Here is a 72,089-nt window from a genome sequence, read left to right as displayed (position 1 = left end):
CCTAAATTGGACTTCTGCCATCTTTAGGAGGGCAGAAATAGTGGGTTCTGGGTAGCAAAAGTGAACTAGATCTGAATATGGTCACTTCAGGGGCGGATTAGCTGTAGGGAGTAGCTACCCATTGGCTACTAGCTCACACACTCCTAAATCCCCTAACTCGAGGATTTAAGGGATAGCCTTTACACCAGAACCTCAGGTCTGATTGACATACTTCAAGGAAGGACAGCAAGAAGACCGTTCTCACTGACAACAAGACTGTGCCCCTGCCAATAAGGAAAAGAAGAATACTTGATCCTTGTGGCAGTACTGCTTGGAACTGCGTATGTCACCTGTCACAAGTTCCTGTGGATTACCTTTACCGCTACAAAGATTTGTTGGTCACCAGGCTGGTGACTGACCCGTAAGTCGACTCTGCATTAAGAGAGCAGCTCCCAGGAACAGCGACCAAAGTCAGCAACAACCCCGCTTTGGTGTCACTGAATCTACTTCTTGACCACGTTGTCCCTATGGAAAAAGCAGACTTGGAGCAACCGTTTTCAAGTTTATTGATAGCCCAACGCTACCTCTGCACCTGGACTCACCGGGTAAGGTAAAAGTGAACCAGCTGCTGAACCTAGGGCCTTGACCCCAAAGACCTCTACTCTGCGAGAGTAGAAAGTAACTTTACCCTGAGTGACCCTTTGTCACTAAGCAGCTTTTCCCAGCTACCACAATGTTAAATGCCCCATTTTAAAGCCCACAGAAGTTACCTCTGCACCCAGATCCCCCCGAGCATGTTAAAAATAGTCAGACTGTTGAAACGTAGTCCTAGGCCCTTAAAGGTCTTTACCCTGCCATGGTGGAAAGGAACTTAACCCCTAAGCGACCGTTTGTAACTAGCAGACTGTCCCATTGACTGCAATGTAAAATGTCTGCAGTATTTATTTAACCCTGGGCGGAGCAGGCTTAGTGCCTCTAGGCGAAGTTCCACAGAATTGGAAAGCAACTCCGTAGAACTTCGCTCCACTCCGCTCCACACCGTCCCCCTCCCAAAATAATTAAAATTAATTAAAAGGTACTTACCTGCCCCGTGGTTGCCTCCTCCTGGACATAGTCGCTCTCTTGCCTCCTCCTCGCCATCCTGCTTCACTAATAACCCCTACCTTGTACGTCTTGCACGTGCATCAATGAAGCAAGACGGCGAGGAGGAGGCAGGAGAGCGGCGATGTCCAGGAGGAGGCAGCCACGGGGCAGGTGTGTGCCTTTTAATTAATTTTAATTTATTTTGGAGGGTGGAGGGGCGGCTAACTACGCTCCGCCATTTAATAGTTTTGCCTGAATTCCATGTTCGCAACAGAACGCAGAGTAGGCAAAATTATGTAATCTCCGGTGGCGGAGCATAGTTACCCCCCTGAGGTTATATTTAATGCATTTATTTTCTAATGCTTTGAAAGATCATAACTCCAGTCATAAGTAAGATACAAAGTTCGTTTTGGTGTCTAAATTTCTATAAAAATAAGCACTATTCGTATAACTTGGTTTTAGATTTCTTTTGAGTTGTGTCAATTACTTAAGCACCATAATGGTACTGTAAAATGCTTAACACATGTTCCTCTAGTAATACCTTACTACTCTTTGCCACACTACCAGGAATGAGCGAAGGATTATTGTTGTTGAATCCAAGGATCATCTTTGAGATATTGTGATAATATTACACTGTAAGGTCTCACAGCCATACAACATAATATTCCACTTTCCTACAGCATTCAGAAGTGCGTGGTCGGGGGCTGGCCACAGAGCCTCGCCTACAGCCAATCCTCCGCAGGCAGCTCACCCCTTGCAATGTATGGCCTTCAGCCGTCCGCAGCATGGGGTTGAGCCTTTGTCATGTAGCATATGATTGGCCTTTGGGCCACGAGGACCCCATTCCTCGGGAATAACTACATTTAAACAGGGAAGGGGACATGCAGCAACCCTCTCCATAACTTCTGGGCCCTGGGGACCCCCTCCACTGAGGCCAAACATAGGGAAGAGGGAGTGGGGGTGTACAGCCTTATTAGGCTCTGGGGCCATACTTCATTTTAAATGGGAGGGGACGTGCAGCCCCAATCCTCAATGCCTTATTAGGCCCATGGGACCCCATCCCCTGGGGCCAAGTGATTGATGAAGGGATGGAGGCACGAGCCCCCTATCGGAGCATTTATAGGCCCCTTGGGACCTGATCCCTGTGGGCTGTATCTTTTTTACAAGGGATGGAGGCCGCGCTGCCCGCCTCCCTGAGTATATTTTGGCCATGGGGACCCCATTCCCAAGTGCCACATTTTTTATTAAAGGGGAGGAGGGTTAAGCCACCCCTCCCCGAGCCTAATCGGCACTGGGGACCCCAACCCTCAGAGCTGTATCTATTTTGAAGGGGAGGGACCCCGGGGCCAAATACAATTAAACAGGAGAGAGCCTCATTAGACTCACATGAACCCACTCCCAGGGCCCTATATATTTTAATGGGGAGGGGGGACCCTTACTAGGCCCTTGGGACCCCATCCTCCAGGGCCGTTCTTTTTTAACAGGGAGATAAAGGTTCGCGTGGCCCCCCTCCCCAAGCCTCAACAAGCCCTGGGGTCCCCATCCCTCATGGCCGGATCTCTTTTGAAGGGGAGGGGAGTCTCGTGGCCCGCCTCCCAAAGTCTGTTATGGTGCAAGAGACACCAGTCCCCTGGGCCAGCATTATTTTCAGGTGGGTGCCTAGGTGCCCACTCAGGCCACCCATATTACAAACTATGGGGCCCCAGGGCTCGCCGGCTCCCCGCATGGTGAGGGAGCCCGCATTGCTCTTGCCCAGGGAAGCAGCTATTTATGCTGCTCCCTCCCGCCGGGAGCCATATCTTGATCTTTTTGTCTGCTCATATCAGTGCGGGCAGGGAAACAGATCTCAAGTTTGCTCCCAGCCGGCAGGAAAAATTTTCAAGCTTGCGCCTGCTGGGAGTAGACTTTGTGTTGGATTCCATTTGGCGATGCTGGTAGGGAAACCACTGTGTCCCAGGGTGGGCATCCCGGAACACAGTATGTGTGCTGGCACTGGGTAATGGGGTCTTAAGGCAATTAATGGCTCAAAGAAGAGTTTCCTGCAGCCCCTCTCCCTTTTAAGTGAGTAGAGGGTGGGATCCTAAGGGCCTTTTAAAGGCTCAGAGGGGGGCCTTTTGGCCCCCTTCCTCCTAAACAATACTTTGGGCCCCAGGGGATGGTGCCTCCAGGGCTGAATACGTCCTGGGTAGGGGGTGTACCCTCCTTCAAAGATACTTCGGGCCCAGGGAGATGAGGTTCCCCAGGTCAAAAATGGCCTGAAGAGAGGGTCCGTACACTTCCTCCCCAAATAAAATAGATTGGACCCCGGTTGATTGGGTCCCCAAGGCCGAAAGTCACTGACCATGTCATAAGTGATGTAATATGTGACGTCATCAGCAGTGCATTGCGGGGGAGCGAGTTATAGTTAGCTCAATTAAATGTAACGGCCCAATTTCTCTAGTTTTGAAAGAGTGAAATGTCCAACTACAATAACGTTCCTGAAACCTGTGGTTTTTCAGTGAATTTCTCAGGTTTTTTAAATGCTAATTTCTTACTATAATGTCCCTGAAACCTATGTTTTTTTCAGTAAATTTCTAAGGTTTTTTTACGTGCTAATTTATAACTATAACGTAGTAGTTGTGTTTGCAGAGTGGTGTAGAAAGGAGGCCGGGCCTTCGACCAGCGATTCAAGAATTCCGCTGCGTAGGACGTACAGGACGTACCAGGAGGGCTTCTTGGCCCCCAAAGTCCCTCAGGAGTAAAGTGGACTTCATCCCCCAACCCGTAGTGTGCCAGGAGGCACGTTTGCAGAGTGGTGGAGAAAGGGGGGCATGGCCTCTGAAGACCTCTTAACAATACCACTGTGTGGGACTTACTGGAGGTAACAGGAGGGGTGGGTGGCCCCCAAGGATGTCCTTGGGGGCCAACTACCCCTTCTATTGCCTCCAGTAAGTTCCACACAGCAGCATTGGTAGGTTCTCATACCAGGCCATGCCCCCTTTGCCCACCATTCTGCAAACACACTCCCTGGCACACTCTTGCTTGGGGATTGAAGTCCCATTCGATGCTGGGGTTCTTTAGAGGCCAACTAGCCTACCTGACACCTAAAGTAAGCCCCACATAGTGGGACTGCTGAGACGTGGACACAGGGCATGCCCCCTTTCTCCACCACTCTGCAAACGTGCCGCCTGGTGCGCTTTTGGTTCCAGGATAAAGTTCTCTTGCCTCCTGAGGGTCCCTAGGGGCAACTAGCCCTCTTGTTATCACTAGTAAGCCCCAAACAGCTGGATTGCTGGGAGTGGTCCGAGACCACTCTGCCAATGTGCCTCCTGTCGAACTGCTGCTTGGGGGATGGAATCCACTTTAGTCCTGAGGCCCTCAGGACGCAAGAGGACCTCATCACCTCACCAGCAGTGCACCAAGAAGCGCGTTTGCAGAGTGGTGTAAAAAGGGGCGTGGCCCCCGACCACCTCTTAGCAATCCAACTGTGTGGGGATTACTGGAAATACCTGGTGGGTTAGTTGGCCACTAAGGACTCTTAAGGATCTAGGAGACTTAATCCCCAACCCAGAACGCAGCGGGAGGCACGTTTCCAGAATAGTGCCCGGAGGGGTTGGGGCCTCCGGTGAGAGCCCAGCTTTTTTTTTCTTTTTTTTGTGAGAAGTGGGGATGTGTGGCCCCCATTCTCTCAATATTTTGCAGGTGCTGGATACCCCATTCCCCAGGGCCAGCGACATTTATTTTTTTTCAAACGAGAAGGGGGCCGCATATTTAGGATGGTTGGCCTCTTAGCACACCCTCCTGAGGCCATTATTGGCCCCGGGGACCCCATCCCTCAGGGCATTGCCTTGTTTCATTTTTTTCAAAATTTACATGGGAGGGGGACCGCATGTCCTCCCTTCCCTGGGCCACTTTTGGGCCCGGGGACCCCATGCCCTGGGGCCTGGCCTCAAGTTTGGGACCATGGGGGAAACCCCAATGCCCCGCAGTCCCAGCTGGCTCCCCCCTCCTGCGGGAGCCGGCATTGCTTTTGGACAAGGGGAGCTGCTGACATGCAGCTCCTCTTGTCGGCAGAAAGCAAATGGACAGGCTGGGGAACTACAAACACCAGCATGCTGGGCAAGCGCGAATGGGCGTTCACTAGAGGGCCAGCCACGCAACAAATAGAACTTTGGGACCCTGCGCAGCCTTTCCGTTTGCTGGGCTGACCGCTGAGGAAGTTGACAGTCGTCAACGAAATGCGTCAGGACTACCCGCAATTGTCACAACCTGCCAGAATCTGTTCTCATTAAAAGGTTTTAACCAGTGCAGCGTGTGCGACTCACCTTGCTCTCCGAAAGGGGGGGGCTCTTGTCCAGATATATATATATATATATATATATATATATATATATATATATATATATATATATATATATATATTACCTACTGGCGATAGCCAGTAGGTATATATAGTTAGGATTTTTTTCCTAAGGGATTTTTGAAAATTCTATGTCAAATAACTTTGGCGTTTGAGGACAGAATTGGCTGAAATTTTCAGGAAAATGGAACATTTTGTTTCTGAGCAGCCCCTGAAAATTTGGGGGGGTTTCGTCAAGGGGGGGCCGAGAAAAAAGGGGGGTCCCAAAACGTGTTTTTCCCATGCAAATTTCCATAGGGCGGTTGGCCTCACTTTTAGCCTGAACGGCTGAATGGATTTACACCAAACTTGGCAAAATTGTAGGGACTGGTAGCCCGATGTGCCTTTGCTATGTCTCAAGATATAGGCTCCAGTGGTTTTTACGAAAATTAACTTTGAAAAATATATATTGGGCTACATTGGGCTATATATATGTTGGAGCCCAAATGTAGCCCAATGTAGCCCAATGTAGCCCAATGTAGCCCAAAGATGGCCACCAGAGACAAAAAAAACAAATGTAGCCCAAATATCAGCCAGATGTAGCCCAACTATAGCCCAATGACAGAATGTCCCAGAGTGTTCTAAAGAACAACTAGAGTGCTAACAGTCCTACTTATTACAAAGGTATGGCACACCTGAAGCCATCTTGATTGGAATAAAGTGGTAACTCTTAAAACATTTAATTTAAAAATGAACAAAATGAGGGGGTTCATTTTGCCATAGAAAGTATGATTAGCGAATATATGACGAAATCCCGCATACCATCAGTCCGCAAAAAAACTCCTGCATGTACTATTAGGCCGCAAATTAAAATAACGAAAACTTTTAGAACGAATATGCCTTTAGCATACACTAAACAACTAAACTACCCTAAACCCTAAAACACTACCCCCAGCATGACCCTACACTACACAAACAGTACAACACTACCCTAAACCCTAAAACACTACCCCCAGCATGACCCTACACTACACAAACACTACAACACTACCCTAAACCCTAAAACACTACCCCCAGCATGACCCTACACTACGCAAACACTACAACACTACCCAAAACCCTAAAACACTACACCCCAGCATGACCCTACACTACGCAAACACTATAACACTACCCTAAACCCTAAAACACTACCCCCAGCATGACCCTACACTACGCAAACAATACAACACAACCCTAAACCCTAAAACACTACCCCCAGCATGACCCTACACTACGTAAACACTACAACACAACCCTAAACCCTAAAACACTACCCCCAGCATGACCCTACACTACGCAAACACTACAACACTATCCTAAACCCTAAAACACTACCCCCAGCATGACCCTACACTACGCAAACACTACAACACTACCCAAAACCCTAAAAAACTACACCCCAGCATGACCCTACACTACGCAAACACTACAACACTACCCTAAACCCTAAAACACTACCCCCAGCATGACCCTACACTACGCAAACACTACAACACTACCCAAAACCCTAAAACACTACACCCCAGCATGACCCTACACTACGCAAACACTACAACACTACCCTAAACCCTAAAACACTACCCCCAGCATGACCCTACACTACGCAAACACTACAACACTACCCTAAACCCTAAAACACTACCCCCAGCATGACCCTACACTACGCAAACACTACAACACTACCCTAAACCCTAAAACACTACCCCCAGCATGACCCTACACTACGCAAACACTACAACACTACCCAAAACCCTAAAACACTACCCCCAGCATGACCCTACACTACACAAACACTACAACACTACCCAAAACCCTAAAACACTACCCCCAGCATGACCCTACACTACGCAAACACTACAACACTACCCAAAACCCTAAAACACTACACCCCAGCATGACCCTACACTACGCAAACACTACAACACTACCCAAAACCCTAAAACACTACACCCCAGCATGACCCTACACTACGCAAACACTACAACACTACCCAAAACCCTAAAACACTACCCCCAGCATGACCCTACACTACGCAAACACTAAAACACTACCCAAAACCCTAAAACACTACCCCCAGCATGACCCTACACTACGCAAACACTACAACACTACCCTAAACCCTAAAATACTACACCCCAGCATGACCCTACACTACGCAAACACTACAACACTACCCAAAACCCTAAAACACTACCCCCAGCATGACCCTACACTACGCAAACACTACAACACTATCCTAAACCCTAAAACACTACGCCCAGCATGACCCTACACTACGCAAACACTACAACACTACCCTAAACCCTAAAACACTAGCCCCAGCATGACCCTACACTACGCAAACACTACAACACAACCCTAAACCCTAAAACACTACCCCCAGCATGACCCTACACTACGCAAACACTACAACACTACCCTAAACCCTAAAACACTACCCCCAGCATGACCCTACACTACGCAAACACTACAACAAAACCCTAAACCCTAAAACACTACCCCCAGCATGACCCTACACTAAACAACCACCACAACTCTACACTACACTAACACAACACTACACTACACAACACTACACTACACTACACAATCACTAACCCACGAAAAAATTAACACAAACCCACTTACCTCTCTCGTCATCGTGGTTTTCACAACGCAAATGCATTTACCATACATGCCTTTAAAACGTAATTCTTTGTAAAGGCATGCGCGATAAATGCACATGCGTTTTGAAAAAATGCGGGATAATGGTATGCGAGGTCAATGACCTTGCGGGATAATGGTATGCGGACTGAAAGTCTGCGGGATAAAAAATGCGGGAAAATGGCTGCAAACCATGATTAGCAGCAGACTTCCCTGGTGAGCACTAGCTTTACTACAGTGATCTAATGAGCAACTAGAGTGCTAACATTCAGAATTTATGGCAAATGTGTGACACATCTGAATGCCTTCTTGATAGAACCAAAGTAAACAAGCATTGAAAATGCAATAGATCTCGCCCTCGTTTAAGTTAAAGCCATTCTGTTTGTAATGAGGTGGCTTTTTAGCTTTGCTTTTATTAGTGTTTTTAAAACTTTCATGTAAATAACATGCATATGTATGCATATATGTATATGTATGCATGCATTTATATTTATATAGATATGCAGATTATATATGTTTATATATGTATATTACCTACTGGCGATAGCCAGTGGGTATATATAGTTAGGATTTTTTCTCTATGGGATTTCTGAAAATTCTATGTCTAATAACTTTGGCGTTTGTGGACGGAATTGGCTGAAATTTTCAGGAAAATGGCACATTTTGTTTCTGAGCAGCCCCTGAAAATTTGGGGGGGTTTCGTCAAGGGGGGGGCCGAGAAAAAAGGGGGTCCCAAAACGCGTTTTTCCCATTCATTTTTCCATAGGGCGGTTGGACTCACTTTTAGCTCGAACGGCTGAATAGATTTACATGAAACTTGGCAAAATTGTAGATATGGTTTGCCCGACGTGCCTTTGCTATGTCTCAATATATGTGCTCCAGTGGATTTTGAGAAATTAACGTTTAAAAAAATATATATATCTGTGACAGCGCTCCGGTTAGCGCCCCGATTCGCGTACCTGACGCGTAACGGAACTTCGCGAAGCGAAGCTGATTGGCTCTCCGGTGTCTGTCAACATTCTAAACAGTCCGGAGCGGCCGCCATCTTGTCTCTCGGTACAATCGAGAGACAGGATGTGGTGAAAAACGAAGGGGGAAATGAAGGAAAGGGGGCAAGGTAGACCACTCCTGACCCCCTAGGATTGATGAGGGGGATATTAAAGTCCCCCGCGATTTTTCGCGGTAGAGGCGCTTCCCGGTACGCGAACCGGGCAGCTAACCGGCAGCGTAGCGGGAGTCCGCCATCTTGTGTTTTTGGAGCGTCCGGTTCGCGTACCGGGTAGCGTCCCGGTAAGCGTAACAAGGGGAAAACCAAGAGAAACAGTAAAAAAAAAATTAAGGGAATAGATTTCCAGCAAACTTGGCAAAATTGTAGGGACTGTTTGTTTGATGTGCCTTTGCAAGGCCTCAAGATATGTGCACGTGTGGATTTTGTCTAATTAAGGTTAAAAAAAAAAGTATATCTGTAAGCGTGCTCCGGCACGCTTACGTTACGGGTTTTGTTTGCGCTGCAGAGCCGATACGTCACGGTTATGCGACGCGTCATGAGGCGTCTCACGTGGCTACGTGATACGTCACGTAATAAAGAATATATTTTACAGCTATAGATATTAGCTTTTAAAAAACCAATGAAATTCACTGAAAAAACCATAGGTTATAGACCATATATAGTTAGGAATTTGCATTTACAAAACCTTGAAAATTCACTGAAAAAACCATAGGTTAGAGACCATATATAGTTAGCTGGACATTTTATTGACATAAAACCAATGAAATTCCATATATAGTTAGTTGCACTAACTATATATCGCGCACCCGCAATCCACTGCTGATGATGTCACATATTACATCATTCATGACATGGTCAGTGACATCACTGATGACATCACTGATGACATCTCAAATGACATCACTGATGACATCATGACACACCAATACCAGTTACTACATACGCACTCACTGATTCCTACGTCTACACACACATTCACTCATTCACCCATACAATCACTCATACATACAGTCACTCATTATTACAACACTATCATATGCACTCATACACCTATGCAGACACTCACACACTGCCACTCATCCATGGAGTTACTCACACACCTAGTCAGTCCTGTAAAGAATCAATCACACTTCCATTTAATCATCTATACAGTTAAACACAGAACACCATACTTCAGTGACATCACTGATGACATCACTGATGACATCTCAAATGACATCACTGATGACATCTCAAATGACATCACTGATGACATCATGACACACCAATACCAGTTACTACATACGCACTCACTGATTCCTACGTCTACACACACATTCACTCATTCACCCATACAATCACTCATACATACAGTCACTCATTATTACAACACTATCATATGCACTCATACACCTATGCAGACACTCACACACTGCCACTCATCCATGGAGTTACTCACACACCTAGTCAGTCCTGTAAAGAATCAATCACACTTCCATTTAATCATCTATACAGTTAAACACAGAACACCATACTTCAGTGACATCACTGATGACATCACTGATGACATCTCAAATGACATCACTGATGACATCTCAAATGACATCACTGATGACATCATGACACACCAATACCAGTTACTACATACGCACTCACTGATTCCTACGTCTACACACACATTCACTCATTCACCCATACAATCACTCATACATACAGTCACTCATTATTACAACACTATCATATGCACTCATACACCTAGTCAGTCCTGTGAAGAATCAATCACACTTCGATTTCCTCATCTATACAGTTAAACACAGAACACCATACTTTTCACACATATACTAACACATACTTACTCTCTTATACAATCACTGATACAAGTACACATTGATATGCACAGAGTCACACACCTCCCAGCCCGCCACACACACACTCAGTCTTCCATACATCCACTCATTCTTCAATATGTAAAACATATTTAAACTTTACAAAAACACACAGACACTAGATGATGTCATCAGTGATGTCATTTGAGATGTCATCAGTGATGTCATCAGTGATGTCATTTGAGATGTCATCAGTGATGTCATCAGTGATGTCACTGACCATGTCATGAATGATGTAATATGTGACATCATCAGCAGTGGATTGCGGGTGCGCGATATATAGTTAGTGCAACTAACTATATATGGAATTTCATTGGTTTTATGTCAATAAAATGTCCAGCTAACTATATATGGTCTCTAACCTATGGTTTTTTTCAGTGAATTTTCAAGGTTTTGTAAATGCAAATTCCTAACTATATATGGTCTATAACCTATGGTTTTTTCAGTGAATATATATATATATATATATATATTACCTACTGGCGGTCGCCAGTAGGTAGTTATAGTTAGGATCGATTTCCATAGGGAAATCGCAACATTCTATTTGGAATAACTTTGGCGCCGGTTGAGGAATCAGCCTGAATTTTTCAGCAACTTTGCCTCGCAGCGCTCCGCTCCTTCCCTGAAAGTTTGGGGGGATTCGTCAAGTGGGGGCCGAGATAAAAGGGGGGTCCCAAAACGTGTTTTCCCCATGTTAATTTCCATAGGGCGGTCTGCCGCACTTTTAGCTCGAACAGCTGAATGGATTTTCACCAAACTTGGCAAAATTGTAGGGACTGGTAGCCCGATGTGCCTTTGCTATGTCTCAAGATATGTGGTCCAGAGGATTTTGAGTAATTTAGGTTCAAAAAAATTTATATATCTGTAAGCGCGCCCCGGTGCGCGTACCGGGGAGCGCTCCGGGCACGCCACGCGACCTGCGCACGGGAAGTTGATTGGCTCTCGGGTGTCTGTAAACATTCGAAACAGTTCGCAGCGGCCACCATCTTGTGTCTCGGTAGGAATGAGACACAAGAGGTGGTAAAAACAAAAGGGAAAATAATGAAAAGGGGGCAGGGTACACCCCCCCTGACCCTCTAGGTTTGATGTGGGGGCCATAAAAGGGTTCCTCGGGTAAAAAAAAATTTGTTTTTTTTCGATTTTCGCGGGGGGAGCGCCCGGTACGCGCACCGGGGAGCGTACCGGGGAGCGAATAAAAAAAAAAAGAGATTGCCAGAGTGCTAAACATTTTAGCAATTTTTTATAAATGGGAGGTAGTTCTGAAAATAACTTTTTTTTATTGTTTTTGTTGTTTTATATATTTTTTTATTTTTCTGAACATTTTTTATTTTTTTAACAATTTTATATTTTTTTTGGTTTTTTTTGGGCGGAACAACGAAAAACAGGCATTAGAAAAGGCTCAACAGGAGCAAAAAAAAAAAAAATTACTTCTTGGGGTGTTTTGAGCACTTGTGGTTTTCAAATGCTCTATTAATTAAAATGATACTCCTCTCCCCATAAGAAATTAATGCACCACAATAAATGCACACTAGCTTCAGGTGCACAAAATTCTTTTGAATACTTGGGACCGTCTCCCTCGCCTCTGGTCCCGATAGAGTTTCCTGTGACGATATACTGGCCACAGGAGTTGGTGGGTTATCCTGGAGGTGACGCACCTCAGCAACACTATAATTGATTGGATGCCACCTCTGCATGTGGCGGTGCATAGTATAGTTTCCAAAACTATACTTTTTGTCTGTGCCTCGGGACAGAACTGCATTGCAAATGAGGCATGTCACGTACCGGGCATTGACCTTTTTTTGCTCTCGAGGGTAAGAAAAAAATTGCCATATAAAATGGTCTATGTGGTGGGATTGCCGGGGCTCCTTACGCAAGAACTGCCTCGGCTCTACCTCCTCTTCCTCTTCTTCTTCCTCTTCCTCTGGGTTTGGAAGGAACTGTGCAGGTGGTCCTTCCTTCCTAGGTGGTTGTGGTGGTGGTGGGGGTCCACTAGCTGCAGCTACTACAGATGCCATGACTGAACAAGCAGAAACAGGTCTTCCTCTCACAAAGATGAAAGCCAGAGTGAGGAAAAAAGGTGGGGTTTTCATCATTTGGGAAAAAAAAGTGTTCTGGACCAATGAAAAGTGTTATTTTCAAGTCACATGATCCAAGCTTTCATCATTTGGAAACCAAAACTGATCTACACCAATGAAAAGTGTTATTTTCAGATCACATGACCCGATGCGCTTACGCTACGCGCCCCGGGGCACGTCGCGTAAGCGCGTCATGACGTTGCGCGATCGTATGCGATCACGTGATTCTGGGTGCACTTATGCAGTGCGTCATATGACGCATCACGCGACTACGCGAAACGTCATGATGTTGTTTTCGTTCGCGGGAATAGCGCTCTCAGGACGCTCCCCGGTACGCGCCCCGGGGCGCGCCGTAACATTGCGCTTACCCGTGCGTTCACCGGTACGCGCCCCGGGAGCGCTCCGGGGCGCGTACCAGGGCAAACAATAAAAAAATATATATATATTTACACAATTTAAAATTCGTTATAAAAATTATTACTTTTCATACCTATAGAGATTTGCTATTAAAAAACCTATGAAATTCACTGAAAAAACCATAGGTTTCACCCCAGTTATAGTTAGGAATTAGCATTTAAAAAACCTATTAAATTCACTGAAAAAAACATAGGTTTTACACCAGTTATAGTTAGCTGGAAATTTTACTTGCATAAAACCATTGAAATTCCCACGTTATAGTTAGTTGGACTCACTATAACTTGCGCGTGCAATGCACTGCTGATGACGTCACATATTACATCACTCATGACATGGTCAGTGACATCACTCATGACATCACTGATGACACCATCATTGTGACAGAGTGACAGAGTGACAGACCTCCTTTCACTGTAATGTAACCCTTGAAACACATATTCAAAAATAGAAACTAAAATTTTCAAACAAAATGGAGATACCCATACCAGTTACAACAACCAATTCAATAATTCCACCATCTATATATACATCCACTCATTCACCAACAGTTCTATATAGTCACTCATACATATACTCACTCATCATATGTAGTGATACACCTATACATCCTGTTACACACTGACAGGCATCCAAAAGTTACTCACACACATACTCACACATGCAAATAAACTATTGAACATCTATTCATTTGCATATATAGCTATACACACACTACCACTTTAATTCTAAGGAAACTTACACATACTTACTCTCTTAAACAATCACTTATAGAAACACATACTAATTTAAACAGGAACTCTTAGAATCCCTCACTCTCACATATACTCACTTATATACATCAATATTCACATATACTAGATTAAAACATATGTAGTTACTGATAAAGACACTAGTGAGACAGTCATTCACTCACTAACACACACATATACACACTCATCCACCCATACAGTCCTGCACATATGCTGTCTTCAAAACGCATACAAAGAGAGAGTCAGTCATTCATGCATCTATGTGCTAAGTAATACCCCCACCAAACCATACACTCATACTAATACTAAGAAAAACATCTAATAACCCATATACATACACATGTAGCTACTCACCAACCCATGCAGCCACTTATACACAAAGTGAAACAATAATACATATATTTAAATATTTAAACATTACTCACTATTATTTATTTTTCAGAAAGACACACATTCACTGGATGGTGTCATCAGTGATGTCATGAGTGATGTCACTGACCATGTCATGAGTGATGTAATATGTGACGTCATCAGCAGTGCATTGCACGCGCAAGTTATAGTAAGTCCAACTAACTATAACGTGGGAATTTCAATGGTTTTATGCGAGTAAAATTTCCAGATAACTATAACTGGTGTAAAACCTATGGTTTTTTCAGTGAATATATATATATATATATAATCCAACACAGTGCCCACAAGCTTAGAGGAGCACACAACGGTTCACCTCCCATCCGGGACTTTAAATTCAGCCTGCTGCAATGTTCCGATTTGCTGAGCCTGGCGCGTTTCGAGGAAAAACCTCTTTTTCAAAGGTTGCTTTCTGTGTGTCTCTTCTTCAAAGGCTGCTTCATGTGAAAGAAAAAGGCGCGGTGAGTGCTCTCTTCATTTTGATTGCTTTTATTGGTGGCTGGCCCCTTCGTGATTCCAGCTGATTAACTTAATACCAAATTGCATTCTGGGACACCTAGTCCCTCGAGCGTTTCATTATTTTCCTAAGTGGGTCCCAAGCGCCTGATTCAAAGTTGCACATATTTTCGTTAGTGTCCTTAAGTAGGATTGTTGCAGGTTGAAACAGTGGCTCCCTGTGCTGAATATTACTAGGAACAGTTCCCAATCTCAGCCTCTCCTTCGTTTGTGAGATGGTGCTTCCTCTCTTGGCAGGGCTGCCGAGTGCAAATATAATCCAACAAAGTGCCCACAAGTTTAGAGGAGCACACAACGGTTCACCTCCCATCCGGGACTTTAAATTCAGCCTGCTGCAATGTTCCGATTTGCTGAGCCTGACGCGTTTCGAGGAAAAACCTCTTTTTCAAAGGCTGCTTTCTTTGTGTCTCTTCGTCAAAGGCTGCTTCAAGTGAAAGACAAGCATTTACAATGCAATGGTTTCGCCTTTGGAAAAGTTAGAGCTATTGGCATTGTAAATGACAAAATTTGTATATATGTGTTGGTTTTGAAAACAGATACATAAATGGCATTGTCATTTACATTGCCATTAGCTTAATCTCTGCAGTCACTCTGCAGTCCCTAGCACTCCATAGCACTCCCTAGTCACTCTGCAGTCCCTAGCACTCCCTAGCCCTCCCTAGTCACTCTGCAGTCCCTAGCACTCCCTAGCCCTCCCTAGTCACTCTGCAGTCCCTAGCACTCCCTAGCCCTCCCTAGTCACTCTGCAGTCCCTAGCACTCCCTAGCCCTCCCTAGTCACTCTGCACTCCCAAGCACTCCCTAGCCCTCCCTAGTTACTCTGCACTCCCTAGCCCTCCCTAGTCCCTCTGCACTCCCTAGCCCTCCCTAGCCCTCCTTAGTCACTCTGCACTCCCTAGTCACTCTGCACTCCCTCGTACTCCCTCGCACTCCCTTGCACTCTGTACTCCCTTGCACTCTGCACTCCCTTGCACTCTGCACTCCCTTGCACTCTGCACTCCCTCGCACTCTGCACTCCCTCGCACTCTGCACTCCCTCGCACTCTACACTCCCTCGCACTCCCTCGCACTATGCACTCCCTTGCACTCTGCACTCCCTTGCACTCTGCACTCCCTTGCACTCTGCACTCCCTTGCACTCTGCACTCCCTAGCAGTCCCTAGTCACTCTGCACTCCCTAGTCACTCTGCACTCCCTAGTCACTCTGCACTCCCTAGCACTCCTTAGTCACTCTGCACTCCCTAGCACTCCCTAGTCACTCTGCACTCCCTAGCACTCTGCAGTCACTCTGCACTCCCTAGCACTCTGCAGTCACTCTGCACTCCCTAGCACTCCCTAGCACGCCCTAGCAGTTGGGTACAGGTGCTTTCAGTCGGCTATGGTAAGGTGTCTGTCCGATTTCACTTGGGATTTTTGCATGCATACACAGACAAAAACACAAATTCTCATCTCAGTTTTGAAAGCCCTAAAATGATTTGGTTATTTTACAAAATATTATTTCCCCTTACTTAGTCCCCCTACAGACCCGCATCCATCCCTCCTTCCACTGCCCCTAATGCCCCTCTTTGAGTCCTGCCATCATGTAATATATTTTAACATTATATGCCAGCGTGATTATGTGGAAATCGGAAGCTCACCCACTCCCCCTAATCTTACTAATCAAGCAACGCCTCTGTCAATGAAGGCTAACACGTGGTTCACAGAAAAATAACCAAGCGAGAATTACTACTCTGAGGCAGAGCTAAAGTGCGTTCTATATACTTTTGCAATTAACAAGTGTGCAAACTGGTAAAGAATTACCTTACATCCGCAATGATAGATGAGCGCTTAAATCATTTGCTTCACAGTGGATCATTGTTTCAGTTTAAGGTCCAACTTTATTTTGCTTTCTTTTTCGTAAAAGTCCACCTTTTATGATTTTGTTCCTCTGCTCTTTTGTAAATTGGGGTTTATCTGGCCTAAAGGTTTATCATGGTAAAGAGAAACTGATCCACTGAATAGTTCCAATGGACACAAACTAATATAGAATGATAACAGACTAGTTGAATGCTTATAAACAGAGTACAAAGGTTTTGATAGTTGCAGACACGTGGAAAAGAATCAATAAAATAATTTTTCTGGTAAAAGCCGTTTGTTTCCAACTATAGGTGTTCTATTATAAGTGTTCTATTGCGCCTTTTAAGCACACACTAAAACAAATGATTTATATTTTACTGCAGTTTGCAAATACATAGACATTTTGAGTTCTATGCTAATTGAGTTGTGGTTTAAGATTATATTATTGCTACCAAGAATGTCCTTGCTTTACTAAATATCTTAAAGCTACTGAGTAATGCCCCTGAGCTTGTCCATTATTGCCGTTCAGTGACCTCAGCCGGTAGCTACTCTTTTCAGTTGGGTCCAGGATATTGCTAATTGAGAAATCTCAGACTCGCACCCCCTACACCTTTGACTAAGCTACGCCCCTGCCTCCATCTTACTCTCCCGGACACACACTGGCTTCACCAATGCAGGGCTGCCTACTCTGGACTGCGGCTACACCATTGTAGATTGTGGCAACCGCCGCCCCCTCACCTGGACTGAGGTCAGGGCCCCCTGAGAGCTGCAGTCAGTCCCGGGAGTGTGGCAAGCCTCTCTGTGTGCGGTGCAGTGCTAGTAGCCCCCCTCCCGGAGTTCAGTCAGCCCCCTTGGGGCGCAGTCGAGATTCCCATAGTGTAGTCAGGACGCCTCGTCTAGTGCAGTCGACCCCTCCCCCGTAGAGTACAGTTAATGCGAGCCCCCCGCAGACAGCAATCAGCACCCCATGAAAAGTGCAGTCAGGACCCCCCAAAAGACAGAAAGTAGACATGATTCCCCAGGCAGCCACTCAGTGCTATGCAGTCAGTCACATTACAGATTGCAAGTCGGGACATCCTGCGGTGGTCGTAACACCCTGAGGGGTGATGTCGGGACATTGTGGAGTAGTCAGGACATCAGGAACACCCTGCGGAGTACAGCCAGGGCACCCCGCGGACTGAAGCTACTGCTAGCATCTATGGACTGCAGAGAAGACACACGTGCAGCGCAGCGCCCTCGTCCCAGCCGCCCCCCACGGCCCGGCTGCAGCTCGGATCCTTCCCCGGAGCGGGTCCTGGGTGACTGCAGACTGACGCTGGGTTCATCGGCTACGACCAGGGCGAGGAGGGACTGAGGTAAAGGCCCCCGTGGGCCGCAGCAAGGACGACCTGGGAGCTAAAAAGGTCAACCCGTCGGCTCCCCAGGACCCCCCCCTTGTGCCTTTTGCGAACTGAAGTCAGGGGTCCCTGCGGAACGCCCATGGGTGCCCGGGGCAGCTCACCTGGCCAGCGGTGCGGGGGTCGCGGTTCATGCTCCGAAAAAACTTCGATCGGGAGTCCCCTCCTCCCCCGGCTGGACTGGACGTGTTTACTTCTGGAGGTGTTGTTGTAAATTTCCCTTTTTATGTCTCGAGAGAGATGGTGGATGAGATCTGTTTAGGAGCACAAAGGCAGAGTATGCCAATAATAAGGACAAATACCAATAACTTATTTTTATAGTGCTGGATTCCATCCACCATGTTGCAGTTTCGTGTATCACAGGTACTATATTACCCACTTTTCTACCTCTGAAGGATAACACGCTGAGTCAGCCCTGCCGTGATCCAAACCTGCTACCTGGACGTCACAAAGGGTGTGAACCATGAGCACTTAGCTCACTGAGCTATCTGGCTGAAAAGATAGGTTTGGCTGATGATGTCACATAAGATGGAGTCACTCGGCAGATACCGTCCAACCCCAAGTGAGCGCTGTTTGTGTGAGAGAGAGAGCTCCTGCTGCTTGCTCTTGTTTCCTGTGGGTCATGGTTGTCTGTTTTGCTCGAGCAGTCACAGTTATGGGAATGCCTGGGGTTTCCTAGCCTGCTATGCAGAGCCGGCCATACAGAAAGACCTATGTCACCCTCGCAATATTCACAGGTTAGCTCCTAACTGATGGGATCACGGTGGTGTCTAGCCTCTAAACACAAACACCCCTGCACCTCCTAGAGTTCACACGAATCACCCAAAGCTCAACTTTCTTCACACTGGTACCAAGCTGTTTGTTGGGGCTGGCGGCAGGATGTGAAAGGGAGATGGAAGAACAGGGAAGCGGGGGGTGGGAGAGAGGAGGGGGGGTCACCTGCTACAGGTTTAGCAAATGATTAAACGCACTTCAAACTGAATCACTGGAGCCTCAGCCAAGTCAGACAGATGCTGCTGATTGCATGCCATTAATGCAGACAGCTCCGCTGCCCCTCTGAAGACTGGCGCCCCTGTGCCCGGGCTCAGCTCGCACATGCCAAAAGCCGGCTCTGCTGCTATAAAATATACTAATGGTACCTACCGGTGTATCACTGTTTCTCTCTGAGGAGAACTTTTGTTTTGACAACTCAATTAAACAAGCCTTAAATCTCAGCTGCGACGAAGCAGGGGGATACGAATAAATCAACCCTCCTCCCCCCAACACACACACTCATAACACAGTCAGAACCCCACTCTATTTCTTATAAAAAATATTCTTTTACGGCCATGAGATTCGGGCTCGCACATCACAATGTCCTAGGGTTTCACATCGGCCAGCGGCCTCAGTGCGCAGCCCATCCCTTCCAAAGACACGTCCAAAATGGCCAAAACATGCCGGGAAAAAAAAAAAACACACGCCCACAGCCGCATGACGTGCGAAAAGGGGCAGGATGAGAAAAAGATCGCCGGAACGCCCACGAATCGCCTCGGACCGTGACGGACAGATCTCACTTCCAATGGCTAGCCTCCCTTTATGGAGCTAGCCAATGGAAGTGAGAGGCAGTGACCAAGCTACATACTCTTCACAAACGTTTTTCGCCTGCGCAAAACGCTGCTTGCGCAGCTTTTCACCAGGTCGAAACCTAAAAAAGGTGCGGTGAGTGCTCTCTTCATTTTTATTGCTTTTATTGGTGGCTGGCCCCTTTGTGATTCCATCTGATTAACATAATACCAAATTGCATTTTGGGACACCTAGTCCCTCGAACGTTTCATTATTTCCCTAAGTGGGTCCCAAGCGCCTGATTCAAAGTTGCACATATTTTCGTTAGTGTCCTTAATAGGATTGTTGCAGGTTGAAACTGTGGCTCCCCGTGCTGAATATTACTAGGAACAGTTCCCAATCTCAGCCTCTCCTTCGTTTGTGAGATGGTGCTTCCTCTCTCGGCAGCCGAGTGGAAATATAATCCAACAAAGTGCCCACAAGCTTAGAGGAGCACACAATGGTTCACCTCCCATCACCTCCCATCTGGGACTTTAAATTCAGCCTGCCGCAATGTTCCGATTTGCTGAGCCTGACGCATTTCGAGGAAAAACCTCTTTTTCAAAGGCTGCTTTCTGTGTGTCTCTTCTTCAAAGGCTGCTTCATGTGAAAGAAAGAGGCGCGGTGAGTGTTCTCTTCATTTTGATTGCTTTTATTGGTGGCTGGCCCCTTTGTGATTCCAGCTGATTAACATAATACCAAATTGCATTCTGGGACATATATATAGGGTTGTCTCTAACTCCAAGGATTAGGGCTGCTGATAGAAATTAACCCTATTGTTCTTGCACACTGCTCCAATTGTTGCACAGTTGCATTTACGTTGCACATATTAGAAATGTATTTTACAATGAATTTATTCAGTAATATTTTTATGCGTTAAATAATTGTTTTAAAGGATTGCCTTAATTGCTCTCTTTTTTAATTAACTTAATTTTTTATGTGCAGTGTCTACTTATAACTATGTGGTTTTTAACAACTGTTTTAACCCATAAGTATTTTTATTGCCCATGCATGTGGCACTTTGTCAACCAATCATGTTACAGGCTTGTTTGCACTTTGCACTTTAAAATCCGCCTGCTCCTCCAATGGCGTTGTGTGACCAAGGCCTCTGGGTAGGCCGAAACGTTACGCTGGCAGGCTGCTGGAAATCAAAATAAAAACAATTCTCACCTGCATATCCTCGGTCGTCTCTCGTCTCTTTTCCGGTGGTGTCCTTGATTACGAACGATTTCTGGAAGTTTGGATTCGAGTCTTTTGGCGTATATATATATATATATATATATATAGATATATATATATGTATATATATATATATATATATATATATAGATATATATATATATATATATATATATATATATATATATATATATATATATATATATATATATATATATGTTCAACACAAGTGCCCTGTAGCATCCGGAAGGCACGCGACGGTATTTTGCCATACAGCACTCTAAATTGCAGTCTTCCCTCTGGCTCCGCTTTTCATTCACACTGCCAACGCGTTTCAAGGCTCACAGCCTCTTCATCCTGGGCACAAAATTACACTTGAGGCTCGCATGATGAAATTCACTGGATTTATTCAAAGCCAAGGCCCGCCCTACATGACGTGTACACAGTACCTTTCATCACTGGTGCATTGTGGGGCAAGGAGTCCTTCATGCGAGATAATTAATCTTTGAGTAAGTTCGAGTGTAGATTCTGCAATTAATTATTGTATTTGTATCTTTAGTAGGTAGCGGCGCTGTCAGGATGACTTTATCTGCAATAAAACACCATGCCGTTTTCTGTCTTGAGCAGTTCAGGGCCACAGCCTCACTCCGGCTGGAGAGACTTCCTCCCCGGCTGGCGATAGTGCCCTTTCCCGCGGCCAGGCTGCCGCATGAGTAATTGTCCAACACAAGTGCCCTGTAGCATCGGGAAGGCACGCAATGGTATTTTGCCATCCAGCACTCTAAACTGCAGTCTTCCCTCTGGCTCCGTTTTTCATTCATACTGCCAACGCGTTTCAAGGCTCTCAGCCTCTTCATCCTGGGCACAAAATCCGCAACATTCTATTGGGAATAACTTTGGCGCCGATTGAGGAATTTGCGTGTAATTTTCCAAAATTTAGACCAGCTCCGCTCCGCTCCTTCCCTCAAAGTTTTGGGGGGATTCGTGAAGTGGGGGCTGAGAAAAAAGGGGGGTCCCAAAACGTGTTTTCCCCATGTTAATTTCCATAGGACGAATTGACAAGGCTACAGCCCGAACCGCTGAACGGAATTACACCAAACTTTGCAAAATTGTAGGGACTGGTACGCAGATGTGCCTTTGCTATATTTGGTGAAAATTGCTCCAGTGATTTTTTTGAAAATTTACTTCAAAAACACATATATATCTATAGGCACGCTCCGAGCGCTCACCGGTACGCGTACCGGGGAGCGCACCCGGCGCGCTACGGGAGTGCGTGAGCGGAAAGCTGATTGGCTCTCGGATGTCTGTCAACATTCTAAACAGTCCGGAGAGTCTGCCATCTTGTGTCTCGGTAGAATTGAGACACAAGAGGTGAAAATAAAAAGGGGGAAATGATTAAAAGGGGGCAGGGTAGACACCCCCTGACCCCCTAGGTTTTCTGAGGGGGCCTAGAAGGACCCTGAAGGGCAAAAAAAATATTTTTTTTGTTGAAATTTTCACGGGGTAAGCGCTGGGTGCGTTCCCATGTACCCTCCCCGGTACGCGCACCCTGAGCCCACCACGGGGAAAAACAGTTAAAAAAATTATAGTAAAAAAATAATTTAGAGTGCTTAGAGGTAGGGTAGCTCTGAAAAGATCTGTTGGTTATGTGGGTGTTTTTTGTACCTACAAGTAGGTACCAATGCAGAGTCTCAAATTCAAGAGGAAGATTCTATTCCCCTCATCTGTAAAATGTACACCATCTCTCCTATAGATGCCTTGCACGTTGTAACGCAAGTTGTTGTGGTATATGGAACCCATACCATAGTCTCTGAGGAAAGCAGAAACAGATTTATTCACATGTTTCCTTGCTTTCTCAATCTGTGGACAAAATTGGTTGGACCAGTTCCATTTTTGCCTTTGGCATATATTAGAAAATACCAAGGCAGTTTTTGGAAAAAGTGACATCAATTGCCCAAAGATGTCCTTTAAAAGCATTTCCAGACCTACCCCAGTCAAAGTGCCCAGGTCATTGCCACCACAGTGCACAATTAAGAGGTCAGGGTGTGGTAGATGCATAAAGGATTTTACTAATGGTATCAATTGGTGACTTCTCAATCCTCTCTGTCCAATCCACACAATGTCCACATTTGGTAAATCAAGGTTGTAAATACCTCTGTTACTTGCAAATTTTTCACTCCAGTAGACAAAGCTATGACCCACAAACCAGACTTTTGGCACCTTGAAGGTAGATGTGCTTGTATTCAGATGAGTTGTGGAAATGAAATGGCAGTTTAAAAGTAGGAGTTATGAAAAAAAGTGGTTGAGATTCAGTGCACTTGAAAAACAAGAAATGATTGGTGGTTTCTTAAAATTCACCACTGAAAATTAGGTTGCATGCTTTTTTTTTTTTAAAAGAAGTCATTTTAATGGTTTAGAAAAAGTAATTGAAAGAAACATTGCACATGATTAGATAGTACATTGAGAGGTCAAACACCCTTGCTGGATTCTTTTGCAACATAGTATGATGAACATTTCAACTGTGTGCTGAGTTAGGTGGGAGTTACCATGGTAACAGGGTGAATGAGCACTGGGGGGATGGGTGAATATTATGTGAGTTTCAAAGTGTTGAAATGTACAACTAATTAAAATGTGCAGTTTGGTTTTGAATTTGTGTGGGAAGAATTTTGATTGGTTATGTACAAGAATATGGGTCTGAAATGAGAGGGAATCTGTGCCATTATTCTGAGGCTGCAGTGACAGAAGCATTATTCAGAGATTCTGCTTAAGAAAATCTGGTGTGTGTGACTGACACTGTTCTAAATCTTCCAAAGCATATTTAAAGGTGAGTAATGATTCTTTTAATAAAGATAGACTGCTGTATGCACTATGGGGAAGATTAAGAAGCATATTGTGCTTCTTTATTCTTGCATTGTGTGTCATGTTTTTTGTAATGCTGTTTAAAAAATTGAATGTTGCATATTGGAAATGTATTTTGGAAATGAGTTAGGTTTCTGCTTTGTTTTGTAGTGGTCATTTAAATGGGCTGTGCTCTGTGTTTAAAATGATTTACTATGGAAAATGTTTTCTGGTAAAATGTCTGGCTTTTAAAATTTGGTCAAGGATTACACTGAGTGTCTGTGTGAAATAAGGAACTATGTTTTCACATTTTTCAATAATGTCACCTGTGTCTGCTGACATTTTGCCTCTCTTAGCTTAAAAGGTACTCTGTGCCTGTGTCTCATGTCACTTTGCACGTGCATAATCTCTCTTTTTCTGTGTGTCATTTCTCTCTTTGTGTGTGTGTCATGACATGTGTCTCATGTGCCTAAGATCACACTGTGAGTCAAGCTCAATTTTAAATGGATCTGGGTGAATAATTTGCTTCGTTGATGTGTTTAAAAATATGGAAATACATGTTTTCTTAAAGTCAGTTAGGCTTTAGCATATGTACTAGTAGGGAATCCTAGGCAGCATGTCTGTTAGGCCTCTTACTTCACAAATAGGCTCTAAGCTGTGCAATCAAGATCCAATGTGTGCCGTTGAAATGAAAAAGGAATGTTATATCTTGCTTATATATATGTGGTCTGTTTTTTGCCAGTAGACAAAGTGAAATAGTATGAGCAGAGACACACATATTGCATGCAGAGACAGACATGGTAGATTACATGTAACATACTGGTCATGTGCCTAAGATCCCACTGTGAGTCAAGCTCAATTTTAAATGGATCTGGGTGAATAATTTGCTTAGTTGATGTGTTTAAAAATATGGAAATACATGTTTTCTTAAAGTCAGTTAGGCTTTAGCATATGTACTAGTAGGGAATCTTAGGCAGCATGTCTGTTAGGCCTCTTACTTCACAAATAGGCTCTAAGCTGTGCAATCAAGATCCAGGGTGTGCCGTTGAAATGAAAAAGGAATGTTATGTCTTGCTTATATATATATATATATATGTGGTCTGTGTTTTGCCAGTAGACACAGTGAAATAGTATGAGCAGAGACACACATATTGCATGCAGAGACAGACATGGTAGATTACATGTAACATCCTGGTCATGTGCCTAAGATCACACTGTGAGTCAAGCTTGATTTTAAATTGATCTGGGTGAATAATTTGCTTAGTTGATGTGTTTAAAAATATGGAAATACATGTTTTCTTAAAGTAAGTTAGGCTTTAGCATATGTACTAATAGGGAATCTTAGACAGCATGTCTGTTAGGCCTCTTACTTCACAAATAGGCTCTAAGCTGTGCAATGAAGATCCAGGGTGTGCCGTTGAAATGAAAAAGGAATGTTATGTCTTGCTTATATATATGTGGTCTGTTTTTTGCCAGTAGAGACAGTGAAATAGAATGAGCAGAGACACACATATTGCATGCAGAGACAGACACGGTAGATTACATGTAACATCCTGCTCATGTGCCTAAGATCACACTGTGAGTCAAGCTTGATTTTAAATGGATCTGGGTGAATAATTTGCATAGTTGATGTGTTTAAAAATATGGAAATACATGTTTTCTTAAAGTCAGTTAGGCTTTAGCATATGTACTAGTAGGGAATCTTAGACAGCATGTCTGTTAGGCCTCTTACTTCACAAATAGGCTCTAAGCTGTGCAATCAAGATCCAGGGTGTGCCGTTGAAATGAAAAAGGAATATTATGTCTTGCTTATATATATGTGGTCTGTTTTTTGCCAGTAGAGACAGTGAAATAGTATGAGCAGAGACACACATACTGCATGCAGAGACAGACATGGTAGATTACATGTAACATCCTGGTCATGTGCCTAAGATCACACTGAGTCAAGCTCAATTTTAAATGAATCTGGGTGAATAATTTGCTTAGTTGATGTCTTTAAAAATATGGACATACATGTTTTCTTAAAGTCAGTTAGGCTTTACCATATGTACTGGTAGAGAATCTTAGGCAGCATGTCTGTTAGGCCTCTTACTTCACAAATAGGCTCTAAGCTGTGCAATCAAGATCCAGGGTGTGCCATTGAAATGAAAAAGGAATGTTATGTCTTGCTTATATATATGTGGTCTGTTTTTTGCCAGTAGAGACAGTGAAATAGTATGAGCAGAGACACACATATTGCATGCAGAGACAGACATGGTAGATTACATGTAACATCCTGCTCATGTGCCTAAGATCACACTGTGAGTCAAGCTCGATTTTAAATGGATCTGGGTGAATAATTTGCTTAGTTGATGTGTTTAAAAATATGGCAAATACATGTTTTCTTAAAGTCAGTTAGGCTTTAGCATATGTACTAGTAGGGAGTCTTAGGCAGCATGTCTGTTAGGCCTCTTACTTCACAAATAGGCTCTAAGCTGTGCAATGAAGATCCAGGGTGTGCCGTTGAAATGAAAATGGAGTGTTATGTCTTGCATATATATATGTGGTCTTTTTTTCCCCAGTAGAGACAGTGAAATAGTATTAGCAGAGACACACATATTGCATGCAGAGACAGACATGGTAGATTAGATGTGACATCCTGGCCATGTGCCTAATATCACACTGTGAGTCAAGCTCAATTTTAAATGGATCTGGGTGAATAATTTGCTTAGTTGATGTGTTTAAAAATATGGAAATACATGTTTTCTTAAAGTCATTTAGGCTTTAACATATGTACTAGTAGGGAATCTTAGGCAGCATGTCTGTTAGGCCTCTTACTTCAAAAATAGGCTCTAAGCTGTGCAATCAAGATCCAGGGTGTGCCGTTGAAATGAAAAAGGAATATTATGTCTTGCTTATATATATGTGGTCTGTTTTTTGCCAGTAGAGACAATGAAATAGTATGAGCAGAGACACACATACTGCATGCAGAGACAGACATGGTTGATTACATAGAACATCCTGGTCATGTGCCTAAGATCACACTGTGAGTCAAGCTTGATTTTAAATGGATCTGGGTGAATAATTTGATGAGAGTTAGAGAGATGGAAACTGTGAGATGAGACTCACGCAACAGACAAATGACAACCAGAAAGAGAGAGAGACGGGACAGGCACAGAGTGAAATGAGACACAGGCACAGAGTGAGATGAGACACAGGTACAGAGTGACATAAGACACAGGCACAGAGTGAGGTGGTGCAGGCAGAGAGTAAGATTAATAATGAAACTGTACTGCATTGTTACTGTGACACAGTTGCTATGGTATAAAGTAACTTATTTTGTAAACCAGTGTTTATATCGTTTACTTATTGTAATTGCTATTAGTATGTTTGTAGTGGTCTATAATATGTTATTTTTCTTTACCACAGATTGTAATCATCTATAGAAAGAAAAAAGAATATGCCGTCAAAGGAAAGACGTCAAAAGAAATATAAACAGAATTTAAAGTCCAAGAAAACAGAAATACAAGACTCATCTAAAACACAATCTTCAGTGAAAAAAAAAAAATAATGCTCCTGGTAAGCAAACTAAGGACTTTTTAAAGAAGTTATTGAAATGTCAAAAAAAAAGATGTTTCAAAGAAGTATAAGCCATCTCTAAGTAGAAAGAAAAAACTGTGCCCCTCAAAAAATGTTAGACCTGTAGAAGGAGATGATATTGTCTATAGCAATAGAAGGAGAAATCAATTTATTGAAATTCGTAGACGAATGTTTTATAACAGAATAGTTTCAAATGTATTAAAAAATGTAAAGATGTATCAAAAAAAGACTGCTTTTTACAAGAAAAAAAAAGCATAGTGAAGATTGTGGATGAAGCATTTAAAGTGAAAAATAAATTATATTGTTTAGTAATCAATAGAATTCGTACACTAGATAAGGTAATCAATGTGTTCAAATCAAAATGTAAGTGGAAAAGAGTAATTAATCGGACTAATTGTTGTGATGTTTTTTCTGGAGAATGGAAGCATAGTTCAAGTTGTGAGCCATTTTTTAATGAAGAAAGTTACTTTCAGGATAATCATTTGGTGCATGCAGTTGACACCAGTGGTCGAGCATATGAGGTGAAGGGCGGTTGTCCGGTTGAAAAAGAAAAGATTGTGCCTAGAAATACAGAAGAGGTGTTAGCTGATGAAGTTTTAGGGAGATGTCCTAAGGCTCCAGTGTATACTTGGAATTGTAGTAGTATTTGTAGTGTGCGACAGGATTCAATTGATTTGTTTCTCAGTTTCTTACGGACATATACTAAGAAAAGTCTAAAACAAAAAATGAAAATTTTGCAAGAGTTAGATCCTTGTAGAGTGAGAGAAAAAACAGGTTTGCATGGTCATTCACTGGCTTGTCTTTCAAGAAAAGTATGTCAGAGTGTTTTTCACCAATTTAGGATGTTAGCAGTGCATCATAATAAAGTGAGGACATTAGTGAGAAGGTTGTATTATGCAAAAAGTCCAGCACTTAAGCTAAAACAGTTAAACAGTGCTCTTTTGCATGGAACTGAATTAGATGTGAAGAACATTTGTGAAGAAATTGAGTTTTGTTACTTTGGTGAAAAAGAGGACAGTGCAGAAACTGATACAGTAATAGAAGGTAATGTGGAAGAGAATGTAGAGATTTCAAGTACAGAAAAATTTGACCATGAAATTACAAAGTTTAAGGTCAATTCAAGTGAAAGGCCTAATTTTACTTGTGTGTGTTGTCGACGAACTCATTATAAGAATCAGACTAGATTAGTTGATTTATATGTAAAAAGTGAAATGGAAAATAATAATGAGTGGAAGGATTTTGCAACTTTTTTGTTGGTAGAAAATTGTTTTGATTAGGGTTCTGATCAACGTATTTGTAAATATTGTTATAATAAATTAAATGAAAACAGAATGCCTGCTAGAGCTGTTCATAATAATCTGGAGTTGGTAGACATTCCTTCTGAATTGATGGATTTAAATACCTATGAGTCTATTCTGATTCAATGTGTGCATCCTTTTCAGGCTATTGTTCGCATGGAGCCTAAGACAGGGAAATTGCCTCCTTCAGATTTACAGAGAGGATTAAAGGGAAGAGTTGTTTATTTGCCTGTAGATTTTAAGAAACATATTGATACAATTGGTGTAGAAAAAGTAGAAGAGGAACCTCTGGTTATTCTAGTTAATGGTGTTCCAACCAAGAGTAAGAAAATCTGGCAAGAATTAGTGGATGTTAGGAAAGTCAAAAAGGCAACGTTGTATTTGGTAAAAAATAATCACTACTACAAAAATGTATATGTAGGAGAAGAGGAAACAATTGTAGAAGAGGACAGTGATTTCTCAGCTGGGCAAATTGAAAAAGTTGATGTCTCTAGAAGTGAAGAAATTTATGAACATTATAGTGTTCATCCATTGCATTCCAAAGAAGTAATGGGGAATGCTATTGACTTGTTTCAAATGAAAGAAGCAAAAGGAAGTCCCATTAGTGTATGGGAAGAAAGTTTGGAAGCTCGTTGTTTTCTACAGTTATTTCCAACAGGTCAAGGTGGACGATATGACGACTGACCTGTTCAAATTCCTGCATCTGAATACCGGACTTTAAGATTATATGCAGAAGATCCAAGGTTTCGTCAATGCATTCCATATTTGTTCCATCTACTGTTTGAGAGTGACTTGTCTGGACTTTCTTATGCAGTGAACCATATACTGAAAAGTGGAGTACATCTACAAAATGTTTCGGCAAGGGACTTTATGGATAAAGTGAAACTGCAAGACAGTGTTTTGGAATCTCAGCTAATTAATCTCATGGCATGTCAGCGTGGTACTAACGAGTATTGGTACCGTCGTCATGTGGAATTGAAATGTATGCTAAGAAACTTAGGAACTCCTACATGGTTCCTCACTCTTAGCTGTGCTGAGTATGCTTGGGAAGACTTACTTCAATTTCTACGAGAGGCAAATAAAAACATTGAAAATATTGAATACAAGACACCTGGAGAACTGTGCTCTTTGAATCCAGTTTATGTATGCAGGTATTTCAATCATAGGTTTGAAGCTATGATGTCTTTTATTACAAACAAACAAAATCCTCCGCTTGGAGAGGTTTTGGATTTCTTTTGGAGAAAGGAGTATCAAGCAAGAGGTGCTCCTCACATACATATGCTGCTATGGATTAAAGATTCAAAAGGGGGTGGTGATGGACAGAGTATCTGAATTAAGCAGAACACTCCTACCCAGTCAAAAGATCAGGGCTTGATCCATCACCGTTTTTTAGCTCACTGCACCATCCCAGTTCAGAACCTGGCTACATGCAAATTAGTCTGACCCTGGCCCAGTGCATCATGGGAACAGGGCAGACCAAACTACCAAGCCAATTCTTTACTGGAAAGGAAACAAGCTTCCGGGGACCGGTTTCTGGCATTACAGCCGTCTTCGGCCCGGCTTGCTTGAATCCTGATGGTGCAGTGAGCAAGGGACTCACATCTGAGCATACCCTTCCACACGTGTGGTGGCCAAAATGATTCAAAAGGGGGTGGTGATGGACAGAGTATCTGAATTAAGCAGAACACTCCTACCCAGTCAAAAGATCAGGGCTTGATCCATCACCGTTTTTTAGCTCACTGCACCATCCCAGTTCAGAACCTGGCTACATGCAAATTAGTCTGACCCTGGCCCAGTGCATCATGGGAACAGGGCAGACCAAACTACCAAGCCAATTCTTTACTGGAAAGGAAACAAGCTTCCGGGGACCGGTTTCTGGCATTACAGCCGTCTTCGGCCCGGCTTGCTTGAATCCTGATGGTGCAGTGAGCAAGGGACTCACATCTGAGCATACCCTTCCACACTTGTGGTGGCCAAAACGATTCAAAAGGGGGTGGTGATGGACAGAGTATCTGAATTAAGCAGAACACTCCTACCCAGTCAAAAGATCAGGGCTTGTTCCATCACCGTTTTTTAGCTCACTGCACCATCCCAGTTCAGAACCTGGCTACATGCAAATTAGTCTGACCCTGGCCCAGTGCATCATGGGAACAGGGCAGACCAAACTACCAAGCAATGCCTTCCCTGGACCGGAAACAAGCTTCAGACGACCGGTTTCTGGCATTACAGCCTTCTTCAGCCCGGCTTGCTTGAATCCAGTGGCAAAGTGAGCAAGGGTCTCACGTCTGAGCATACCCTGCCACACTTATGGCGGCCAAAGCGGTACAAAAGGGGGTGGTGATGGACGGAGCATCTGAACCAATCAAACACTCACACCCAGTCAAAAGATCTGGGTTTAATCCATCACCGTTCTTTAGCCCACTCTGCCACCCCAATTCTGACATGGCTATATGCAAATCAGTCTGGCCCTGTGCCTCATGGGAACAGTCCAGCCCGAACTGCCGTCCATCACCACCCCCTTTTGTACCGCATCATTATATAGCGACACCTTGAGAGCAATCCCTCCCACTCGCATAATGAAGCTAAACAATATACTACTACTGTGCCATTTAAGAATAGCTTGGACTACATGGTAACATTGTATCATAACATATGTAAATAAATATATGCAGTTAAATACAAATAAATACATTTAAGTGCAAGTAAATACAATTAAATAACCACCGACATGAAAAATACATGAAAAATGCATTTTGAATAAGGGCAAGTGCCCAAATATGCGGTAGTATCAGTTACCATCAGTCCAACATGACACACAGAGACATAATAAATGCTTCGCCTGATGGCAGATATATCTGTTGAACTAATAAAGTGCATATGGAGCAATAACTGTGTAAAGAAAGTGCTAGTACTTAAAAAGGTGCTTGTGATAAAAGTAAACAAGGACCAACTATTTACTCAGAGTTGATCCAATTGCTAAAAAATAATAATACAAGTGAATGGTTGGATGGGCAGTGCCTCAAACCCTGTTTGCATGATTGTAAAGTGCCAGTGCAAAGCACATAGTGTACACAAATGCAACGATCCAAACCTCAGAAACAATCCACAATAACTTCATATAAGTTCATCAATTCGGGAGCAGATTCAAATTCTATTCAATGTGCAAATTAAGCAGTGCAAATCCTTTGGACCTGTATGTGGCCACATTTCAATGGAATCACAAAAATTCTTGAATCAAATGAATACACCAATTATATTCAACTTCATAAACTCGACTAAAATTGCCTAATAAAAACACCATAAACACGGAGTAAAAACAGTAAAAACAGGTAAAACAAGGTAAAAATAGGGCTACAATCTGACTAAAATCCATCGAGCTAAAAAGCTGAGAGCTATTCACAGTCACATATACATATCTTTACCAAACAATTGTTTATAAAAAAATTATGTAAATCCTCTCCAGTATTAAGGCCATTTAGCATCTTGGTGTCAAGTTGTAAAATGTATTGCATTTCCAACTGCCCTAATTTCTTTTCTCTGTTGCCACCTCTTAATGACCTTGGTACTGCATCTATTACAAAGTAGCTGAAATCATTTAGATTATTTTTATGGACATGCTTAACCCCTTCAGTGCTAATGACAAGGGTAACTCGTCATGGAGTTTCCATTGATTTCAATGGAAAGTCAATGGGAAGCAACAATGAGGCTTAGCATACAAGTGGTTAAAATACTGAGGAACCTGATAGCTGTGGTCTGAGTTGACTAGCGGACGCAAGTGTTGCAAAATGTGATTGAACACCTACAGCTTAGTGCTGCCTACTTACTGAAGATGTCAAACAAAGAAAATGCCAATACTGTTCTCCTTATTCATAAGCAAAAATGTGACCACATACGAATTGAACAATATGTGTCATACCAGCTTCTTTCCAGAACAAATCTTTATTGTTTTGTTTTCTCAATTTTTAGTTCATTATTTTGGTTAATTTTTCACCAATTTCATATTTCAAAAAACACACTGTACAAAACATACAATAACATTGATCAAAACATTTTAAAACATTACCCTCTCATCATTCATAATCATATTCCCACTAACTTCATCCCTCAGTCATACTACCATTCACCTACACACACACACCGCAAAATTATTTACACTTCAATTGTATTATTCACAACAGGCCATAGACCATTTGTTTTCCCATATTTTACAACTTCTGAAAGAGCATTTTGAAAGATCTTATGGCTCTATGTAACGGTCACATAGAGCCATAAGATCTTTCAAAATGCTCTGAGGGATGAACTGCCTTTGACTTAATTCCAACAAGTCTGAGGTTTTGGTGGTCGGCAGAGACCATGGTCTGTGAAGTGACCTCTTCTGGCAAGCTAGCCTGGGCTCGCCCCCTCCCCCGAATCAAGTGGTTAAGAACCTGGGGGTTTGGTTGGACTCATCCTTAAATTATCGTGTCTAAACCAAAAAAATAGCAGGTACTTGCTTTGGACTTTTATGGGGGCTTAGGCCGCTGATGGGCCTCTTTGATGCCTCTATACGTCAGGTTATTATTCAAGCTATGGTCCTATCCGGACTGGATTACTCCTGCTCCCTCTATTTGGGGTCCAATAAAGCAGAGGTTCAGAGGCTGCAAAGGACACAAAATGCTGCATTCAGAACACTCCTAGGTCTGCGCAAGTTTTGTTCTGTGTCCAGTGCCATTCGTCGCCTCCATTGGCTTCCGGTGGCCAGGCGCATTGAATTCAAGGCTTTGTGTATCTCTTTCAAGGCCTTGAACCTGGCCACCCCGCCTATTTTGGCCTATCTTCTCTCACCGTATGTACCTTCACGTCCCCTCCGGTCAGAGGGTCAGCACTTGGTAGTGGTCCCCCGGATCCGTAGAGTGCGGGCTGGTGGTCGCTCTTTTCGTTATAGAGCTGCCGCACTCTGGAACACACTACCTATGCAGATTCGTGGCTTAGAGAACTATCTGGAATTAAGGAAGGCCATCAAGACTCTGCTTTTCCCCACCAACTAGCTGGTGTCACTCTGCAATCTGTTGGTCTTCTTTCAGCGCCGTGACGCCCTTTTGCTGGGGCAGCTGTCGCGCTATATAAAACACCCTAACATAACATAACATATGTCCATGACTATGCAGTAATAGTTTTCCTTCCAGGTGACTTCTTGCAGTTTACTCAGGAAATGGCCTGTGTCCTTATTCATGCGGGTAAATGTACACATACTTAGACATCGCTTCAAGAAGGCTTTTTTGAGCCGAAATGATCAGTCTTCCAGGCATTGTATATATATATATATATATATATATATATATATATATATATATATATATATATATATATATATATATTTGTATGTATGTATATACATACATATAAATATATATATATACATATATATACTCCACACTCCTTCAGAGATTTACCAGAGGGCAACAATGAGTTAAAAATGGACCTGACACAACAAGTGACTACATCAGGGGTGGAACAAAGTGGAGGATTGAGTCTATTCAAACCGACTTCTCAATTTCTTCCGCAATTACCCACCGATGCTATTGATATCTTCACTGAGTCTGTCACGAAGGATTTAGTGTCACTTAAATGTGCTATTAGACATAAGCATAAGAAAACACATTTTTCAAAATAACAACAACTTGCCTTGCATGAGCTCAGTCAAGACCATACCATCATTTATAAGCCATCGGACAAAGGTGGAAATATCGGTCTCCAGGGCCAAGGGCAGTATAATAAAGAGGCTGATCGGAAATTGTCTAACACTACATGTTATGAGAAAATATTGGAAAGGGAATACAATCAAAGCATTACGGATTATCATGCATTGGTATCTCAGTGGCACAGAAAAAACATGTTGGACATGGAGGAATTTCTGTTTCTTAGACGGTTGAACCCTACCCTTCCTACATTTTACCATCTCCCAAAAGTACATAAAGATCGTTTGAAACCACCTTGGAGACCCATTGTAGCATCACAGGAGAGCCTAACAGAGCACATGTCCATGTACATTGACCATTTTTTAATACAGCATGTACAAAAATTAAGGTCGTTTGTGAAAGACACCAAGGACTTCCTGGGACATTTGAGTGCGGTACAATGGGTGGAAGGGGATGTGCTAATGGTTCTTGAAATCACCAGTTTATATACGTGTATTGCACATAGTGATGCCCTCAGGGCGATGGAATACTTCCTGGGAAACCGACCTCTGAAATTTTTACAACATAATGTGCTATTGTTACAATTTACAGAATTTTGCCTTAAGAATAGCATTTTTCTTTTTCAGACCCAACCGTACAGACAGGTCTCTGGGACGGCCATGTGCACCTGCTTAGCCCCCAGCTACGCAAATCTTTTCATGGGCTGGCGGGAGGAGCAGGTGGCCTGGGATGAGTCCAATAGTATGTGGACTGACAAGATTGTTACTTGGCATCGTTATATCGATGACCTATTCATTGTCTGGAGGGGCACAGTGAAACAGCTAGGACATATATAGATCATTTGAACACCAATGATATGAATTTGGTGTTCTCAGGAGAAGTAAGTGCCACCTCTGTAAACTATTTGGACCTTACTGTGTATATTGATGAAGGAAAGTTGAACACCAAATTACACAAGAAATGTACGGCGGGGAGTTCTGTCCTTCACGCCTCGAGCAGTCACCCGATTAATCTCATTAATAGTATCCCCTACGGGGAACTATTAAGAATAAAAAGAAATAGCTCGAATGAACAGCACCTTTTTCATTGGTGAGTTCCTAATGATGGAAAACAAAGAAGAGATGCAGTTTAGTTTTGTCAATTTCACCGCCATTTTGGCAAGGCAATGTCTCCCTACTTATTATTACTCGCCATAGATGTTCCAAAATGCCATTCTGCCATTCTGCCACAATTGGTGAATACAAAGTCATTGCCCATATTACTGCAATTCGCCGTACTCTGCATCTCAGTCTTTCTTGCACCTTGCAGTGTGTGGCTGTGACAATGTCGTCCTGCGCTTTTCACCCATCGCCCTGCCGCTGGTTGGTAAGCCAGGTTGGAACCACTGGTGGCGGACTGATTACCTCTTAACCATGAGTTTGGCTAGCCCACGACCTCGGTCGGCGGATCATCCTTCAGCGATGGTTCTGACAGGGAATTTCATCACAGCTTCAACCCCACCTGCAACTGCCGAACTATTAAGGCGGGTGCCTCCAAACATGATGGTAGGAATCACGATCAACATCAAAGCTCCAAATGGCACTAACGGGTTCATTTTCAAAATATACATTTATTGATGCAAACGCATTTCGGCAATCAGCCTTTCTCAGTGCTTAAAATGTACATCCGGAATGCGCGACATTTACTTCCTTTAAGTAATGCAAGCACCTTTCTCATTTGTGAGTTCCTAATGATGGAAAACAAAGAAGAGATGCTGTTACGTTTTGTTGATTTCGGCTGCCATATTGGCAGAGCAATGTCTCTGTACTTATTATTACTCATAATTATCGACATAGATGTCCCAAAATACCATTCTGCCACAGTTGCTGAATACAAAGTCATACAAAGTCATTGTCCTTTTTACCACAATGTACATCTGTAGCAGCGACATTTACTTCCTGTGACAAATCTTCACAAAATTTTCTAAATTGATAAGACAGTTGGTTCAGCTGATATGTTGAAAGTTTCAGCGTGATTCGTCAAGCCGGGGCCGAGAAAAAGGAGGGGGTCTCAAAAAGCATTTCACCCATGCAAAGTCCCATTGGATATCTAGGGCACGCAAAGGTTCTGCGCACGCTCCGCGAGCCGTCCGAATCTCGTCCTGAGATCTGATTGCCAATACTTTAACCAGGAAGTGTTGGCAGCCATCTTGGGACTCATTAAAACAGAAAAGGGGAAGGGTAGGAATACCATAACCCCTTAGCTCTAGTCCTGGAGTCCCAGAGGGACCCCGCCAGGGCAAAAAAAAGCATTGGGATCCATGTCTCTGGCGAAAATGGTAAAAAAACTAGCCCTGGCTCCTGCGCTTGTTTTGCAAAGGGCCCCCGGGTAGGCCAGGCCCTGTGGGCATTTTTTAAAAAGAGCAGGGGGGCACACGGGCACCCCTCCTGAGGCTCTTTGAACTCCAGGGACCACCATCTCCCGGGGCCTTATTTACAAAATGGAAAGGGGCCTTGCAGACTCTCCTCGATGGGTCCTTTTGTTCCCCCAGACCACCAATTACCAGGGCTTTTGTTAAAATATTGGTGGTAGGCCATGCGGACACCCCTCCATGGGCTCTTTAGGGCCCATGGGACCACCACCTCCCTGGGCTTTGCTGCACTAATTAGCAAGGACCACGCTGACCCCACCCCCACGCTCTGGGGACCACCACCTCCCCGGAGCCAGCTATTACAATACATGCGGGAGAGGGTCTGGATTGCCCCTTTGCCGGGTCATAAATGGCCACCCTCCCGGGCCATTTGAGATGTCATCAGTGATGTCACAGACCATTTCATGAGTGATGGAATATGTAAGATCATAAGCAGTGCATTGCGGGGGTGAAAATTATAGTTCACCCAGGTAACTATAACTGCTGAATTTCTTGGGTTTTGGACGAGTGAAACGTCTGTTTTTAGTGAATTTCTATGTTTTTTAAAATTTTATCTCCTAAGTATAATGTCCCTGTTAGTTTTTTCAGTGAATACATATATATTGGAGTGCGTCTTTAAACGGCGGTCCTTTGGTATAAAAAAAAAAGAATATATATATATATATATATATATATATATATATATATATATATATATATATATATATATATATATATATATATAATCGCTCCAAAAGTTGTCCACCTTTAAGAAGCAGACGAGCAGCAGCTTGATTGATGTGTAGGTAAGGACGGGGATCCGCTTGTAGATGCCGCTCCGTAATGGATCTGCCTGACGCGAAGCTCCATCTGCTTCTGTACAGAGGCTTTAACGGAAGCAGTGTGCGCAATCGCTGACCCACTTCACCATTTTCCATATGACACACCCACCAATAGGAGGCTCAGATGAGACTGTGTATTATGGGAAGTGTAGTGCGAAGAGCACACAATCAAGTCCTGTATGGACCCTGCAAGTGGGCCCGTCCTTGATCCTGTATACAGCTGCTGTTTCACTTTCGTGACGCCCAAGTATTACGGGGTGGTGCATACTCCGCGGCTGGAGGGCCGCATGTTAATTATCGCTCCAAAAGTTGTCCACCTTTAAGTAGCACACGAGCAGCAGCTTGATTGATGTGTAGGTAAGGACGGGGATCCGCTTGTAGATGCCGCTTCGTAATGGATCTGCCTGATGCGTTTCGAAGCTCCATCTGCTTCTCTTCAGAGGCTTTAACGGAAGCGGTGTGCGCAATCGCTGACCCACTTCACCATTTTCCATATGACACACCCACCAATGGGAGGCTCAGATGATACTGCCTCCTCTCTCCCCGTGCAGAAATAGTTTCCTCAGGGGTGATAAGTCTCCTGGGGGGGCGACACGTTGCATTTTTATGCAGCGTCCAATTTTTGCTGGATCTTCATACGTGTCACTAGACCGAGAGGGCGTGCCGATTGCCAGTGCCAGCAATACTGGTCAAACATCGAGTCCAATGCTCACTCCCTAATAGGAAAGAGCGTGACACAGCTCTGGAGTTAAAACAAGTGGCTTTATTTAGCTTTTCCAGGACGTGGTTTCTGCAGTCCATGAAACGCTTGGCAGATGCGTTTCAGCCTGAATGGCTTTCCTCTGTGCCGTTTTCACAGGCTGGTCCTTCCACTTGGAGTCATTAGGTGTGAAGATGTTGAGGTGACCACTCCCAGTGAAGTAGTCTCTGAGCCCCTCCTTTGCCTTAAAGGTGTACAGCACCTAGTGCTCACCCTCCAGGCAACTGCATGCTGGTACATGAAGTCCTGCGTGGAAGCCCATTAAGTAACTGGGGAATTCCAAACACCAAGTGGTGTCCCAATAATATTGGCTGACGGACCCCACACCGCTGATGTCACCGTGATATGAATATAGGGCTTGAAATTCTTGTAATCACCTTTTCAGGCAGTGAATACGGCCTCCTCTCTCCCGTGCAGAAATAGTTTCCTCAGTGGTGATATAAATATATATATTTTTAGATGTCAGCATCTTTGTAGACAATAATAAACTTGCCACTACAGCACATAGGAAAACTATGGCGGGCAATGCCATCTGCATGCCACCAGTTGCCATCCAAAACATCTGATCGTTAGTATTCCGTACGGGGAGCTTTTAAGGTTGAAACGGATATGTAGTACTACGGAGGAATTTGAGAATTGTAAAGCAGACACCATATCCAGGCTTAGAAAGAGAGGCTACACTGATAAAATGCTAAATGATGCTGTAAAAAAATCAGATGGTAGAACAAGAGAATCTCTCTTACCACATGATGAAGCCAATGACACGATCATCAATGAATCAACATCTGCCACTCCCAGACTTATTACAACTTTTAGCTGGCAGGAGAGGAAAATCCGTGCCATTATGAATAAACATTGGCCGATTGTATTAACTGATAATGTTCTGTCAAATAGACTCCCATCTAAACCCACAGTGACTTTTAGAAAAACACAGAATATGGGGTCAGCTTTGACTAGAAGTCATCCTGAAACAATTGTCAAAGAAACATGGTTGAAACCAAAACAGGGATTTTTCAAATGTGAATCCTGTTGTGCATGCAAGTTTGGAATCAACACATCCCATTATAAGACTCCATTTAGAGAGGATGTTGTAGGTATTAAAGGTAACTTTAATTGCAGAACGGATTATGCAGTATATGTTCTCACGTGCACCTGTGGTCTGAGGTACGTGGGTAGTACCAAGCTGCAGGTGCACGTGAGAATACTGCAACATTGACGGGCAATCATTAATAATGATCCTGCATATCCTGTTGCACGACACTTTAAAGAAGCACATAAGAATGACATTTCATGTTTAACATATTTTGTGATTGACTCTGTGCCCATGCCTCATAGAGGAGGGAATCGGGAAAAATTACTTCGACAGAGAGAAACTAGATTCATTTTGGATCTTGATAGTAAATTCCCAAACTGATTAAATAACACAGAGGATATGTATACTTTTCTGTAAGTCGATATGTGTGATCATGAATGAGTCTATTTCCATTTTTAGAACTTTATAAAATTAATTTTGTTTGTAACATAATGATAATAAGAAAACTATCCAATAGGCTTATGGGATAGGATACTAGAATTTGTTGTTTACATGATTTTGGGTAAATGGTTTTTTTTTTACCATGCGCTTATTTATTATCCACCAGATGGCTATCTGGTGTTGATAATTTGCCTTCTTGCGCGCTTTTTTATAGATGATTGTTTCATCATCATTTTTTTATCACTTTTTCTACATCTTTTACAACTCACTTATTATTGATGTACAATATTTGCACTGCGTTCTCTCTGAGGTAGGGTTAACTCAGTTGCTTGCATTTTGCAGTAGAAATTTGATTTAGTTGGGCATGTTTTATTTAATGAAACACTGACATAGATTAAGGTTATTGAGAAGCACTAAGCACTTTAGTATGAGTCACTTAGAAAGAATATTGATAAGAGCATTATGCAGTTATTATCTGACTTGTGTTATAATAGGGGAAACAGCATTTATGCTGATATGAATCACCACTTTCGCAGTATTTTCACATCGCAGTATTTTGCACATATGTGATAAAATTGTATATTTAAGCATATTTATACAGTTTTCATTGTGATTTTAGTAATATAATATAATATATATTTATTCAGTTATTTATTTATGTATTTAAATCACAGTTATGTGCTGAAATGTTAGGTCAACACTGTATTCTGGCTCAATATATTAGCTTTGAATTGTGGATCAATCAATCAATCAAGTCATTTGTATAGCGCACTACTCACCCGTAGGGTCTCAAGGCGCTGGGAGGGGGGGGGTGCCGTTACTGCTCGAACAGCCAGGTCTTGAGCTTCTTCCTGAAGGAGAGGTGGTCTTGGGTCAGGCGCAGGTCGGACGGGAGTGAGTTCCAGGTCTTTGCAGCCAGGTGGGAGAAGGACCTTCCTCCTGTTGTCGCTCTTCGGATGCGGGGGACGGCGGCGAGGGCGTGGCTGGTTGATCTGAGGGGGCGCGTGGGAGTGTAGAAGTTGATCCTGTTGTTGAGGTAGCTCGGGCCTTGGTCGTGTAGGGCTTTGTGCGCGTGGGTGAGGAGGCGGAAGGTGATCCTCTTGTTGACCGGGAGCCAGTGCAGGTCTCTCAGGTGTCCGGAGATGTGGCTGTTTCGTGGGATGTCGAGGATGAGTCTGGCTGAGGCGTTCTGGATCCGCTGGAGTCTCTTCTGGAGCTTGGCGGTGGTTCCGGCGTAGAGGGCGTTGCCGTAGTCCAGTCGGCTAGTGACGAGGGCCTGGGTGACAGTCTTCCTGGATGCATATTATACTGTTTTTTATGGTTAGCCTAACACTAAGCAAAGTTATGTACAAATCTTTTCTTTCCTTATGTCTCATTGCCATAAATATGCCAGAGTGTTTCTTCACTTTTTTACGATCACGTGCTGTGCTAAGTGAAAAAATGCTAAAAAGAGAAAAAGGAGTAAGTGTATAAATAACAATGACGTACTGCTGACCTGTAATGTGATCAAGGGCACTTGATGCCCGAAACGCGTCGTGGAAATAAGGAATAAATAAAATTAAAACCTGCCATTGCAAAGGTCCCGGTGGTCTGTTCTTTCTCAGTTCGCCAGTTTGGAGGTGCTGAAGGTTTCTCTGCCGTCATATATATATATTTTTATATATATATATATATATATATATATATATATATATATATATATATATATATATATATATATATATATATATATATATATATATATATATATATATATATATATATATATATATATACATATAGTTGGATTCCGGCAGCACTGTTTAGTCGGAAAGGCATTTGAAGAAGGAATCACTCTGAAATGCATCATGCCATTTCCAATCAAATCTGCTGGTGAGAAACGATTCTGAGTGTGTGCCCAGTTCTTCCTATTGTGTGAGGGCCATGGACATGATATATATTATTGTATCCCTTGACCTACAGAACGGCGAAAAGGAATACACAAACTCCACTTGAAGGGCGATCGGATTCTTTATTCTCTCCACATCGTAGTCATGACGTGTTTCGGCCGATAAGACAGCCTTAATCACATTATATATATATATATATATATATATATATATATATATATATATATATAGTTAGACAGAATCTGCCCTGTATATATATATATATATATATATATATATATATATATATATACAGGGCAGATTCTGTCTAACCGGTTCACGGCACTGCAGACATAACGGACCACCAAGCAGCAAGAAATATCAGGTGAGTTTATTATCTCAGAAAAAAACAACTGTGAGAAGAGGGTCAAAGGGACTATATTTACCGACCATTCAAGTTAGTACCCCTACTGAACTATACTTAAACAACAAAGAAACTTGAAGGTCTCGAAGGAGCTGAGTAAATCAAGCCTACCACAAGTGAACTACAACAGATCAACTACCACATTGTGGTGAGACATAATCAGATGCTTGTATAAGTCCTATCAGCCCACCCATGTGGCGGAACTTCGTCATTTAGGACATCTTGAACCAGGTCTGTGTATCCAGGCCCGGATGTATTGGCTTTGTTCCACTAGGCCATAGTTCAGAAATTGGATGTGTCCTCACCACAAGTGGTGCTGATGTAGTGCAGTGCCAAAAACAAAAAGTGTAGTGGGGATTTAAGATGACCGTCAAGGTGAAAAAAAAGGTTTAATGGTATTCACCTAGGCGTCAGATTAAAAACAGTGTGTTAACAGTGTGAAAAAATCACTGTACAGTATGCTTGGAAAGTATTGAGGCCAACATGTTTCTGCCGTCAGGTGGCAATTCACCGGCATTCTTCAGGGCCAAGCTGACAAAATTAGCTACTGCAAAATACACCGTAGGAGGTGTTTGAGAAATAAGGAGTGATATCCACAAATAGATTCTAACTCAGGAAAATTGGTGTGGTCATATAAGACCACCCTACCGTATCCTCGTTCTTGATGCATATGTCGAGGAATCCTTTACTGTAAAGATAAAAGAAAAAAAGAAGAAAAAACTAATTTGTGATATTAGTGACAACCTATGTTCTTGTAATCACATAAGTTGTGTGTTCATTATGGTAGATTACAAAACTCAGCATGCCAATCATGCTCCTGATGGCAACAATATTATACAAGCGCACTGATAGTCGCATACAGTTAATCTGTCAATAAAAGGTAGATAACTTCTGAAACACTTACCCAGCTCTGTGTGGGAAAGTAGCCTCACCTCACCCGGCAACAGCTCGGATTATAAGGCCCCGCTCTAAACACGTGAATAAAGATAATTTTAGGGGAACAATAATTATCATATTCAATCATAAAGTGTATGTTGTTTAAAAGAAACTCGGTTGTCAAAATCACCCCAATAATGTCTACCGCAGAGATGACCAAAGTGTATGTATGTATGTATGTATTGCGACTTATATAGCGCACGTATCACCCGAAGGTATCAAGGCGCTTGCTTAGGGAACCCGTCCTGGTATTCCCCTGTGAGATACCCCGGCAGGGTATCCACAAGGTGAAAGCCAGGCATCCCGCCGCGAGGGGCCGTAGTGGAGATTAAGCAAGCTATTGCCCAGAGTCGCAGAGTGTGACCCCTTGAGTCGAGTAGGCACCGGAGCGAGAATTGTCGAGTCCGTGGAATTTTGAGCCCGAGACCCGCCGAGGCGGGGAATCGAACCCTGGTCCACGGCCGATCTCAGCTTCCGGGTCTGCCGCCTCTAACCACTGAGCCGCCTCTAACCACTGAGCCACGTGGGGGCCACATTCAACGCCCTGGCCTTTGTAATCATCCTCTGTTTGTTGTAATGGTGTTTATATACAACTATGCGGCATAAGTCGTATGTACCAACCACATGGCAGATGTATTAGGCTACCACTCATGGATAGTAAACTAGGTGATCCCTCATGTACTTGTATTTATAGTTACTGGTAATTCCTGGAGGGAGATCTCTACCACCACCTCGTTATGACGCTATATACTGGGACACTTAAATAGCGTCTGGAAGCAGCAATCAGTCCTGCCGCATGGACGCGTCCCTAAAAAACAAAGCCATAGCGGCGATTGCAGCAAAACTCTTACCTATCCGTCGGTACTTTGCGGCGTAATCCTGAGCCGAAGGGGAGGCACCGACGGAAGGTAGGGCGGGTGTTTTTATATCGCCCCTGATTGGTTGTTGAAGTTGTAATTACCCACACCTGTCTGGAAGGTACGTCTACGTGGCGACGTGACCCGTTGTTGTGGTAATAATGCGCATGAGCGCTGTTACATACACTTCCTCAACAGCGGGAATAGTGTCTCACCCTCGCAGGAGCGCACTAAATATACCCGACGTGAATTCGCTCTTTTCCGGGCTGACACCGTGTCGAAGAAGGATTAGTGTGTGCACATTCAGTTCAGGCGGTATCAAAATCGAACTGTTCATCATTCGTATTGGTCACTCGCTCTTAGCTATTGGATACACTTCATTAAGCGCCGCCTCCACTTGACGTATGCGCGAAATGTGTGCACCCGACAAGAGACACTATACATCTATTGTTGTCCAGGGGGAATAAAGGAGTGCGCGCCAAATAAATATTATTTTCTCCTAAGGAACCCCTTATTGTTATTCGTAATCTCACTGTGTGTGGCACTAATACTATATATAGTGAAGTCAGAAATGAGAGCCTCCGTGATCCCAATACTCCTTCCTCTTAAATTTTATTGAGTTAGGGCGGGCTGATTATATCAGGAGGTTATGTGATAGATACATGAATCCTCACTATACATATTGTGTGTGTCATTAATATTGAGTCACTATTTGTTACAGTAATGATGAAGAACCCGCGTAGTCCCAGTGCTACTACTTCTTAAGTTTTCTTATATAGGGGTCTGATTACATCTAAAGGTTGTGTGCCAGATGTATGAATCTTCCCTGTGTATCCAGTGGAATTGTCAAGGCTGTACCACCGGTATTGAGATGTCTCATCAAGTGTTAGTTGCATTGGATGGAGACTAGTTAATAGTAGTCATCCAAAAGTGTTACATGGCAAGTATGCACATCAGATCGAAACCCAGGGAATGTTATCATTCAGCCCCTTGACGTCAGTCTTAAGTTTAAAAATCCAACGTTGTTCTTTGATGAACAAGAAACGTGAGACGTCAGTTATGTGCGCTGGAATAAATGGCTGCTCCAGTACTACCCATTTTAAGTCATACGCCTTATGTTTCAGTTCCAAAAAGTGGTTCGTTAGGCAGGTTGACTGTTTGTTGCAACGGATGGTGCTCTTGTATGGTATGGCCAACGTATCTCAGCAAGCAAGGGCATGTGATCATGTAAATCAGTTTGTCTGAGTTGCAGTTGGTATGGGTTTCAAACGCCATGGTCTAGTTGTTCCAATGTCTATTGTCATCGTCTTTTGTGTTTGCGGACAGGCTGTACAGCCTCCGCACGGATAGTGCCCTCGTACTGGACTCATATTCCAAAGAGTATTGATAGTTTCTCTTTGTTGAATTTTCGGTCTAGTATGCACCAGATTGTCTCTAATGCTGGGGCCTCTTTTGTAGGCAAAGAGAGGTCGAGGGACATCTCCTGATACCGTATTCAATATCTTCCAATGTTTCAGCACTGTTTTCTTGACCCCATTAGACAGGGTACTGAAGGTATGTACCATCGTCATGCGATCATTAGGTGTGATTGTTCGTTTGTGTTCTATGAGCGCCTCACGGTTGTTATTCGACGCTCTTTTGTACGCCCGCCGCACCAGATGGTTGGGATAGTGACGTTCCTTGAGGTGCGCTGTTGGGTCCTTTGCATGCCGTTGAAACAGGGTACTGGAAGAACAGTTTCTCCTCACCCTTAAAAACTGGCCAACTGGAAGGTTGTCACGAAGTGCCTGAGGATGGAAACTGTGGTAGGACAATAAGGAGTTACGTGCCATAGGCTTCCTGTATAATTCACATTGTAAGCCTCCCACTCCTGGAAATATTGCAATGTCCAGGAATGGGAGCTTGTCTTTACTGTATTCCATCGTGAATTTCAGGTATTGGTTCTGTGAATTAAGCCAGCTGTGGAACTCTTGTACTTCAATAGAGGAGCCTCTCCAGATCACTAAAACATCGTCGATATACCTCTTCCACAGCAGCACCTGGTTGTGATAGGGGTTGCTGTGGTTGAGGACATGGTCTTGTTCAAACTGATGCATGTATAGATTCGCAAGACTGGGGGCAAATACACTCCCCATGGAGGTCCCTGAGACTTGTAAATAAAGGTCTTCTTCGTACTGGAAAAAGTTCTCCATCATGGCCAATCTGGCACATTCCATGATGAAAGCTACTGGTGTGATTGTATTCAATTGTCTTGATTCCAGGAGACGTCTAATGCAATCCAATGTCTCTTGTTGGGGAATGCATGTATAAAGAGACTCGACGTCAAAGCTGACCAGTAGGTCAGTATTAGCGTCGAATTCTATGTCAGTTAGGAGTCTCAAAACGTCGCCCGTATCCTGTAGATACGTTGGTGTTTCTCTCACAATGGGCTTCAAGAAAAAATCCACAAACGTGGACAATGGCTCAAGTAAGGAGCCTATTCCTGAAATAATGGGGCGGCCAGGGGGTGGTCTTCTCTCTTTATGAATCTTGGGGTGGCAATAAAAGTAAGGTATTACTGGATGGGCCGTGATCAAATATCTGGCCTCTTGGGGCATAATCCATCCTTCTGTCGATGCCTCCTCAATAAGAGCCTTAATCTCATTTGTGATCCTGGAAGTTGGATCCTCCATTAGGCGACGATATGCTCTGGTGTTGTTCAATTGTCTCCTGCACTCAATCTGATAAGTGACTGTGTCCTGAAGCACAATCGCTCCCCCTTTATCAGCTGGTTTGACGGTAAGGTTGGTATCTTTTGCCAAATTAGCAAGTGCGAGTTTTTCTGCGGTGGTGATGTTACGAAAAACCTTTTTTCGGGTTTGGCTTAAACTCATGATGTCATGGGTCACTGCTTGTTCAAACGCGATTACTCTGGCTGGCACTTGGTGACTGAAAGGCAGGTAAGTGGACTTGGGTTTTAGGCCTGTATTGCGGTCGGTGAGATCCTCTGTGTTACTCATCTCATTTTGGGACTTGAAGAAAAAGTGAAGACGTATCTTCCTGTAAAAGTTTTCTAGTTCACATCTCAGATTAAAGGGATCCCCCTCATTGGTTGGCACGAATCCCAATCCTTTATTAAGAACAGATCTTTCATCAGATGTGAGTACCCGTGTGCTGAGATTAACCACTAGGTCGCTGCTCCTGTTCTCGCCGCACTCGGCTATTGTTGGCCCCCTCTGCTGTTGGTAGTTTCTGGTGCCCAGTTCACTGTCTGTTGTCCTCTTCTTCTCCCTCGGCTCCTGCCTTGACCATACCCTAAAAAAGACTGGTCATGGTAAAATTGAGGGTTGGGTAGATAGTTAGCCATACCACCAGGAAGATAAAGCTACGCATCAGCGAGCACAAGAGCACCATCCGTTGCAACAAACAGTCAACCTGCCTAACGAACCACTTTTTGGAACTGAAACATAAGGCGTATGACTTAAAATGGGTAGTACTGGAGCAGCCATTTATTCCAGCGCACATAACTGACGTCTCACGTTTCTTGTTCATCAAAGAACAACGTTGGATTTTTAAACTTAAGACTGACGTCAAGGGGCTGAATGATAACATTCCCTGGGTTTCGATCTGATGTGCATACTTGCCATGTAACACTTTTGGATGACTACTATTAACTAGTCTCCATCCAATGCAACTAACACTTGATGAGACATCTCAATACCGGTGGTACAGCCTTGACAATTCCACTGGATACACAGTGAAGATTCATACATCTGGCACACAAACTTTAGATGTAATCAGACCCCTATATAAGAAAACTTAAGAAGTAGTAGCACTGGGACTACGCGGGTTCTTCATCATTACTGTAACAAATAGTGACTCAATATTAATGACACACACAATATGTATAGTGAGGATTCATGTATCTATCACATAACCTCCTGATATAATCAGCCCGCCTTAACTCAATAAAATTTAAGAGGAAGGAGTATTGGGATCACGGAGGCTCTCATTTCTGACTTCACTATATATAGTATTAGTGCCACACACAGTGAGATTACGAATAACAATAAGGGGTTCCTTAGGAGAAAATAATATTTATTTGGCGCGCACTCCTTTATTCCCCCTGGACAACAATAGATGTATAGTGTCTCTCCTCGGGTGCACACATTTCGCGCATACGTCAAGTGGAGGCGGCGCTTAATGAAGTGTATCCAATAGCTAAGAGCGTGTGACCAATACGAATGATGAACAGTTCGGTTTTGATACCGCCTGAACTGAATGTGCACACACTAATCCTTCTTCGACACGGTGTCAGCCCGGAAAAGAGCGAATTCACGTCAGGTATATTTAGTGTGCTCCTGCGAGGGTGAGACACTATTCCCGCTGTTGAGGAAGTGTATGTAACAGCGCTCATGCGCATTATTACCACAACAACGGGTCACGTCGCCACGTAGACGTACCTTCCAGACAGGTGTGGGTAATTACAACTTCAACAACCAATCAGGGGCGATATAAAAACACCCGCCCTACCTTCCGTCGGTGCCTCCTCTTCGGCTCAGGATCACGCCGCGAGGTACCGACGGATAGGTAAGAGTTTTGCTGCAATCGCCGCTATGGCTTTGTTTTTTAGGGACGCGTCCATGCGGCAGGACTGATTGCTGCTTCCAGACGCTATTTAAGTGTCCCAGTATATAGCGTCATAACGAGGTGGCGGTAGAGATCTCCCTCCAGGAATTACCAGTAACTATAAATACAAGTACATGAGGGATCACCTAGTTTACTATCCATGAGTGGTAGCCTAATACATCTGCCATGTGGTTGGTACATACGACTTATGCCGCATAGTTGTATATAAACACCATTACAACAAACAGAGGATGGGTTACAAAGGCCAGGGCGTTGAATGTGGCCTCCACTTTGGTCATCTCTGCGGTAGACGTTATTGGGGTGATTTTGACAACCGAGTTTCTTTTAAACAACATACACTTTATGATTGAATATGATAATTATTGTTCCCCTGAAATTATCTTTATTCACGTGTTTAGAGCGGGGCCTTATAATCCGAGCTGTTGCCGGGTGAGGTGAGGCTACTTTCCCACACAGAGCTGGGTAAGTGTTTCAGAAGTTATCTACCTTTTATTGACAGATTAACTGTATGCGACTATCAGTGCGCTTGTATAATATTGTTGCTATCCGGAGCATGATTGGCATGCTGAGTTTTGTAATCTACCATAATGAACACACAACTTATGTGATTACAAGAACATAGGTTGTCACTAATATCACGAATTAGTTTTTTCTTCTTTTTTTCTTTGATCTTTACAGGAAAGGATTCCTCGACATATACATCAAGAACGAGGATACGGTAGGGTGGTCTTATATGACCACACCAATTTTCCTGAGTTAGAATCTATTTGTGGATATCACTCCTTATTTCTCAAACACCTCCTACGGTGTATTTTGCAGTAGCTAATTTTGTCAGCTTGGCCCTGAAGAATGCCGGTGAATTGCCACCTGACGGCAGAAATATGTTGGCCTCAATACTTTTCAAGCATACTGTACAGTGATTTTTTCACACTGTTAACACACTGTTTTTAATCTGACGCCTAGGTGAATACCATTAAACCTTTTTTTTCACCTTGACGGTCATCTTAAATCACCACTACACTTTTTGTTTTTGGCACTGCACTACATCAGCACCACTTGTGGTGAGGACACATCCAATTTCTGAACTATGGCCTAGTGGAACAAAGCCAATACATCCGGGCTTGGATACACAGACCTGGTTCAAGATGTCCTAAATGACGAAGTTCCGCCACATGGGTGGGCTGATAGGACTTATACAAGCATCTGATTATGTCTCACCACAATGTGGTAGTTGATCTGTTGTAGTTCACTTGTGGTAGGCTTGATTTACTCAGCTCCTACGAGACCTTCAAGTTTCTTTGTTGTTTGAGTTTATTATCTCTTCCTTGTTTCATTAGGCATGACGCGTTTCGGGTAGTGAACACCCTTGATCACATCTATATATATGTATATATATTTATATATCAAAGAAAACAGTCCTGCTCCCACAAAGAAGAGGCACGTACACGAAGTGTGCATGGATAAGGCTTCTTTATTGTTATTCAGGTCTCCCACGACCCCGCATTAAAAGAGAGACGCGTTTCGCCTGCGCAGCAGGCTTTGTCAATCTAATTGGTGCCATACAGTTTCTAGAATATATAGCCCTCCTCCCTCCCTCAGGCATACAATAGGCATAGAAGGTGGACTGTGTACACGAAAATATAGCAGAAAAAACGTTCAAGTTTTAACATATAGATATATACAAAGTGCAAGCAATATTGTCTGAAGAACATGGAAACTGCATACTGCGCAATGAGTAAGTAATGCCAATTATTTAACTTGATCCAATTCCTGATGTATACGCAGCAAATATAAAGATGTGTCTTATTAGCCTGAGATCTAAACAAGTCGTAATAACATGCCGAGGTGCTCTTCTAATAATTTAAAAATATGGCATCAATGCTCTCAAAACATGCTGCCTTCCTGACAGTGAAAAAAACGACAAGAATTAAAACTGCTTATGAATGCAGAAAGTGCTGCGAGTAATAACGACGCTTCTTAGCTTTTCCCTCATTTCCTAGTGACGGAGCAGAGCATAAGTTACCCGGTTGAAAAAAAGATATTTTCGCACTGAGCAGAACTGCATCGAGCTGTATTATTCACTGTGTGCAAGAACAAAAACAACAGGTAAAAGCATACAGGGCATGTAACAAAACCACGGGGCTCAAATATCACATGCTGTGTGTAATTACGGCGAAAATGCCGGCCTCTAGGTGGTTGCTACTCTTCCCAGCGGGACTACGAAATTTATATATATTTATATGTATGTATGTTATTTGTGAAACACGGTGGGGGTTGCCCTCATTCACATGAATCCTGCACAAACTCTTCAGAACCAAGGTAAGTTGAGGGCACTTCCCAGTAGTATGGCCTTGGTGGATAAGATGGGCAGAATGACTCTAAGAAAAAGAGGAAACAGCTTCATTGCATTTATTTCCGTTCAAGCTCATCTGTGTTGGTTCATGCAACAAGTTCAATATGGGGGAGCCCACACACCAAATACAAAGATTTTCTTATGGGTATACTCTACATCCTCAGGCCTCACAAACGAATTAAAAAAACACTGATACCCCATATAGTTTTCACTTTTGTATAATAAACTTTACTAATTCATACATCACAATCTCAGTAAAGCAGCATTAGAACAATCTCCCTGACACATGAAATACAGGCAGCGGAGCCAGCAGTGCAAACTTCACTCATGCATGCAACAAGAAGAAGGGATTGGAGGAAACACTGAAATACCCCCGCCCTCTGAAGTACACACAGGTTGAGTGCAGGCCGAAGTAGTCTAAGCATTCCTCATACAGATGCCTTGCATGTTAGGAAGTTGCATTGTCTCCCTGTTTTGTCTGTGGCATATTGTTTCCAGTTCTGGGTGTCTTATCTGGTTTATTGTGTCTGGCTCCCTAGGTCTCAACTCGAGCCCGATGTTTATTATTCAGTGGCCAACAATGGAGTGGTCTCTGAATTGCTGACAGTTCAAGTGCTGTGTGAATAGTAAAGTGTTTTGCATGGATGTGCGTATGTTTGCGGTTGTGTGGAAATGGGTAAGTGTGCGGATGAGAGAGAACGTTTGTGTCTGCAGCTGTGGAGATGGGCAGGCAAGTGGTTGGCGGATGAGTTTGTAGCTGTAGTTTTGGGATGGGTGGCTGGCTGGATGATTTTATTTTTGCAGGTGTATGGGTATGTGAATGAGTTTATGGCAGCATGAGGTTCTGGAGATGCATGGAGTGCTGAATAAGTGCTGTTTGAAATTGACGGATGTCTGGCTAAATTGCTGAGTAAAACAGGATGGCTGAAGTGGTGGGCGACAGTGAATGTCTAGATGACTAAAAAGCGAGATGGAGGACTAGCTGCATCACTAACGCATTTGGTGACAGTAAATATAGAGACAACTGATTTGAAGGCTTAATGAATTTGTGGGATTGTGTGGAAGTGTGAGGATGGAGGTCTGGCTATCTAATGTGTTATGTAAAGCGGAGGAGTGAATTCTTGTATACAGTGGGACGATTGGTGGCTGCCTCAAGTGTTGCTTGAAAGTGGGTGGCATGACTAGATAGATGGTAGTAGCGTTTGTAAGAGGGGCTCCAGCATTGTGTGAAAATGGATCAATGGCTAGATGGCTGAATGAATGGCTAGTGGGCGGAACTGTTGATCGATGGATGGATGGATGTAAGATTGGCTGACTCAATGGCTGTATGAATTTGGCTGGATGAATGGCAGACATGTATTTATTTTTTATTTATTTGAGGAGTTTTATATAGCGCTGACCAGACCTGTGGGTATCGGAGCACTTTACAACAGTTATAATGCAGGAGTCCCAAAATAAAGCATAGGTATACATATTTGTTTGTAAAGTACCGGCGTGTGGTGCAACAAATGAGGCATGGCAGTCCTGAGAGCCTCGCACCCTGTCTTGAGCTGAACCATTTTTGGGGAGGGGCGTAGGGGTGCTTGGAGGAGGTGGATAATGGTGATAAAGTTGCATGGTGCTGCAGAAAGTCATCAAGTGCCCTACAGCGAAGGTTAACTGTTCGGGAAGGCACAGTTGAGGAAGAGGTCTTTTAGGAGTTTTTTAAATTTTACAAAGGACAGGATAGTCCTAATGTATGCTGGGATGGAGTTCCAGATTTTGGGTGCGTTTCCAGTGAAGGATCGTGTGGCAGTTTTTTGTTTGTGTGTTTTTATAGGGATGAGCAGTAGGGAGCTGGAGCTCCTGAGGTTCCTTGTCTGGCCGGCCTTTTTGAGTTTGGAAGCCAGGTATTCCGGTTTCCCTGTGTGGAGGGCTTTGTGCATGAGTCAGGCAGTTCTGAAGCTGGCACGCATCTCTACTGGAGCCATTTTAGTTCTTTGAGTGCAGGTGCAATGTTCTCAAATTTCCTGACTCCGGTAACCATTCTGGCTGCTGCATTTAGAATTGTTTTGAGGGGGGCTAGGTAGGATTTCGCTGTACCTGTGAGGATAGCATTTCCATAGTCAAGTCTAGATATCACCAGGGATTGGGTGGCTTGTTTGAGGTCTTTGAGCGGGATGAAGCATTTTATTTTGTTGAGAAGCTTCAGATTGAGGAAGGCACTCTTTGCGGAGTTCTTGATATGTCTGTCCATGTCAAGTTTTGGGTCCAGGGTGATTCCTAATGATTTTATGGAGTTGGCCGGAGTGAGACTACTGTTGAGAGCATCGATTGCTTTGAGCCAATCCATGGTTTGGGGGTTTTCTTCTTTGTTGGAGATGAGGAGTATTTCGATTTTGTCTTGGTTGAGTTTGAGGTAGTTTATGGATAGCCAATGTTGGACTTCTTTGAGAGTGTTATTTAGTCTCTGAATATCTTTAAAGAAGGAGGTTTCCAGATAGATCTGGGTGTCGTCTGCATAGAAGTGTAAGGTGATGTTGGCTTTTTTAAGTATGGAGGTGAGGGGTTCCATGTAAATGTTGAACAGTTGAGGGGATAGCACTGATCCTTGGGGGACACCTTTGTTGACGGGGTCTGAGTCGGATGTGAAGTTTTAATTTTTATCTTTTGGGAGCGATTTTGTAAGAAGGAGGAGAACCATTGTAGGACCACCTGGTCAGCACCTACTCTGTCTTGAAGAGCCTTGATGAGTAGATTGTGATCCACTTTGTCAAAGGCTGCTGATAAATCCAGGAGGAGGAGTATGGCTTAAGTGTATTGTGATAGTCGATGGCTGGCAGCACTGGGGAGTGTTCTGTATAATCTGGACAGATGGATGGAGGCCTGACTGACGTATGGTATGAAAGAGGGTAGTTGGCTCAACTGCTGTGTGAAAGTACTCAGCCAGGCTCATCTCCAGCTGTGTGGCTGATGTGTTGGGTGAAAGCAGATGGATGAATAAATGAATGAATTAATGAATGTACAATTTACTGCCTGTAAAATGTCATACTAGGTTGATGGCTGAAGTATTGTTTTTAAAGAGAACAGAGGGGCTGGTTAGTTAGAAGTGCTTTGTGCAAGCGGAATGTATTACTAGATGCCTATGATGGGCTCAAAGAAAGCGGATGGATAGCTAAAGAGTTTGAAAGTGGATGGAAGAGTTGTGGGTATTGCCTCACTGGTAGGCGTTCTCTGCAGAAGATTTAATCTAATTTGTGCTTTTTTCTCTTACTTCCTTTCAGTTTCTGTGTGTAGGTTCCTTGGGTTGTGCTGCTCCGAATACACCCCAATTTCCAAAATGACCTTCTTTTCCCTTGCCTTGTCACTCATCTCGTAGTCCAGCGCGGAGAGGTCTAGGTCTATGGGCTGGTTACATCTGACATCTGCTCCTGTGGTATGTACTTTATCAGGCCAGTGGTGGGCAAAAGTGTTATTGGAGAGTAGATGGTGTACCTTGATGACCTAAGTATTGCATAAAAGTAGATGAATACGTGGAAGCTGGCAGAAGTGTCCACAGCGCGTGCCAGGCTGCAAGGCTGGATGGAGATACCAGTGTCTGGCTTGATGTCTGGAATATTGAGTGAAAATGTATGGGAGGGCACATGAATGGATGGGTGTGCACGGTCACAGGATGTGAAGAAGAGTACAGCAACCAGGCGAATCACTTAGGCCCTGGCAGCTGGGCAAGGAAACAGGACTAGTCTGGCTGGCCAAAGATGGAACTCAAAGAGTATAGGGAGCTGCAGAAGGAATACAGCAAGAAACCACAGCAAAAGCAACATGAAGAAACAATGGGAGTGGAGATCATTGGGAGTCGACGAGCACAAGCGAAACGAGGGCAAGAGAGATGACGATATAAGCTGCAGAGGGAGAATGCTGGGAAATCAAGATGATCACAAGTGGTGTAGTTGTTTTTATTAATGGAACGTAGGCGCCGGGAATAGTTATTACAAGCTATAAAATAAGTGAACTTCGGGGCATATTACCAAGCAATAGCGATAATTATCGCTATGCATGGTTAGCGGCTATAATTATATCGCCGCGCACCAACAATTTTTACCGCTGAGATACCTTGATATTATCAAGGTTTATCTCAAAAGCGGTAAAAATCCAGCGAAATGCATGAATATCGCTGAAAAATCAGCGATATTCATGCATTATCGTGACAATGCTCTTAGCCATGTTATCCACCTACCATTGGATAACATGGCTAAGAACTGCTCTGGGCAGGCGTTAGCTTTTGGAGATAATCGCGCTTAGCGCGATTATTTCCAAATTATTTCCAAAAGTAGGTAATAGGAGATAGCGATGTTAGCGACTGTTTCCAGTCGCTAACATCTTGGCACGCCCACTTTGCATGTCATTAGCGATAATTATCGCTGACATGCAAAGTGGGCCCCTAAATGCCCGCTATCGCCTATTAGCTGTCGCTAACTGGTGTTAGCGACAGCTAGGTAATAGGGCAATAAAATTATCGCCGCTTTAGCGGAAAAATTCCCCCTAAAGCGGCGATAAGGCCCTTGGTAATATGCCCCTTCGTCTGCTGTACAGCATCACCTTGGCCTGTATGATAGTGCTTGACATAGGACTATAAAGACCTCATGTTGCTGGGACTGAGTGGCCCCTGCTCCAAGATGGGCGGCTTTGGCTAAGCACAAATTGGAACGAAACATGATCAGCACACCAAGCTAGCACCAATGTGTACTGTACGATTTATGGATAGCAATGGACGCACTCTTCAGCAGGGCAAGGATATGTGAATATTCCTTCAACTTCCTGCCCTATTGTCTACTTTCTGGTACATCATATGCAATAGTTTACCACAGCAGACTAAACCATCGGTCACCTAAACATAAAGACCTGATGCTGTCAGGCAGAGGAGGGGAACGTGTCATTTCTAGGCACTGTTACTTTTTTTTTTTTTTTTTTAAATCTGTTTATTAGTAAAGTAGTCAGAGCATCAGCAAACATACATGTATATATATATATAAGCCCATCATTAATGCAGGTGGTACATGCATGCGTCAGCTCATAGCAGTTAAAGAAACATAGCGAAATCGACTTTTCATTTTGTACCAAACCAACAAACCCGTTCACACCCTCGTCCACCCTCCACCCACATAGAATCCCACCCGTCACTCTCTCAATAAGCACATAATTGAAATGTCGGAAATAAGGGGGGGGGGTCGTTCCCAATATGTGAATACAAAGTGTAAGGTAAGTTAAACGCACAGGTAGGATGGAGTAGCATGACCGATGGGCCGGGGTCCCCCGTTCTCCATCGTAGTGCACCGTAGTCTGTGTCCGTGTTTGGGGGGAGTGAAGCAGGGCCTAGTGATACAGTTAGGGGCTATTCATTTGAACCTCCTTCATCCTCTTCATCGCTAGCCTCAAATGCCCCCAGCATGGCAAACCAATCCAGCGAGATCGGATTTTTCCGGAGACCCCTCCGTTCCTTCCTCTGTAGTGCTTCACCCTCTGCTTTACCCCATCGCACTACTTCTGCCCGCCACAGGTCAGGGTTAGGTGGAGTAGACGATTTCCATCTGATCGTGATAGCGCGCTTCGCTAGCAACAAGGCCAGATCTGAGAAGCGCGACGCCACGGTCCTGGTGCGTGTTGTAGGCCCTAGTCCAAGTATTGTATGTTCCAGAGTAGGGGGTCTATGCAGAGTACCAGCCTGTTCAAGGGAGTCGTGGACAGTGGCCCAGAAACATCCCAGTTTAGGGCATTGCCACAGCATATGTACCAGCGATGCGTCGTCTGCATCACATCGGGGGCAGTTACTTTTGGTTGCAGGGAACATCACATGGAGGCGGTGCGGTGTCAAGTAGGCCCTATGTAGTACCATCAGTTGAATGAACTTGTATTTGGGGTTCCTAGCTACTCTTTTAGGGAACTGGAGTATGCGCCTCCACTCCGCGTCTCTCAGTGGCCTTCCCACATCTGCTTCCCAAGACGCCCGCAGTGGTGCCAGTGTAAGTGCCTTCCCTGATTTTATTTGATAAAGAAGAAAGTGCCAGGACTCGATTTTAACAGACCAGAACTGGTTTATTCAGCTGGTGTGTGCCTTCTGTTATTTATTTAAAGAAGGTATGCATTTGTCATAAATCATGCATTTCAGGAACAATTTTCAAAATTCACAATATACAGAGGCTGAAAATATCCCTTCTACTGGGGATACGATTAAACGCAATATTTCACACAATTCAATACATTTCCAAAACAATGTGTACAAACAAGATAAATGAAAAGTAATTCATGAACGATAACGCTTTCCCTGATTTTATGGCAGCCGTGAGCCACCTGGTCAGGTGGCCACCCGCTCCCATGAGGTAGAGCATGGCGACGAGAGAGTTCGTAACAGGCTCATGCCCTTCAGGCGACCATATGCGTGTAATATAATGGCGGAGACCGGCGTGCAACAGAAAGGAGCCATCGGGGATGCCCTGTCTGGTCCTGAAGTCCTCAAAGGATAACAGGTGCCCCTCTGTAAACAGGTCACCCACATGCGTGACGCCTGCATCATGCCAGGGCTCCAGTAGGGTTGCCGTGAGCGTGCCCGAGCCCAGAGGTATGCCCAACAGTGGGATTGTGTGGGCATAAGGTGTCCCGGGGGACGTGTACTTTAATGCCTTCCGCCAGTACGTTACCGCCAGCTTGAGAAGCGGTGGGGCGTTTCTAGGTAGATCCGAGCCAGGCAGGAGCAAGACGTGCACTCTCCCTTTAGCATGGTCGTCCATTGAAACATTAATCTCATGAAGATTACGGCCCGCCACCCAGTAAGCTAGCCATTGTAGCTGACACGCATAATTATACGCTCTGAAGTCCGGTAAGCCCATGCCTCCGGAGTCGGAGGGGAGCTGCAACTTGGCCAGGCCTATGCGTCTGCGGCCAGGGCCCCAAACAAGTTCGGTGAGGAGGGAATCGAGGGTCTTAAAAATCACCGCCGGGATCTTAAAGGGCAGATTGGTGAAGTAGTAGATGAGACGGGGGAGCATCACCATTTTGGATATTGCCACCCTGCCGGGTATTGAGAGCGGCAGTGTTAGCCAGAACTGAATTTGTGACTTCAGCGCTCTGACGGCCCTCCCCAGATTGCCGTCCACCATCATGCCCGCTTCTCTATATATCTGTATCCCAAGGTATCGGAAGGTGCTTTCCGCCATCTTGAAGGTATGAGGGGAAAAAAGCAGAGGGGCGGACCCGTCCGTTGCTGTGAAGGTGAACCCATAGGACTTAGATTCGCTGATGGTGAGGCCAGAGATCTCCCTGAAGTCCTCAAAAATTTTGGAAACCGGGCTCAAGTCGCCTCGTAAGTCACGGAGATATAATATAATATCATCCGCATACGCGGACACAATGTGTTCCGTACCATGTCGCCGTATGCCATAGTGGGGGGCCAGCGACCTAAGTCTACAGAGCAACGGTTCCAGGGCAAGGACGAAGAGGAGAGGGGAAAGTGGGCAGCCCTGCCTGGTGCCCCTTGCTATGGTTATGGGGCCTGAAATTTGTTGGGAAGTGCGCACTCTGGCTGTGGGGATGGTATACAGCAATCTGACCCAAGCCAGGAATTCAGGCGGTATCCCAAAGTTTGATAGGGTGGAGAACATATAGTCCCACCTCAGTGAGTTGAACGCTTGTTTTAAGTCCAGAGATATGCAGCCTTCGGAGTCTGCGCCCACATTATCTCCGTGCAGAAGCTGGGCCAAGCGCCTGAGGTTCATGGCTGTATTACGGCCCATTACAAAACCACACTGATCTGAATGGACCAGCTTCGGTACATACTGAACGAGCCTCGACGCTAGCACCTTGCTCAATATTTTAGAATCCGTATTGAGAAGGGACAGTGGTCTGTAATCTGCCATCTGCAGTCCATCTTTGGCCGGTTTCAGGAGGGACGTGATCAATGCTTGCATGGATGATTGTGGTAGAGTGGATGTACGTAGGGCCTCCAAATAGACAGTGTGTAACCGCGGTGCCAGGACGTCTATAAATGTCGCGTAGAATTCGGCTGGTAGGCCATCCGTGCCGGGGGTCTTTCCCTTCGGGAGGGCTCGTATCGCCTGTCTAATTTCCGCCACCGAAATAGTACGCTTCAAGTCTGTGTTCTGGCTGGCAGTTAGTTGCGGGAGATCCAGACCCTCCATGAAGGCTGCAAGTGCCGGTTCTGATACGGGCTGTGGGGGACCATACAGCGTAGAGTAATAACCCATGAACGCCATGTTAATCCCTACTTGGGTGGTAGCCATATGACCAGATTGGTCCAGGACCCTCAGAATGGGTTGGCTGATCGGGGAGTCCCGCAGCAGGCGGGCTAGTAGCGTACCGGCCCGGTCCGCCTGTGTATGTTGCCTATTCGTGTATTCCCTATAGTCAATAAGCCTCAGGTCTTCCAGTAGTTCCGCGTGTCTAATATGTGCCTCTTGCAGTGGTGTAAAGGGAACATTGGTGCCCGCTGCTTCATTCTCTAGGGACGCGAGTGAGCCCTCCACCTCCTTCAGCTGGCCGATCACTTCCCGTTTCCTCCCCACCCTAGTGGCCATAGCAGCCCCTCTAAGACAGACCTTGAAAGTGTCCCATTCTATCTGCCGGGAGCTGGCCGTGTTTTCGTTCATGGAAAAGTAGGTGTCAATAGTGTCGGACAGGGAGGACCGGAAGACCGAATCCTCAAGGAGGTCAGGAGAGAGTCGCCAAGTCGGGATGGGAGCCAGCCTCCTACCCCACTGCCATGTAATCTCCACAGGGTTGTGGTCCGATAGAGTTTTTCCCATATGCTGGGCCTGGACAATCAGCGCCGTAAGGGAGCGGGAGCAGAAAACATGGTCAATTCTGGTATGTAGCTGATGGGGGGGGGAGAAGAAGGTGTATTCCCTTTCCAGAGGGTGTATGCTGCGCCACACATCTGCCAAATCCCATCCCTCAGCCCAACTCGCAAGCGCCTCTGCCTGTTTCCTGCTCTCAGTAGCCTGTAAGGGGGGGTGTGACCTATCTAGGCTAACATCAAGTACAGCATTGAAATCGCCCCCAATGATCCAGCGAAGATCAGCCCAACCCGCAAGTACCTCATTAACAGTTAACAGAAATGCCGACTGATTCACGTTGGGTGAGTACACACATCCAATGACAACCGCCTCCCCATCCAACAGTCCCCGCACAAATACATAGTGACCCTCCCGGTCAATCCGTTGTTCCAGCATCTGGAAGGGAAGAGAGCTACGTAGCCAAATCGCCGCCCCCCTTGAAAATGCAGAATATGAGGTAGAAAAGAGCTGCCCTCTCCATTTCTTGCGCAGTTTCACCGCTTCAGCAGCGTTCAAATGTGTCTCTTGTAAACAAGCAATCTGTGTTCCCCTGCGGTTTAGTTGCGCAAGGATACGGTGTCGTTTATGCACTGATCCCATGCCACGCACGTTCCAGGTGCACAATTGGTAATCATTAAGGTGTCCCACTACCATCTGTGCGGTGCGGTAAAGTGAAACTACTGGGCGACCCCACATATCCTGCTGTGCTTGTAAATGAGAGTGTCTCGCAAACATGTAACCCCTGAACAAAAAGGTCCCTGAGCCAACGTACCCAGGAGCCAAACCATGGTGCCCAACGTGGGCACAAGTCAGTCAAGTTCGTGTGCATACCGGGGGTGGGAAGCCTCCGTCAAGCGTCACTGAACGGACTGCGTGGGTTTGATAGCCCACAATACCATGGGCCCCCACACATATAACCCACCAATTGTGAAGGAGGGGATCAGCTATACGTTACCACCCGGAGGGGATCAAGCGTGTTGTGGCTCAAAACTCCGCAGCCATCTGGGCCGTGATCTTCGGGAAGAGCTGCAAGCTGTCAACTGAACCCGATACCTCAGTGCGGGTGTCGGTGGTGTCGGTGAGTCTGTCTCCGGGTGCACCTGCGTCATGGGCGGCCAGTGCCTCCTCAGTAAGACGATGTTGCGGGGATGTTGACGAGTGGTCCACCGCTTGGCGGCCATGGGGATGTGTCACCGCCGATGTTCCTTGGGAGGAATGGTGACCGGGGCTGTGAGCGTTGTCTCGTCGGCCTGGCGAGTTCCTGCGGGTGTCACCGCGGTGGTCTGCAAAAGGGTCCTGTGATGCCGGCGGGGTTAGAGTGACCTCCATCCACTCCGCAGCCTCTTCAGGTGAGTCGAAAAAATGGGACTTGTTGTTGTGTAGGATTTTGAGCCGAGCAGGGAACAAAAGTGCATATTTCATGTTCCTGTCCCGCAAATTGCGTTTCACCCCAAGGAAATCGGATCTGGCCCGCTGCACAGTGGGAGTGAAGTCAGGGTAGACCGATATGTTCTTATCCTCGAAGCGTATCGGTGCTTCCTCCCTGGCCGCTCGCAGGACAGTGTCTCGGTCTCTGAAGTGAAGGAGACGAGCGATCAGGGGGCGAGGGGGTGCCCCTGGTGGCGGGGGTTTCGCTGGCATCCTGTGGGCCCTTTCCACACTGTAGAGGGCGGTGAGGTCTCTCTGTCCCACCAGCTTCCGTAGCCAATCCTCCACGAACCGCGTGGGGTCCCTCCCTTCGCTTTTCTCCGGAATGCCCAGGATGCGGACGTTGTTGCGGCGGGCACGTCCTTCCGCATCGTCCACTCGATCCCACAGTCGCTTCAGCTGCTTCTCCACGTTTTCCAATTTCGCGGAGTGTTCCGTCTGCTGTGGGATCAGGTCATCTAGCGCTATTTTATGCTCCGCCACTCGATCCGCCAACTTGTTATGGTCAGCCTTCAGTAGAGATAGTCCAGTCGCCATGGTGTCCATGCGCGATTCCAGCGCTTCTCGTGTCGCGCGTATTTCATTTAGGATCAGATCCAGCTTGGCATCTTGCGACCCCATACCGGTCGGCGGGATGATGTCCATGTTGAAGGAGGCCAGCGGGTCTTCAGAGCCTGTGGACTGCGCGTCCGTCCGAGCGCCCTGGGCCCGAGGTTTGTCCCTGTTCTTGCCCATGGATCTCGTTAGCAGGATGGCGTTGTAGTGGGTGCAGCAGTCCGCCGCAGCCCCACCGAGAGTGCGGTAGTGGTATTGGGAGGACCACCACGCGTTGGGCAGAGGCAGAGATAGTAGAGGCCCCAACGTTGGCAGCGCCAGTGCAGGCTATCAGAGCGATGTATTAACGCAGGGTAGGTCTGTGCACTTCTGGCGTCTTCTCAGGCGGGCACGGCCCCAGGCCCACGGAGCCAGTGGTGGGGGAGAGGTGTTGGGGTCCCGGCCACTGCAGTGCTCGTCTCACCTGCCGGGAACGCGGGAAACTTCGGGGCTGTAGCACAATAAATGGCGCCAGGGCGCGGTGCGCACCTCCCCTTTCTAGCCCCCCGACTCCAATGTCCGTGTGTCGCCGGTGCGTAGCACTCCGTGCAGTATTATCAGGGTCTCTAGTAGGCGACTCGGGGGGAAGGCAAGGCGAGAGTGCCGGGTTCCAAGGGTCTCGCACCAGCCCCGGGGTGGCGGCAAGATGGCGCCAATATACCAGTGTTGACGGGCCGATCCGCGTTGTAATGCCAGTATTCCATGCAGGACGGATTCGGCCCCTTGGCGGTGGCAGCGGAATGCAGGCGCTGTCCGTCCCTTGGTTCCTGGCCCCGTGGTGGTATATCGGAGCCCCGCTAGCTCTGCTGGTGGGCGGGGGGGGACAGCCTGAAAAGGTCGCCGTATCCCGCAGGTCCTCGTAGCTGGGCGGCCGGCCTGCGGTGTAGCAGCCGTTCGGGGGGGCTGTGGGGCCCGAAACAGGATGGGGCACTTCACCGCTCACCACAGTCACGGCCGAAGATGCAGAGGAAATCCAAGCCCGGGTCACAATCCTACCGCGAAGGAGGTAGGGGGTTGGCCGGCCAGGCCAATTACTCGAGGCCGGGGCTTTACTCCGGCTTACAGGCTGCACAGGCACCAACGCCGGCACTCGCCAAAGGAGCAATCCGAGTAGGGATATATCGTCCCGCTCCACGCCGCTCGTCCCCGGAGACGATCTGGACAAAGATCAGGTGGGTTATAGGCAGGGTGTTGAAGGATAATTAGCTCGTTTTTTAGGGCTGAGGACGGAGCTGGGGAACTACACGTCCACCATCGACGGCTCCAGGCCACGCCCCTTCTTTCTAGGCACTGTTACGGCCAGGTGTTTCAAACACGATACTTACAAAGCTTGTGCTCTGCAAAGAAAAAAAAAAGAAAATACAGTGTACTAAAGTGTTTTGCAAGCCGCAACCTGTTTTTGTGAATCACAAGGCACACAGTAAATCCTTGGAAATCACAGAACAAAAAGGTGAAGCAAATCGGGATTCCAGCTTGGGGCTTGCAGAGAGAGGTATCAATGCATTGTGACTGCTCACGTGGCCTCAAAGCAATGAATGTATAGCGTCTGCTCTAGTCAGTCGCTAGGCATTAAGGAATTATCAGCTGTCGATAGAGGACAGGATTCATATTGTAACGAATGACTGAAAGCAGTGGCATGATCAGACAGGAGTCCTGTGGACCACAGCGTATTTTCCAATACTGCCCTGCAGCCCAGTTGATTAATACTTCCACCCACGGTTTACAGTGAATAACAAGAGGCACTCAATACTGCAATAGGCAGGTCTGGCTCTCACCTCAATAGATTCCGACTCCAAATCCAGTAGTTTAATAGATAAGTGGATGGAGATTTCCCACCAAATAACTGATGCCGTTACTTTTCCTACAGAAAAACCACCACTGGGTCAGGGCTCCCAACAGCAAGGCTTAGCCACAAGCAATAAATAACAAATGAAGTGCCAATACTGTGAATGATTTCAAACTAATTATTCTCACAACATCGGAACTAAACAAGATGTTTTTATCTCACCTTTGTGAGGCTTTTTTGTCCTTACTCCTGGCGTGTAAACGAATTCCGACGCACTTCCGGGTCCGCAAAGGATCTCGGGAGTTGGACAAACAAGCCTCGCTTCGCCAGCCCGTCCAAAACAGGCGCCATTGAACAGCGAAGCACTATTGCCGAAAGAAACTTGTTGAATTGCAGCGGCTACGTACCCTGGACCTAGCGTTCCACCTGACCCCGTCCTTTTGAATCCAACCGAGATGTGAGCGTCGTGGACTATTTATATCATCCAACCATACCTTCTCTGCATAATCAGAGATTCTGGTCCTGATGAGAACTCTATCACCAACAAAGAGTTCGAAACGCGTAGACTATTATAGCCAGAAGTGATATTCAAACTGTTTTGTTTAAATTGGAAAATGTATATATGGCTTTCTGTGAATATTGTTATTCCAGTGTAAAATTGTACGTGTGTCTGTGGTTGTTTTAGATTTAGGGTGATTGAAGTATGAATGAATGTTGATTATAAATGCATTGAACCTTTTTCGTGATTTGTTATGGTTGTATTGATGTAAATGTTGTGTATATAAGGTCCTGTAGTTCGTAAAGTTGGTGAAATCATAAACCAAACTTATTTAATAATTACTTGTTTAAAAAAATAAAGGATTAATTCTGCTCACAAAGGTGAGATAAAAACATCTTGTTTAGTTCGGATGTTGTGAGAATAATTAGTTTGAAATCATTCACAGTATTGGCACTTCTTTTGTTATATGTTACTTTTCCTACAGCACCTACTCTCGAGGACATTTCATCCTCTCAAAAAAGTATGCTGATGAGGCTTCTGGAGTATAGAGTTAACCAGGCAAGTCAAGTCAATTTAGCTTTATTTGATTTTTACATACAAATCATAAAAGAGCATGATACAGTTCATCAAAGAAATAAAATATGATAAAACATGATAAATCTTGTGGCGATGATACAAATCAATTAAAAATATGGCTTCATAAAATAAAGGACCGCTGCGAATAAACAGGCACATGCATCAAAGCATTTTGCGATCGCAAACGGTGCGAATCGCAAAAATCGGCCGTTTGCGATCGCAAAAATTGCTTTTGGAATGCATGAAACAAGTAGCCACTCGCAATTTAAGAAATCGCAAAATTTGCGATTGCTTAAATTGCGATTGCATTTAAGGAATCGCAATTTACGATTCCTTAAATGCAATGCAAGAAAGTAAAAAGATTTGCGATTTCGCAATTAAGAATCGCAATTTACCATCACATGTAAGGTGATGGTAAATTGCGTTTTTTTTAAAAAAGCATCAAAGTGCATTTTTTAAAGTCCCATGTTAAGAAGACACATGCCCCTGGGACATGTGTGTGCGTAACATGGGTGCACATATCAATTTCAGGGGTGCAACAGGGTGTCCTTTGGACACCCCTGCACCCTTGAATTCGCATTCTCCCAAATGTCTCTAGGCCCATAGGAATGAATGGGGAGGGATTCCTTATTTGCGACTCACAATTTGCAACTCGCAATTAAGGAATGTTTAGAAATCGCACATTTTTCTGCGATTTCTACATGCATAGGCATTTGCGAATTCTTAATTGCGATTCCTTAAAAATCGCAATTAAGAAATCGCAAATGACTACAATGATGCATGTACCTGTTAGTGCATTGACTTAGCAATCAGACACCACCACTGCAATACAGGCAGCAGTTCCAAGAACTATGCTGGAAAACTATCATTATCTTTTTATCGATCTCCTACTACTTACAGACATTTTGAGGAAACAAGAAGCGCTGTGACAAATATTAGGACTGCCTAACATCCAGCGGCGGCTCCTCTGCTAAGGCGATGGAGCGTTGGTCTACTGCGCTGCAGCTGTGCAAAAAAGGAAAAATAAAATGATAATAACACAATGGTATTATCATTTTATTTCTCCATGCTGAAGCCAGTTTTGGGGCAGGTGGGGCTTTTCTGCTGTCACAGCCAGCAGGGGGAGGAGGGGTAGGCTCTCTCTTAAGTGCGCATGACAGTTTGGCTGAACGTCTTCTGACAGTTTGCGTTCTACAAATACCCCATTCATTCATTAATCCATTAGTGGGAGCGGAAGAGATGACAGAGGAGCTGTGCGGTATAGGGGCTGGCCTCACCCCCAAAGTATTGTCGACCCATATCCTTCTCACGGCCGGAGCCTATGATTTATGAAAGAATGAAGGTAAAAAGCAAGAGGAACAGGGACTACAGAGCTCACAGAAATAGGTCTGCTCGGGTTCCCGCCCAATATAGCCTGAGCCACAGGAAGGATTTAAAGTTAATGATAACACGGTCCGCTTAAGAGGTGATAGGGCCCAGACCAATTCAGCCAATCCTTTCAGTGAACAAAATCTTCCTAGAAAAGTCAAAAGGAAAGTTCCTGTGGTGCACCGATCGTTCCAGCACCTTATTGCACAACTCCTCATATGACTCCTTACAGTGTTTCTGTAGAGGAGTGTTAGACTTGGCACAATTGGCGTGGGTCTCCCCTCCATTTTTCGCTGTTGTCTCCTCTGTTTTTGCTGGTATTAGATGCTCTGGGTGCTGTGCCACTGCCATTCAGTGCCACAGCGCAAATGCTCCCTGTGTAAATATGACTGTGAATTGGTATATCCCTGATTAGAGGACAGGATTCATATTGTAACGAATGACTGAAAGCAGTGGCATGATCAGACAGGAGTCCTGTGGACCACAGCGTATTTTCCAATACTGCCCTGCAGCCCAGTTGATTAATACTTCCACCCACGGTTTACAGTGAATAACAAGAGGCACTCAATACTGCAATAGGCAGGTCTGGCTCTCACCTCAATAGATTCCGACTCCAAATCCAGTAGTTTAATAGATAAGTGGATGGAGATTTCCCACCAAATAACTGATGCCGTTACTTTTCCTACAGAAAAACCACCACTGGGTCAGGGCTCCCAACAGCAAGGCTTAGCCACAAGCAATAAATAACAAATGAAGTGCCAATACTGTGAATGATTTCAAACTAATTATTCTCACAACATCGGAACTAAACAAGATGTTTTTATCTCACCTTTGTGAGGCTTTTTTGTCCTTACTCCTGGCGTGTAAACGAATTCCGACGCACTTCCGGGTCCGCAAAGGATCTCGGGAGTTGGACAAACAAGCCTCGCTTCGCCAGCCCATCCAAAACAGGCGCCATTGAACAGCGAAGCACTATTGCCGAAAGAAACTTGTTGAATTGCAGCGGCTACGTACCCTGGACCTAGCGTTCCACCTGACCCCGTCCTTTTGAATCCAACCGAGATGTGAGCGTCGTGGACTATTTATATCATCCAACCATACCTTCTCTGCATAATCAGAGATTCTGGTCCTGATGAGAACTCTATCACCAACAAAGAGTTCGAAACGCGTAGACTATTATAGCCAGAAGTGATATTCAAACTGTTTTGTTTAAATTGGAAAATGTATATATGGCTTTCTGTGAATATTGTTATTCCAGTGTAAAATTGTACGTGTGTCTGTGGTTGTTTTAGATTTAGGGTGATTGAAGTATGAATGAATGTTGATTATAAATGCATTGAACCTTTTTCGTGATTTGTTATGGTTGTATTGATGTAAATGTTGTGTATATAAGGTCCTGTAGTTCGTAAAGTTGGTGAAATCATAAACCAAACTTATTTAATAATTACTTGTTTAAAAAAATAAAGGATTAATTCTGCTCACAAAGGTGAGATAAAAACATCTTGTTTAGTTCGGATGTTGTGAGAATAATTAGTTTGAAATCATTCACAGTATTGGCACTTCTTTTGTTATATGTTACTTTTCCTACAGCACCTACTCTCGAGGACATTTCATCCTCTCAAAAAAGTATGCTGATGAGGCTTCTGGAGTATAGAGTTAACCAGGCAAGTCAAGTCAATTTAGCTTTATTTGATTTTTACATACAAATCATAAAAGAGCATGATACAGTTCATCAAAGAAATAAAATATGATAAAACATGATAAATCTTGTGGCGATGATACAAATCAATTAAAAATATGGCTTCATAAAATAAAGGACCGCTGCGAATAAACAGGCACATGCATCAAAGCATTTTGCGATCGCAAACGGTGCGAATCGCAAAAATCGGCCGTTTGCGATCGCAAAAATTGCTTTTGGAATGCATGAAACAAGTAGCCACTCGCAATTTAAGAAATCGCAAAATTTGCGATTGCTTAAATTGCGATTGCATTTAAGGAATCGCAATTTACGATTCCTTAAATGCAATGCAAGAAAGTAAAAAGATTTGCGATTTCGCAATTAAGAATCGCAATTTACCATCACATGTAAGGTGATGGTAAATTGCGTTTTTTTTTAAAAAGCATCAAAGTGCATTTTTTAAAGTCCCATGTTAAGAAGACACATGCCCCTGGGACATGTGTGTGCGTAACATGGGTGCACATATCAATTTCAGGGGTGCAACAGGGTGTCCTTTGGACACCCCTGCACCCTTGAATTCGCATTCTCCCAAATGTCTCTAGGCCCATAGGAATGAATGGGGAGGGATTCCTTATTTGCGACTCACAATTTGCAACTCGCAATTAAGGAATGTTTAGAAATCGCACATTTTTCTGCGATTTCTACATGCATAGGCATTTGCGAATTCTTAATTGCGATTCCTTAAAAATCGCAATTAAGAAATCGCAAATGACTACAATGATGCATGTACCTGTTAGTGCATTGACTTAGCAATCAGACACCACCACTGCAATACAGGCAGCAGTTCCAAGAACTATGCTGGAAAACTATCATTATCTTTTTATCGATCTCCTACTACTTACAGACATTTTGAGGAAACAAGAAGCGCTGTGACAAATATTAGGACTGCCTAACATCCAGCGGCGGCTCCTCTGCTAAGGCGATGGAGCGTTGGTCTACTGCGCTGCAGCTGTGCAAAAAAGGAAAAATAAAATGATAATAACACAATGGTATTATCATTTTATTTCTCCATGCTGAAGCCAGTTTTGGGGCAGGTGGGGCTTTTCTGCTGTCACAGCCAGCAGGGGGAGGAGGGGTAGGCTCTCTCTTAAGTGCGCATGACAGTTTGGCTGAACGTCTTCTGACAGTTTGCGTTCTACAAATACCCCATTCATTCATTAATCCATTAGTGGGAGCGGAAGAGATGACAGAGGAGCTGTGCGGTATAGGGGCTGGCCTCACCCCCAAAGTATTGTCGACCCATATCCTTATCACGGCCGGAGCCTATGATTTATGAAAGAATGAAGGTAAAAAGCAAGAGGAACAGGGACTACAGAGCTCACAGAAATAGGTCTGCTCGGGTTCCCGCCCAATATAGCCTGAGCCACAGGAAGGATTTAAAGTTAATGATAACACGGTCCGCTTAAGAGGTGATAGGGCCCAGACCAATTCAGCCAATCCTTTCAGTGAACAAAATCTTCCTAGAAAAGTCAAAAGGAAAGTTCCTGTGGTGCACCGATCGTTCCAGCACCTTATTGCACAACTCCTCATATGACTCCTTACAGTGTTTCTGTAGAGGAGTGTTAGACTTGGCACAATTGGCGTGGGTCTCCCCTCCATTTTTCGCTGTTGTCTCCTCTGTTTTTGCTGGTATTAGATGCTCTGGGTGCTGTGCCACTGCCATTCAGTGCCACAGCGCAAATGCTCCCTGTGTAAATATGACTGTGAATTGGTATATCCCTGATTGGCTTATTTGGTTTACCTGTTAGTCCCTAGTAGTGTGGCCCATATGTGCCTAGGGCTGGTAACCCAAATGCTGCTGGTGGACCTGCAGTGCTGATTTGCGCCACCCACAGAAGCAGCTTGTAAAGTGCTCCTCAGACCTGTCACTGCAGTGTCTGGGTGCAGTCCAGAACTGCCATCTTGGCCGTGAAGTGCCTACACTTCCCGGCCCCTGAACCTTCCCTTAGCCTCATGTCAATCACCCCTATGGTAGGTGCATTGTGTGTGTAAGGTAGGACATGGCTTGATATGTGTAGCATGTCCTGGTAGTGAATCACCCTCTGTTTTGTTTTTCACTGCTGCAAGGCTACCAGTTCTCCATAGGCTAGCATGGGCAGACTGGCTAACACATCTTATAGTCCTATCTGACTCAGGGAAAATGGTAGAAATTCGAGTTTAGTATGCCTGAACTCAGAATGATAAAATACATCTTTTAGTGAAGTTGGTTTTAACATTCTGTGTTTGAAAATACCACTATTAGAAAGTAGGTATTTTCTTGCCTAAGCCTTCCAGTGTGCTCTGCTGTTATGTGTATTGGCTGTCTGGGTTTAGAGGGGCAAGGCAGGCTGAGTCAGACCTGGGTTGAATAGAAAGATCTGCATTGAGTACTGGGGAGGGGTAGCTCCTTGACCTGAATAGGGCTGTGCCTGGCAAGGTGAATGCTGGCTCCACCTCCTACTGTGCGCCTGATGGCAGACCCCCTCTTTCTTAAAGGAAGGATGCAGCCTGGTAAACAAAGTGCACCAGGCCTGAGCAGAACTGGTTCTGGCTGGGTTCAGTGACTAGAGACTTTCGAGAACAAAGACTTTATAAATATCTGTGCCCAAACCCCTGATTTTTTTGTATTGCTCCTGGATGTCAAGAGGAACCTCTGTCCGTGTTACTGAAGGAATCTACAGGAGAGGACTGTCCTTGTGCTTGTGTGTTGTTTCTTGGATTGGCCGGCAGTAGTTCCGCTTGGACTTGGAAGAAGAGGGAAAAGGACTTTTGTGAGACTTTTATTTCGCTAAGCAATCACCCAAGGGCTAGAAGAGAGCTAGCCTCCTGCTAGAGTCACAGGCACATCCGACTCCCCCACCAGCCTCCTGATTGCTCCCAACGAGGATTTCTATCTGCAGGTGAGGCCCCTGTGAGTTCCAGGGCCCCTAGTTCTACTACAGAGAAGAGAGTGCTGAAATCGTCACCAACGCCTTTTTGCGAGCCGCCGCAGCTGTAGAGCAGAAGAAAGACCATCACGCTGCTGCCGCCGAGCGCTTGCAAACCAAAGATCATCACATCGCACGCTTGCGGACCACAAAGTCCTCGCTAACCCCCGAGATCATCGCATCGCACGTTTGCGGGCTTGTCGAAGGCTCGCTAACCCCGGCTCATCGCATCACGACATCGCAGAGTGTGCGCCGCGCGTCCCCTATTTTCCTCACATCGCACACGGATCGTCGCTCCCTCGCGGGGCGCCATTTTCTTTCATCGCAACAAGATCGCACACGCAACAGGATCAGCGCATCATCCTCCCTTGCGGTAACTGCAAACACAACAATGATGGACAGAATGTGGATCAATGTCACACATTCACCCCAGTCCAAAGATCTGGGCCCAAATCCATCGTTTTTCCACTCCACACCACCCTGGGTTAGACAATGGCGATATGCAAATCAGCGCTGACCCTGTGCCCCATGGGAACAGTCCAGTCCGAACTACAAACGCCATGTCCTTCCCAGAACGGAAACAAGCATCCGAGGACCGGCCCGGTTTCGAGGTAACACCTCTCATCAGCCCGGCTAGCTTGATTCCAGTGGTGTGGAGTGCCTGGGACTCACGTCTGAGCATCCCCAGTACACTTAGAGCGGTAACTGCAAACACAACAATGATGGACAGAATGTGGATCAATGTCACACATTCACCCCAGTCCAAAGATCTGGGCCCAAATCCATCGTTTTTCCACTCCACACCACCCTGGGTTAGACAATGGCGATATGCAAATCAGCGCTGACCCTGTGCCCCATGGGAACAGTCCAGTCCGAACTACAAACGCCATGTCCTTCCCAGAACGGAAACAAGCATCCGAGGACCGGCCCGGTTTCGAGGTAACACCTCTCATCAGCCCGGCTAGCTTGATTCCAGTGGTGTGGAGTGCCTGGGACTCACGTCTGAGCATCCCCAGTACACTTAGAGCGGTAACTGCAAACACAACAATGATGGACAGAATGTGGATCAATGTCACACATTCACCCCAGTCCAAAGATCTGGGCCCAAATCCATCGTTTTTCCACTCCACACCACCCTGGGTTAGACAATGGCGATATGCAAATCAGCGCTGACCCTGTGCCCCATGGGAACAGTCCAGTCCGAACTACAAACGCCATGTCCTTCCCAGAACGGAAACAAGCATCCGAGGACCGGCCCGGTTTCGAGGTAACACCTCTCATCAGCCCGGCTAGCTTGATTCCAGTGGTGTGGAGTGCCTGGGACTCACGTCTGAGCATCCCCAGTACACT

Source organism: Lissotriton helveticus, chromosome 3_1 (assembly GCF_964261635.1).
Source record: "Lissotriton helveticus chromosome 3_1, aLisHel1.1, whole genome shotgun sequence".
NCBI classification, from domain to species: Eukaryota; Metazoa; Chordata; class Amphibia; order Caudata; family Salamandridae; genus Lissotriton; species Lissotriton helveticus.
This window is presented reverse-complemented; position numbering follows the sequence as displayed.